Source organism: Triticum aestivum, chromosome 4B, assembly GCF_018294505.1.
Source record: "Triticum aestivum cultivar Chinese Spring chromosome 4B, IWGSC CS RefSeq v2.1, whole genome shotgun sequence".
NCBI classification, from domain to species: Eukaryota; Viridiplantae; Streptophyta; class Magnoliopsida; order Poales; family Poaceae; genus Triticum; species Triticum aestivum.
Genome location: NC_057804.1, coordinates 138,925,755 through 138,997,843, shown reverse-complemented (window position 1 = coordinate 138,997,843; position 72,089 = coordinate 138,925,755). Strand labels below are relative to the sequence as shown.

Here is a 72,089-nt window from a genome sequence, read left to right as displayed (position 1 = left end):
TGCCCACACATGATGGAATAGATCACACAGAGAAATACTATTCAGTCATGTCTACGGTTCCAGTATTTTGAAACAGGGTGGTTCACCCTAAAAGAATATGTAGAACAAATATGACAAGGCTAGCATAGATGTAGTGAATCAATCATTTACTTGTGAGCTTACTAGGACAAGTATGCAGAACTGTAACTGCAGTAAGAGACCATCCAAAATCTGAATCAAGAAGTTTGTCTAGCACATTGTTTGCAACTAATCGACGTGAATAATTGGATATTATATCGAATGAGTAAGAAAGACAAGTAAAATTGTCAACAAACCTGGCTTGTAGTAGTAATCTGGGTCAATGTCACTACAACCAACAATCCAAAAGGACTAGTATCTGTTCCTAGGGCCGGAGTTTGAAACCCTGTGAACTTTACAGGTACTAAAGATTACTGAAATACATCTGAACCATTAAGTGTAGGTAGCACTCAGCACACAACAAACCCTAATGACAGTCATGCCTAATGAGTAATGAATCAATTAGAAAATGGGTGATGAGGAGTGGCTGTTGAGTGTTGCAGACGTATCTCAAGATAAATCGGGTTGGCTTAGTGGGTGCTGCACGCCTGAGCCCTGAACAGACTAGGAAGGTAGGCACGGCGGCGTGCCTGGGCAGTGGTGACGCTGTTGGGCGAGCGGCTCCTGACCTCCTGTTAGTCCGACATCTCCTCCTAGAGTCATGCCGTCCAGGGACGACAAGTCGTCAGCGAGGCAGGCGGCTAGGGGCGAGTAGAGATCAGAAGCGCGCAGCAGAGCAGAGGGGAATCGGGGCCTGGGACGACCCAAAATCCCAGGGTGGGCTGCGGCCCACCGTGGGCACCCTGTATAGATACACACCGGAGCGGCGAACATGCATTTATTTGCTTCGAACTAAGAACTAAATTCTAAGAGCTAAAAAGAAAGTAGAGTAACCAAGTTATGATTTATTTTCCGGTTGAGATCAAAAAGTTGAGGAGATATGAAGTACCACCTCTCTTACGGCGCTGTGTAGGCATCGGGGGTGTCATGGTTGTCGGTGGCATTGAAGCAGATCTGCGACGGTAGACGGGTGCATCGGGGGTAAGTCCCATTGCGGTGGAAGAGAAGGTCGTGTGAGCGGCCCCGGCAAAGAGGACGGCGGCGTCGATGAAGCGAGAGGATGTGATGCAATGCTCTTAATCCATCACCGTGGATGAGAAACGTCCATCTCTAGTAGTGGACGACGCGGTCTTGGTAGGCGCTCTGGCATGGTGGAGGACGGTGGCGATGGATGGGGTGGAGGACGGCAACGATGGATGGGGTGGCGGACGGAGGAGGCTAGTGTGGGGATGGTGTTCTAGCACGGATGGTGTATGAATGGGAAAATGAAGGGAGAGGTACGGGGAAACCATGTTTTTGGGACGCACCTGTCTGAAATATGGGAAAGTCTCGTCGGTTGGGGATAGGACGGTAATCTCGCATCTCGCCAATATTTGCCCAAAGCGATTTTGGGCGAGGAGAGGGTGGTTGGCGCCCATGGTTGGCACCCACGATGTGTGAACGGGGCTGACAGGTAGGATGGTTGTGTCACGTATGAGTGAAGTTACAAACCTGCCCCTATTGAGAATATTTGCCTGCATCGATTTCGGATGAGTCGAGTTTGTTTTGCCGTCCATCGTGTATGAATGGGGAAATGGAGGGAGAAACAGAGGTCTTTAAGACGAGCTTGAACCAAATGTGTTTTGCCACCCATGTTTGGCGCCCACCGTGTCAGGATGGGCTCAGAGGCGGTCGTGTCACGTCTAATTGAAGTTACTAACCTACCTCTATTGAGAGCAGTGGAAATTGGGCCGATGGATTGTCCGTGTAATGGGTAGACAGTACTTTACATCTCCCAAACACTTGGCTTTGGGGAGCCGACGTGGGAGTGGACATTTTGCCACTTCTTTAAAATTTTGGGACAATAAGCATCCACGTTTACCCTCGCAACTAAATTCGAATCCATTTTGTATTCCTACATGTATCTTTATAAATCATTCTATGTGTTCTTATATATCTTCAAAACAACGACAAAGATGTATTCCACTGTCATATATGAATATGATTTACAAATGCCGATACTCAAATTCAAAAGCTAGAATCCAGTTTAAGGTGAATTCGAATATTTGGAACAATTTATGTCCAACTCAAATGTCACACGCAGCATAAAGTGTACTCCTATTTAGATTTGTACACAAGCAATGTATCAAGATTCAAATACCGAGTCAATCAACCAAGAATGTACATAACTAACAGACATATAAACACATAAAGTATATGGATCAATAATATCAACTAACATACATAAGCCAGGACGCTGTACTTTTTTTGCTAGAATAGCATCCTTTTTTTAGCCAAGCTACTACAACATCTTGGTCCTTTCCGATGCGTGCCACTTATGGTCCATCTATACTACTATTATTGCTGAATGCACATTCAGCCCGATTGGCATATTTGTAGGTCTGGCATAGCAATCAAAATGAAATATCTCCGAGTCCTATCAATTAATACAGACTTGTGCTCAAATAAAATTACAAACCAAAAAACAAAAAACAGTTATTACATGATCTCTAAAACAAATGGTTTGATTGATTACATGAACAAACAACACAAAGGTTATTCAATGATGGGAAGGACATTTCACCTATGATTTACCAAGTCAGAATTTAATTTCCTTTTTTCCTTCAGGACCTTAACAGTGTGGTCAGTCTCAGCTTGCTTCATTTTGAAATCCACCAAATATTTAAAGGTTGTCTTGAGTACTGCTTGTGATTGTGTTGTTTGCTTCCTCAACATGTCAACTTCATCTCTAAGTGCAGAAGCAGAATCTCTTTCTACCACTAGTTTAGCCTCTAGAGCATCACCAGTTGGCAATTCATAATGCATGATTGGGCCGGTGCCACTGCTGTGGGATGATACAACGTCCATGGGGACCTCGCTCTTCGATCTTGGGCTAACCTGTTTTGCCACTAAAGTTCCGATTGGATTCAGAAAAGTTGAAGTTAGCAAAACATCTCAACTGGGAGTTATAACAGCAAACCAGTTAAACAAGCAAGGAATTAAATAGTTTCAATTGGATGCTGAAAAGTAGTTATTAACATCATTGTAACCAGTTGTTGCAGCAGCAAAGCAGTTAAACAAACAAGTAGCTATTTAAGTTCAGGCATACAGGTAATTCTTAACAGTAAGTATCAAACACATAGATAGGCGCAGTCTATAATAGGATTAACAGGATGTGGCATTATGTAATCAATACTAAATTAAGCCAAGCAACGTAATTGAACAATTTTGCAATAAGTGGCTAACTAAAACTCCGAGAAGTAGGTAACTGAACTTACACTAGCTCTTTGTACAGGCACACTGCAACTTCTTTTTCGCTTACAAGGTTCTATGAAGGAGTCCATGACATCAATTGCTTGGATACACAGTCCCAATACTTCCTTCTTCCCACACTGCATTGGTAAGTCGAATGGTTAATCTGGTAAGATTGTGCATCCTTGATATGTTATATGAGGACATGTAGTCAGACTAGTTGTAGTCACACACATCGCACTGGCTTTTACTGTATATTTCACGTGATTACATTTGGCATATCGAGATCTAAGCAATCTACAATAGGATGAAAAGACTGGCATCCTTCACATTATTGGCGAACTCAGTTCATAGAAACAAGCAATTCAACCATTCTGTGGGTAAATCAAAAGCGCCACTGTAATATTTTTCACTACCCCAATCATACATGCAAAAAGGGATGATGCCACCATAGGGGCTGGTATGGGCAGCCGCCTCGGGTGGCTGGAAAGTGTGCACCTAGTTTGAGTCGTCTAGGTTGGCCCAGGCTAGTTTTGTTCGTCCCAACGCATGAGCAGGCAATGTAAAAAATGAAGAAAAATGTTTCAATTTGGATAGGCCAATAACATAAGTGCAAGGCAGGCCCTATAGCAGGCTTGTGGCCCAAACAAGCGCCTCCCATATTGATCGACAGCAGGAAAAATCCCAATTCGTTCGCTCCAACCTCCAGTCTGGTTCGCTCCTAACCTCTAGCCACCGCTGGACAGACCGACACTGCACTTGCTCGCGCCCTCATTGGAGGGCGGTCGCCGGGCTTCAAGCGAATGGAAGGACAAGAAGATGAAGATCCAACCCTGGGAGTAGCCTGCGTGGGAGGCGGCGCCGGCAGCACGGGCATGGCATTGAGCTTGCGCAAATGGACAGTCGCAACTTGCAAGAGTAGCATGCACAACGAGCAGGTACATCACATCCCTGATTATATCTAATTCAATTGTTCAATTTTTGGCCAATAGTTAAACCTGATGGTGTTGTAGAACTGCTTGTATGTAGGGAATCTATGAGAAAATGAAACCAATTTCTGGCTATTCTATAACTCCCCCAATCAATACTGAAGTGACAAAATCTGATGTATCTAATCAAGTTTCCGATGCAAACATACAAGCTCATGTTGTTCTTGAGCCTGAAGTGTCTAATGAACAGACTGCTAATGAAGGATTTGATGCAAACATTTTACATGCTCCTGGTGATGAACATATAGTGTCTAATGACGGATCTAATGCAAGCATTTTGCAAGCTCCCATTGAAGGATTTAGTGTCTAATGATGATCTGCTATGTTGAGAGATACATAGAGATTTGCAGGCATTGATGACAAGCAAATTATAGTACATTTTCATGGCTTCAGAAAACGTCGAGGCCATCTACCAGAAAGTCCTCGTAGCATGACAACATAGCATAAATACTTTTCTAATCTGTTGTTTGAAACTATTGGCATACTTGTACAGGGTAGATATATTGATATGCAGTTTGCGCACTAGTTATAGGTGCAATTACACTTTGATATTTTCAGCTAGAGAAACGAATAATTCAAGCAGGTACATACCATGTTTGTAGTCCTTTTACACCATGTTGCATTTTGTGTTTTTTGGTGCTTGCATCATTTAGTGTTTTATAATCTGAACTACTTTGGATCATTAGCTGGTTTTCAAAGTGCATGTAGCTTCACATTTCTCAAGTTATGTTGATTTCCGGAGTGCAAGTGCCTTCGTATTTTTTAAGTTAAATGTTCGTCCCTGGTAACTTGAATTCGTGGATCCGCCACTGCACACAAATCATACACGCATGCCAATACGAATTAAATGAAATGCAGGGACTTACGCTAGCTCGTTGTACAGGCTCACTGCAGCTCTGCTTGCGCTTGGGATGTTCCATGTACAAGTCCATGTTACCACTTGCTTGGATGTGCAGGCCTTGTGCTCCTTGCATCCCCCTCTGCATTTTTGACACGGCGAATGGTTGATCAAATAAGAGGAATCGACCTTGTTGTTGTACCGAACGACATATACTTACAAGGTTATACAGGTGTGCAAGATGTGTACCAGATCCCGTAGCACCGTCATGCTTCGCTAAAAAATGGTTTTGCTTGTTTCAGATGATATCTCCAGAAGAAATAAGAGTTAAATTCAGAGTTGCACAGGTGTGTCAGCTAAGAGAGCAGTGAAAGGATATCCAAATATCCTCGGAACAGTGCACAAGGGAGTGATGTGTGGATACCTAGTTCAGGCCGGCGTTTGGGCATGCTCGCCTAGCTAGAGTGCGGGTCACTTCAGAGCCGTTGAGGGTGATGCGCTGGCGTTGGTTGGCCACGCACGGATGCAGATCTTGAGTGGTAGCGGAGCGCCACAATGCGGTGGAAGAGACCGTTGGCGAAGCCCCAACGGCCTCGGGGGGCGGAGGTGCGACGATGTGCTTGGTGAAGTAGCCCCGGTGAGGTGGGAGACGGCATCGGTGAAGTGCACCTGATGCGGTGGAAGTCGATGTCTGTGAGGCACGTCGGTTGCGGCGGCCGACGTTGTCGGTGGACCACCCGGTGCGGTGGATGAGGGCGTAGGTAGCTCTGGTGTGGTAGTGAAGCGCGACTGTCGTCTTCGTCATCATCGTCCGGCACAGAGGTGGGTAAAGAGATGAGATGAGGGGCGATTCGAACTTTTCTTGGGTTGGTGGCGAATTAGGGATTTGAGCAATCTAGGCACGGAAGGCGACGGTGGAGAAGGGAGATTTTGCTGGGCTGGAATTGGGGCCTCCAGATATTTCAATCCGAAACATGGAAGCGCGAACTTATTTTGTCGTCATCCTTTTTCTGGGGGGGAGGGGGTGGGTGGGTGGCTGGGTGCTAAGCGTCCGTCCGACACACGCGACCACCACGACACGACCTTGGTCTGCCTGGTGCGCCTACATTTGAGAATGCAAACGAATCTTCTTTCATTTGCAAACTAATCTGTATGTATTACCATGCCCGTGTTTTCTTTGCAAATAATTAGTCATTCGAAACAAGATACTATAAATTAATTAATGAGGAGTTATTTGAAAAAAAATCGAAATGGTACCCATGGTATCCACACTAACGTGGATTAGAGTGTGTGTCACATAATTAGTTATTTGAATTAGAGTGTGTGTCACATAGCGATCTCCAATTCTAACGTGAATTTCGCATTTCACTGTATCCATGCTACTTTTTTAATACAAATTCATATGTATATGATGAACACCATGGTAGTGAGAAAACTTTTGGATGGATTAAAACATATGACCTACAAAATAGCATAACAATCGAGTCAATGTCAACTTTTCCAAACCTAGTATGACACGAATTCGAAATAATTACCCATATGCATGGTCCTCAGTTCAAATCTTACAATGTACACCGAATTGAAACATCGATATTAAGTCTCGTACTATCTACATTCAAATGTTGTTTTTAGCCCCCCCCCCTCGGCACACACGCTACATACTTCATGTATCAGTCAATCTTCCTCTCCTAACCACCTTACGAAGCTATCGGTTTCCGACACACGTTCATTCTTTCTCTCCGTGTTTTGATCTCTAACTCTCTCAACTACGCAACCCCCTTTTTCCACTATGTTACCAAATGTATTTACCTCACACACCCGCCATTGCACCCCATGCCGAGCTCTCTCTCCCTCCCACCCACCCTCTCGCTCTAGATACATGCATTGCCTATTTAGCCCTCCAACCTCTCATGCGCACGGACGCACGTTATCTATCTAGGTCACTCCCTCGAGACTGTCTCACTCTTTCTTCCACACGGCAGGCCACACTCGCTCAATCTCGCTCTCTTTATCTAAGTCTCGATTAACCTCCTTCTCTTTCACACACAAATCATATATCTCCCTGTTCGGGCCTCGATCGACACACTCTATACTCTCTCACACAGATTGGCTATCTAGGTCAGTCCATCCAAGCCGCCCCCACTCTTTCGACCTCATGGAGGGCCACGCTCGCTCAATCTCTCTCTCCCTCCCTCCCTCCCTCCCTCCCTCTCTCTCTCTCTCTCTCTCTCTTTGTATGTCTCGATTGACCTCTCTCTTTCTCGGACACAAACGATATATCTCCATGTTTGATCCCAATTCGACATATTCATATTGTATACTCTCTCACGCACATTGTCTATCTAGGTCACTCTCTCCAACCCGTCTCACTCTTTCGATCGCACGACAACCCACACTCGCTCAATTTCTCTCCCTTTATATATGTAATCGATTAACCTTGCTTCCTCCCACGCACAAAATATATCTACATGTTTGTGACTGGATCATCTCTCAAGCTCTATCTTACAGCCCTCACCCTTGCCAAAAGCTCAATCGGACAATATCTCTCCAGAGCATATATATCTGTTCAATGAATGTCGGACCACACTCACTTTGTCTCTCTATCTATGTCTCTCAATTGACCTTGCTTTCTCACGCCGTATCTTCCAAACGTTGAAGCTACCTCTCCATCCCTCGCAAAGTCGGAGCTATTTACATTGCAAGGGGGACTCCAACCTTGGATTAATTTGTGTAGGCATTTATTCCGGTGGGTTTAGATTATATTTTCATAGCATTCGGCCCACAAGTACTCCAAACACCATTGCAACCCCCGCACCTCCCCCAGTTGATTTCCCTCTGGCTCGGTCATTGCTCTCTCGCACGTCCTTTCTTGCCTTCAACGTCTCACCATGGTATTATTGCAAAAAACTCTGTTGTTCTCTCTAATTATTATAAATAAGCTACAAAACTACACGCCGATAGTCCACTTGGAATGGAACAAATTTCGACCCACAAATTAAAGTGCTACAAACTACACACCGAGGGGCCCACCTGTCATGAAACAAATTTGGACCCATATACAAATTAAAAAATAAAGGACGAGGATCAAACATGCGACCAGGGCCTTCAAGCCGCCCGCCAATATGCAACATACGTAGAACATCAATGTTTGTTGTACCCCCCTTTGTTCATATAATGTTTTTATATTACCACGGCCAGATATTTCGACTCGAAACACGGAGGCTCGACTGGTTGGGGTTGCCTAATGTGCGTACCATGCACGCCACCAGAAGGACACGAGCCTGTTTTTTTAGGATCAACACGAGCCAAGGTCTGGCTGGTACGCCGTTGGGTCCTACCATTCAAGAATACGAAAGGAATCTTTTAAATTGCCGAACGAATCTATGTGTATTATAATGCTCGTATTTTCCTTGCAAATACTAATCTCAATGTGGTAATTGGTTTATGACGAGTTCTTGAATTAGAGTGAGTTTGTCATATAGTGATCTCAATGTGGATTTCAAATTCAAATTTAAAAGATGAACAATATGGTGGTGAGAAAACTTTGTATGTATCAAGCATATGACCACTGACACACGCACACACACACGAACACAACAACAATCCAATAAATATAGTGCATCTATTTTTCCAAACCATGCATGTATGACACGAATTCAAAAATACTCCTTCTGTTCCTAAATATTAGTCTTTTAGAGATTTCAACAAGTGACTACGTATGGAGCAAAATGAGTGAATCTACACTCTAAAATATGTCTATATACATCCGTATGTGCCAGTCCATTTGAAATCTCTAAAAAGACTAATATTTAGGAATGAAGGGAGTAAAATGTAAGACATGCATGGTCCTCAATTCAATATTTAAAATGAACAGGAAACTGAAACATGAATATTAAGTCTAGTACTACAGTACATGCAAATGTTGTGTTTAGGCGAAGCTATGTAGATTATCGGGGGTTAACCCCTCGACCTTAGATAAAACTGTGAAGCTCTGTTTAGGGTTTTTTAGATTATATTTGTCCCCACCCTCCCAAACACCGATTGGTTGTGCACCCCCTCCTCCCCGGGAGAATATCATGTGCCCCCATACCTTAGATGCTATATGCCGATACGAGTTGCTTGGAGCTTGTAGATCTGAGATATAGCAGCTCACATGATGTCTTAATATTTTTACAGGAAACCTTGATGAGTTTGATAATTGCACACAATTTGTACAAAAATTACTCAGATGCCCTTGGATCCCATATCCAATGACCTCGAAGCTCGTATCACCATAGCATCTAAGATGAAGGAGGACATCATATTCTCCTATATGTAAGAATATCATGTGCTACCACACCTTGATGCTTTAGTGATACAAGCTCTTCGGAGTTGTTGGATTTGTGACCCAACAAGTCCTCGGTGGTTCGAATGGTTTTTTGCAGAAAAGCCCCCAAAGAGTTCGACCACTGCTTACAAGCATAAAGACTGCTGAGATGCCATTGGATCTCATATCAAACGACCTCGAAGCTCGTATCACCGTAGCATCCAAGCTGCGAGAGCACCTTATGTTTTCTCGCACGGGAGAATATGAGGTGCTCCCGCACCATAGATTCTATGGTGATACGAGTTCACAGAGATCTAACGGCCCACAATAGGAGGTTTGAATGTTTTTGCAATATACGGTTGAGAGAGTTTGGGAAATGCGCAGAAACTACAAGTACTATGATGTGCCATCTGATCACTAATCATTTGACCTAGATGCTTGTATCATCGTAGCGGCTAATTAAGCTACGGGAAGCACCTAATATGAGCAATGGGGAGCCGTTGGATCCAAGATGCAGCGGCACACACGAGGCCTAAATGTTTTATTTGCAAAAAAACCTTTAGAGAGTTTGGAAATTGCGCATAATTACAAAGACTACTCCCAAGCCATTGGACCTCATTTCCAACAATGTAAAAACTCGTATCACCATAGCATCTAAGCTGCGGGGTGGATGTGATATTCTATGCCGCTGTCATTTTTGTTCGTAAACTAGCAAAATACGTGTAACTCGTGCCGTTACTTGTCTAACCGCGCAAAGTGTTTGTTCAAAAAAAGCATCCTACACCGAAATATCAGAACAACACACGGGGGTCCCACTTGTCATTAATCAAATTTGGACTTAAAACTAACAAATCTGAAAGACGAAATTCGAACTGGCAACCTGGACTGCAAAGAGTAAGTCGATAGCCTGAAACAACTACGGTTGTTGGCTTTGTCCCATAACTTGATTTTATACAGTATTACATTGAGTAGAGTAGAGGGAGTGCCTCGTCAACACGTGCATGACCGTTGACTCACTTACTGGTGGGTCCTAGGTCTACAATCTCTCTCTCCTCTCCATCGTCTAACCTTTGCACGAGCACACATGAAGAGCGGCGCTAGCTTGCCGTGGTGTTATTATAACTAAAAAAGCTTGGAAAATAGAAGAATTACCTAGAACAAGAGATGTTGTGGCTGGTCGAGACGGAGCTAACCACACATATCCTCCATGCCATGTTAGCATGATGAAGCTGCGTGGCTAGTGGGGTGTTTTCGACCGACTGGCTGGGTCCTGAGGTTGAACCGTAGGTACTACGTCTGATACAGTATATTTTTACATGCACATTTTTCCTCCGTGCCGAGACGTGGCACACCCTACCGCGCGGTTTCGGGGTCCTCCCGGGTGGTGCACGCATATATTCTTCCTTGCCAAGACGTGGGACGCCCTACCGCGCATTTTCTGGGTCCTTCTCGGTCGTAGCGCCGAAGCAAGTAAATGAGTTGTCAAATCATGAAAGACCACCTTTCCCGCCGAGTACGTCAGTGAAGCACGGTGGCTGGCTAGTTGGGCTAGTGCGACCGATTAGTTAGGCCGCTGCCACATTTGTTTTTTCACCCCTTTTTTTATCTCCTTGTCGGCAGGTAAATTTAAATATCCACCACGGCGTTGCTCTAGTGTTTGGGTGTGGCAGGATTTTTAATTTTTTTGATTGACGGGAGCAGGCGTGACAGCAATTAGTCATGATGACTCTGCCTATAAAACCCACTGCTCCCTGATGTGAGAAGTCGTCGACTGGTGTTTTTCCCATGGTGAAAACCAAAAGATACCCCTCTCCTTGGTTGGCTCCCTCCGCCTTCCCGTAGATTGCATTGCCTTTCAGCTGTTTCGCCCCCTTTGCTTCCTCTCCCCATTGCTTCTACCTGGTGCCATGGCAGCGCAGCAGATCATGGAGTCTGAGGTGAGGCGCCTGACACAGGAGCTCCAGGCCAAGGATGCGGAGCTTAGGGCCAAGGACGTGGAGCTCCATGAGCTCAAGGAGGAGAGGAGTGACATGCTCCTTCGTTATGTGCAGGATTTCACGGAGCTTCAAAAGTAGCAGGCGTCCACCACAAAGATGCTCGAGGTGTCAGCGGCGTTGCTGCAGAAAGCAGAAGATATGATAGGCCATAGGGGAGCCGACTAGAGCGCGAGCGGGCTGATCATGACGAGGTCCAGGATCGCCTCAGCCACTTGGTGGACCAAGTTGCCATGCACATGTTGCGGCTGTGTGATGCCTACCGTCGTGACAGCGCGACCATGCGGTCGTCGGGCTAAACCCGTTCGACCACCCTGTCGACTTCAACGAGTTGCGGCTTCCGGACATGGTCTCCTTCTTCACCTATATCTCCGAGGAGCTGAGCTATCTCCGCATGATGGTGGGGGCGGAGCTGGACAAGGAGGGGTTGCAGGCTGCCGTCACCGTTGCCAAGCGAATCCTCTCAGGGCTCCGTCACCAGAATCCATTCGTGCCATTGGACATCGTCTTTGATGAGCTGGCTCCCGTCGGCCGGAAGCGGGCTCTGCGGGTGGTTGCACTCTGCATCACCAACATCATGCACCTCGAGAAGCAGAGGGACTTCGGTGGTGTTTAGGCGCCCTCTGCATGGGCATGTCCATGTCTCAGCGCAACATGACCGTTGGATCAAACTCAGACGGTGCAGATCAGTTATTGTAGCACAAAGCGTGTGGGTGTGTTTGGTTGCATTCTCATCTCAATATAGTTGTTCCCTCTTCGTGTATTTGTGTTAACCTACTAGTGTGGACTCATGCATCCTTCATGCACTCTGCCAAACACCCAAAAGTGGGTCAAGAAGGGAACTTTTTCTCCCATCCCGTGCACCCTTCATACACCCTGCCTAACACTGATTCGTGCTTCATATGGTTCATGTTTCGTGGAGTACTGTAGCACCATACTCTCCATGCGCTGTAGACCTAGTTCTGTTAACATTGATCTTACCGTTCATTCTTGACCGGACAGTCAAAAAAGTGGTACTATGTTACTACATTATTGTTCATATAGTTGACATGCGCAGAACATCATTTGTTATCATCGTGTCTTACTACACTAGCAACAAGATTATGTAGTACTGATGTATGAACCAATGCACATGCCTAGTAGTAGGAGCACCGTGTATGTTCAAGCGGTTGTTGTGTTTCACACTCCTCCATTGTAAGAGTGGAAACGCTTGCTGTAATCATTTTTTTCTTCAGAAAAATAGTGGACACGCTCTACCGTGCGGATCCTCCTCCAACCATGCACTAAATTACTCACTTTCGCCGACGTGTGGGACAACCAGCATCGGGGTCCACTAGCCATGCACTAAATTACTCTGTAGTAGAGTGACGCTAGACTACCCTGATCGAAGCGCTACAGTAATGTCCAATGAGCCGTCAAATCACAAAAACCCCTCCTTTCCAGTAGTAAGTTGGACAGACGAAGCAACCATCATTTCACTCTTCTCTATCAGCTTCCTCTCTTGAAGAAAACCCCCACTCGCTTCGCTTCTCCCTCATCTCGTTCCTCATTTCACTCTTCTCTCTCAGCTTCCTCTCTTGGATGGACGCTGGAGCACCGGCCGGCGTGATGTCTATGGCTCTGGCCAAAACCGTCGAGGCTCATGGTACGAAGAAGCACAAGCACCCCACCGAGACTACCGCAGACAAGCTCAAAGCCATCGCTCTGTCCAAGCCCCCCTCTTCGGGATCCCTCATTATGCAAGTCCAGGTAATATCTCTTCTTCATGATCTTTTTCTCGATGTTGATCGTGTTTTTTCATCTACTAGTACTAGTACTAGTAGTACAACTTTCTGGTGATCTTGCATGTGATTTTTGTATGCCAAATGAAGGTTCTAAATTCCTCTTTTGACCAAAACATGCGAGAGGTTGACACTGATTTCTTATAGATTACTTTTAACTACTCCCTCCGTCCCAAAATTCTTGTCTTAGATTTGTCTAGATCTTTGAAGAGGGTATATTTGCCTCAGTAACTTGTGTTATGGATATTACAAGTAATCCATCTGCTATCATGCCTTTGAAGACATGTTCTAGTGTCTTTGTTCACTCATTTATGTGCGTATATGGAGTATAATATTAAAAATCATCTTATATTTCTGAACGGAGGTAGTAATAAAATATGGTTTCTGTTTGAATTAGAACCAGGTCCACAGTGGAGATGAAGTTCTCAAAGTCATGCCATGTGAACTGGAAGACCTGAGGATGAGTTCTACTTCTAAACTATCCAGCTGCTGTGTCCTTGTCGCCACGTGTCCTGAACTAGTGTTTTCCTGTAGCATTGTTGTCAGGCATGTTCTCGAGGTTGTACTTGACCACAATAATTTCCTGGTTGTGCCTTCAATTATGAAGGGTGTGGTTCTTGTAAAGCTTCCTGACAAATCTGATGTGGACTGTCTTCATCATCATGTTTATGAGTGGAAAGACCACTCTGTTAGGTTCTCCAAGGTTGACGAGATGGTGATGGTGCAGGTAGACATCTCTCACGGAGTCCATGGCCTAGTCAGTTATGCGGGGTTCATCCCGTAGGTCGGTGGAAAGAAATAGTCTGCAGAGTTTAATTAGTACAACTTTGCTTGTCTATAGTAAGTACTATTGTTCAGTACTTGATTTGTGTTTGTGAACCCTGTATTGTTTAGTACTGCTGCTTTTGGTTTGTGGTGAGTCTTGAGAATAGTCCATGTTAATGTCTGTCCACTCAATTCAGTCTGTATATTTTGAAGTATCCAGATGATCTTTTTTGTGAGGATGGTTTATCAATTATGGTTACACTCCAATATATGTATGCATCGCAGGGTTTATCGCACCCACCAAGATTTCCAGTCCCATGGATATTCGGTCCATAAGATTTGTCACGGCCTTTAGACTGTCCTGCTTGTGGGAGTAGGCGGGGGCCCTGCATGCCATCATAGTTGGACAATCAATCTTCTGTTTAGTACTTCAACATAGTGATTTCCAGGTAAGGATTCACTCATGTCACATCAAGTAAATCCTATTGATTTACTGTCTAAATCTTATCGATTTAATGTCATGTTTTCTTTCTTTCTGTAATTTTACGATGCAGGTTTTTCCATGTGACATTCATCACAGAATAAACCATTTGGTTTGCTCTATGATGGCTATTTTTGCAGGTTTCACTTCTTATGTCGTGTGAGTAACGAAGGCACTGTCCATCACTTATATTACTGGAAAAAATTGGATTAGTCTGTTGTCTGAATACAAGCTGAATCCCTATGATGAACTGCAGTTTAGTTTAACAAAAACGCCAGAATTAGTCCTTCTCGTGTTTAAAATAAATGAAGAAAAAACCTGGATCACCGCCACGGAGCCTAGTCAAGTTAGAAAGCTGATCATAGCAGACCAGACACGATCGCCGCTGTCTCGCACATCGGTACCACCTTCAGCAACGGATCGAGCACTGGCAGTTGCTCTATCACTGACAGCGGCAGCAGCTCAGTCTGATCTAGCTGAGGATTGGGCACTGACCGCGTCAGTGGATCAGGCTGGTCTACCGGAGAATCGGGCATCGACACCGACACCTGCTCCGACACCGGCACCGGCTCTACAAGAAGCACCATCTCCGGCAGCAGCGGCGGCACTACCAGTCGCACCGGCGCGGGCACCAGCAACGGCTTCGGCACCTGCACCAACACTTGCACTTGCATCTGCTCCGGCCCGTGCAGCAGCAACCGAACGAGTACTTGCACCAGCAACGGACTGGGCTGCAGTTCGCACTTCATATACCAAAGTCCTTAAAAAACCAACATGTCCACCTTCTTGGTAACCATTAACCGCCCAAGTGCTTCCTTCTTTTTTCTTTCCATGTTGTTTCACATGATTCACTGTGTTGATCTAACTATTTGTGTATGTCTTCTTGTTTGCAAACAGAGAATTCCTAGAGCAACGAGGGAGTCGTTCAACAATCCGGGCAACCATGGCCAAGTTTCTCTTACCATGCGCAGCCTTGGTGTGAATGAACCTGCTCAATATACCATGAGTACAAAGGATGGTCGCATGATGATTGATGCTAAAGGATGGTCAAGGTTAAAATCTAAATCATATCTTGCGGTAGGGGATGATGTCAAAATCGAACTTTCTCGGCAAGGAGAGCTGGTCCAAATCAACTTTGAAATTCTTCAGTAGCAGCACACAACTGCCGAACTGATCTATCCCCCGAGATATTTTGATGTAATAAGCTGGCATGGTGAAACAAGTGTCCTGTCTGTATAAGTAGTATGACAGTATTATTTATCACATGGTATATCGTTGATAGAATTGCAACTTTGATTGCTGGTTAGGAACTGTCGTTCGATTTCATTCCAACAGTTGTCGTGCTTTATTCAATTTTGTGTATTCGCCTTGCGATAGCATCTAAAACCAGCGCCGTACCGATCACTTGCAATATGAAAAGCGTTGAGGTAGAACACATGGGCCCCCAAACATGCAGGCCCACCGGACTATGGCCCAAAGTCTAGAACCATGAGCCTGTCTGAGTATTATATTCTCAGCTGAACCCCCATAATGCCCGTGCTTGCACATAACATCAAGATGCATTTGTATGAGTATTTTATCTTGTGAGAGAAAAGGATGAATGAGGGAAGGCCTTATTTGCAAATGTGGAGAGGTGTGTGGGTACCTTTTTGCAAAATTGCCATAGTTTCCTTCCTATCCGTTAGATATAAATCAGACGACCTATATTGCAGGATGGTAGGCACACCATCATCACCAACTCATCTATATTGTGTTAAAAAAAACTCTATTTTTTATAATTATATGTTATATATATTCCCCTTGATTTTTCTTATGTATAAAGTTGTGATATAAAAGATTTTTATATTTCTTTACAGAGGGAGTATCTCTCTGTCAAAAATATATTTATGTGTAACTAGTTACTCCTGTCTTTCTACTTCCTTTCGTTGATATGTGGGGCATCCGGCAATGGGGTCCATGTGCCATATGCACCAAATTAGAGTGCACAACTGCATGGTAGGCACATCCCGATCGTAGCACCGCAATAATGCCCAATGAGCCGTCAAATCACAAAACCCCCCACCTTTCCAGCTTTAGCAGTAAGCTGGACGGACGAAGCGTCAATATTTCACTGGGCCTGAATCCCCTTCTCCCTCGTCTGCTTTTTCAGAGAAAAAACCCTCTCGGCGATTGCATAGGGTTTTCTCATGGAGAACCAGGTACGAATTCTTCATCCATCCCCAATAAATCCAAGTCCCTTGGTCGCGGGTAATCCTAGGATGGCAGCGCCACTGTTGATGCATTTTTCTTCCTACTAACTCTAGTGTGTTTCATTTGTAGTGCCCAAAGTGCGAGGACCCTACAGGTTTCTGCTCCCTCGGCGAGACGCCACACTTGTTCCTTCTCATCCTAACACAGGATTTTAAAACATGCACAGTATGTTCCTAGAATCCTCTTTTCTATCCGGGAGGGTGGGGTTTTTTTGAACATGTTGTCGACTAATTTGGAAATTTGGATTTCTATATTTGGATAAAAGGTACTAGTACGATGGTCAACACTGACGTGAAGGAGGAAATTATTTCTAGATTTGGATAGGGAATACATTGTGTGCTCATATTATTTTTCCTGCAGTGCATTATTTGCTCTGCCAGAACACATGTACTCAAGATGCTCGGCCTTGCCATAACTGAATACACCAATTTAATGGTCACTGAGGGAGTCCTGGATTAGGGGGTGTCCGGATGGCCGGACTATGACCTTCGGCCGGACTCCTGGACTATGAAGATACAAGATTGAAGACTCCGTCCTGTGTCCGGATGGGACTTTCCTTGGCGTGGAAGGCAAGGTTGGCGATACGATATGAAGATCTCCTCCCATTGTAACCGACTCTGTGTAACCCTAGCCCTCTCCGATGTCTATATAAACCGGAGAGTTTTTAGTCCGTAGGACGAACAACAATCATACCATAGGCTAGATTCTAGGGTTTAGCCACTCCGATCTCGTGGTAGATCTACTCTTGTACTACCCATATCATCAATATTAATCAAGCAGGAGTAGGGTTTTACCTCCATCGAGAGGTCCCGAACCTGGGTAAAAACATCGTGTCCCTTGTCTCTTGTTACCATCCGCCTAGACGCACAGTTCGGGACCCCCTACCCGAGATTTGCCAGTTTTGACACCGACATTGGTGCTTTCATTGAGAGTTCCTCTGTGTTGTCGCCTTTTAGGCCCGACGGCTTCTTCGCTCGTCAACCGTGACGCGGTCTGGGATGAGACTTTTCTTCCCGGACAGATCTTCGTATTCGGCGGCTTCGCACTGCGGGCTGAGTCGTTCGGCCATCTGGAGCAGATCGAGAGCTACGCCCCTGGCCATCAGGTCAGGTTAGGAAGCTTGAACTACACGGCCGACATCCGCGGGGACTTGATCTTCGACGGATTCGAGCCACAACCGGGCGCGCCGCACTGTCATGATGGGCACGATTTAGCTCTGTCATCGGACAACGCCCAGAGCGGCGCTCTGGTGTCCACTCCGACCATTAACTCGGAGCCCACTACACCAGCCGGGGACGGATGGTTAGATGCCACCCCGGAAACTGCAATCTCTATGGTGATAGAGCCGGATACCAGCTTAGTCCCTCGCAAGGCCCGTGACTCCAAGGTGCCGGACTCCGATCCGGACTCCGTAAATCCCGCACCTGTTCCGATTAAGCCTGATTGGGCTCCGGTCATGGAGTTCACCGCCGCGGTTGTCTTTCAGCACTCACCTTTCGGCAACATCCTAAATTCGTTAAAGTCCCTCTCTTTGTCAGAAGAGCCCTGGCCGGACTACGGCCAACACGGTTGGGATACGGACGACGAAGAAATTCGCAGCCCACCCACCACCCACTTCGTAGCCACTGTCGACGATTTAACTGACATGCTCGACTTTGACTCCGAAGACATCGACGGCATGGACGCCGATGAAGGAGACGATCAAGAACCAGTACCTATAGGGAACTGGAAAGCCACCTCGTCTTATGACATATACATGGTGGACACCCCTAAAGCGGGGGATGGCAAGGAGAAAACAAAGGATGACCCCTCCAAGAAGCAACCCAAGCGTCGACGTCAGCAGCGCTGCTCTAAGTCCTGCCAAAGCAAAACGGTGATTCCGGCACCGGAGATAACAATACGCCGGACAGTGCCGAAGACAACCCCCTCCAGCAAGACTCAGTGCAGGAGAATGAAGGAGCCAGCCCTCGTGAGAGAGCGGCCGACAAAGAGGATGAGGACGACAATTACATGCCTCCCTCCAAAGACGAGGCAAGCCTCGACGATGATGAATTCGTCGTGCCAGAGGATCCCATCGAGCAAGAGCATTTCAAACGCAGACTCGTATCCACGGCAAGCAGCCTCAAGAAGAAACAGCAGCAGCTTAGAGCTGACCAAGACTTGCTAGCCGACAAATGGACCGAAGTCCTGGCGGCCAAAGAGTATAAACTAGAACGCCCATCCAAGAGCTACCCGAAGCGCAGGCTGCTTCCCCAACTTGAGGAGGAAGCAACTAAACCTACATCACCAGCGTGCGATGCACCCGATCGGCCACCCCGTGGCCGCGACAGAGAGGCCTTCAGGCCCTCGACCCAAGCCGCACCCCGACACCGCTCAAAACATACCAGAGTACAGGGAGACGCAATAGACCTGCGAGACATCTTGGAGAATAAGGCAAGGCAAACAAGATCGATCTACGGATCGCATGGACGCCCCGCTTCACGTGATGCTAGCCGTCACGCCGGACATAATAAGTATGGCCCGGCCGAATACAACAGACCAAGCTCGTCCGAGCTGCGTCGCGATATAGCTCAGTACAGGGGCACCGCACATCCACTATGCTTCACAGACGAAGTAATGGATCATCAAATCCCCGAGGGCTTCAAACCCGTAAACATCGAATCATACGATGGCACAACAAATCCTGCGGTATGGATCGAGGATTATCTCCTTCACATCCACATGGCCCGTGGCGATGATCTACACGCCATCAAATACCTCCCGCTCAAGCTTAAAGGACCAGCACGGCATTGGCTTAATAGCCTGCCAGCAGAGTCAATCAGTTGTTGGGAGGACCTGGAATCCGCATTCCTTGACAACTTCCAGGGCACGTATGTGCGACCACCGGACGCCGATGACCTAAGCCACATAATCTAGCAACCAGAGGAATCGGCCAGACAATTCTGGACACGGTTCCTGACAAAGAAAAACCAAATAGTCGATTGTCCGGACGCCGAGGCCCTCGCAGCCTTCAGGCACAACATCCGAGACGAATGGCTTGCCCGGCACCTAGGACAGGAAAAGCCGAAGTCTATGGCAGCCCTCACGACACTCATGACCCGCTTTTGCGCGGGAGAAGACAGCTGGCTAGCTCGTAGCAATAACATAAGCAAAAGCCCCGGCAATTCGGATAATAAGGATAACAACGGCAGGTCACGCCGCAACAAGCATAAGCGCCACATTAACGGTGACAATACTGAAGATACGGCAGTCAATGCCGGATTTAGAGGCTCTAAACCAGGTCAGCAGAAGAAGCCATTCAAACGAAACCCTCAGGGCCCATCCAGCTTAGACCGGATACTTGATCGCTCGTGCCAGATACACGGCACCCCCGAACAGCCAGCCAATCACACCAACAGGGATTGTTGGGTGTTCAAGCAGGCAGGCAAGATAAGTGCCGAGACCAGAGACAAGGGGCTACATAGCGATGACGAGGAGGGGCCCCGACCGCTGAACAACAAAGGACAGAAGGGATTTCCCCCGCAAGTTCGGACGGTGAATATGATATACGCAACCCACATCCCCAAAAGGGAGCGGAAGCATGCTCTCAAGGATGTCTATGCGCTGGAGCCAGTCGCCCCAAAGTTCAACCCATGGTCCTCCTGCCCGATCACTTTCGATCGACGGGACCATCCCACCAGCATCCGTCACGGCGGATTCGCCGCACTGGTCCTAGACCCAATTATCGACGGATTTCACCTTACCAGAGTCCTAATGGATGGCGGCAGTGGCCTGAACCTGCTTTACGAGGACACAGTGCAAAAAATGGGCATCGATCCTTCGAGGATTAAACCCACAAAGACAACCTTCAAAGGTGTCATACCAGGGGTCGAAGCCAGCTGTATAGGCTCGGTCACACTCGAGGTGGTCTTCGGATCACCTGATAACTTCCGGAGCGAGGAGTTAATCTTCGACATAGTCCCATTCCGCAGCGGCTATCACGCCCTGCTCGGACGAACCGCATTTGCAAAATTCAATGCGGTGCCGCACTACGCATATCTCAAGCTCAAGATGCCAGGACCTCGCGGAGTCATCACGGTAAATGGAAACACAGAAGCTCTCTTCGAACGGAGGAGCACACGGCGGCCCTGGCGGCGGAAGTACGGAGTAGCCTCTCAAGGCAGTTCTCCAATCCAGGCGCCAAACGTCCGGACAACGTCAAGCGAGCCCGAAGTAACCTACAACAAATCCGGCTGGCACGTTCCGAGCAAGCATAGCAGTGCGGCCCCGACCCCAGCCCCCGCCAAACGGCAATGCTGGTACCACGTGTACATAATTACACCTTAGAGATACCATGGGCATAAGGGGAGGGGCACAACAACGGCACGCCCAGAATGCGGCTTAACCGCACTAGGGGGCTCCCTATTTCGTCGTTTTCCTTTTTCACACACTTTCAGGACCCAACTATTCGGAAGGCCTGTCCGGCAATACTATTGCCGAACCAACGATGCAATAGCCAGGGAGGAAGCAAACTACGTCAAAAGCCAAGGTGGTCTCTATAACAAGTTTAAATACATGTTTCTCTTACAATACCGCAACTTGCCCCTGAAGGGGAATATGTCAAATACTCCCATCTCTTGCTTACCGCACTTTTTGTATCGTTCTACTTTCGCATCAGCCCTTTTTTAATAAACAATACATAGCTCTTATCTATTATTGTACTTATCTATTTTTATATGCAAACATGTTCAGTCATGACACTATGCAACCGTACACTTTGGCATGGATAATACACTAGGGGCTTACAACACCCCATAACGTGGTGTGAGAAGACCGAACACTCTAACAAGTGCGGCACCCCGAACTTATAGCACTATATGCATCGGCTCCGAATCATGTCTTTGGTCAATAGTTGGGTTTGTCCGGCTCCCTTGTTTTGGTACCTTACGTTCCGCATTGTTGGCTAAGGTAGCGCTGGGAGAACTACTGCGATTGTGCCCCAGTTGAGCTGGGTTAACACCTTAGTAGAGAAAGCTAAAACTGACTGTCATGATAGTGCGAGAGACCGGTCGCTGTTCGCGAGGTTTTTTCGAGTCCTTAAAGACTTATGCCGCTTCAAGCGAAGAACCGGACTTACCCGGCCTAGGCGTGGATAGCGCCCCGAACTCGCTCTTCCGAATACTAGGGGCTTTGCCGAAATTTAAAATTATAGAATTCTATGGCTAAGTGAGAGTGATAAAGCATTATAAGTCCGACGGCCTGGTTCGTTGTGCTGAAGGCCTCCCTAGATGGACCCAAGAATGGGAACAAGAGCGCTCAGGTTTATCCCAAACACCCCAGCACTCGTGGCATGGGGGTCGAAGCCGACGACTTGCATCTCTCAGATTTGATAAACAGCCGCATAGAAGGTAATATTTTAAATTAACAAGCATTGCTTAACGCATATGAACAAAGCTTCAGCGTACAGGATAACAAACGCGAGTTTACTCAAAAATTACATCTTTGGAGCACTCATCCTCTATGCGGCCGGCACCCTTCAGAACGCCATTGTAATACATCTCGGGCGTACAATACTCCTTGCCCGGCGGTGGCGCGTCCATCAACAGCCTCTCCGCGTCAAGCTTGCCCCAGTGCACCTTAGCACGGGCAAGGGCCCGACGGGCACCTTCAATACAAACGGAGCGCTTGACGACCTCAATCCACGGACACGCATCCACCAGCCGCCGCACCAGACCGAAGTAGCTCCCAGGCATGGCTTCTCCAGGCCACAGCCGAGCTATGAGGCGCTTCATGGCCTGTTCGACCACCTTGTGGAGCTCAACAGCTGCTTTAGTTGGTCGCTCAGGGGCACCGGATGTCCGGCCTCAGCATACTGAGACCAGAACACTTTTTCCATCGAGCTCCCCTCTTCGGCTTGGTAGTATGCGGCAGCATTAGACACACTACGGGGCAGATCGGTGAACGCTCCTGGAGAGCTCCGGATTCGGGTAAGTAGCAGATAATTAACTTTTATATTTTTGCTTTGCATAAAGAATGCCTTACCCGCCGCTATCTTCTTCATCGCCTCGATCTCCTGAAGGGTCTTCTGGGCTTCGGCCTTAGAGGTCTTGGCACTCTCAAGAGCCAAGGCAAGCTCGGACTTTCGAGTCTTCGAGTCACGCTCCAAACTCTCGTGTTTTTCCACGAGAGCCTGGAGCTCTTGCCGCACCTCCGCCACCCGCGCCTCCTGCTTCTCTCGCTCAGCACGCTCCAAGGCCGCACTCTTTTCGGCCTTGGAGACTGTAAGACAATAAGTTTTGGGAACCAGCACAACCCTCTAGGGGTGGCTTATCTCATTATATATAATGGTTGTGTTACAATACGTACATAGGTACAGAAGTTATACATAGTCTAACACCCTCCCTCAATCTTAGCCACTTTCTAAAGAACTGAGAAGGGTAAGATTGCGCCTACAAGCCTCAAACTGTGGCAGTGGTAAAGACTTAGTGAAGATATCTGCAAGTTGATCCTTAGACGAGATAAACTTGATCTGAAGTTGCTTCTGTGATACACGTTCCCGTACAAAGTGATAGTCAACTTCAATGTGTTTCGTTCGGGCATGAAATACTGGATTTGCAGAAAGGTATGTAGCACCGATGTTATCACACCAAAGAATAGGAGGCTGTGGTTGAGACAAACCCAACTCCTGAAGCAAAGACTGCACCCAAATAATCTCTGCAGTAGCATTAGCCACAGCCTTGTACTCAGCTTCAGTACTGCTACGTGACACAGTAGCCTGTTTCCGAGCACTCCAGGCGATCAAATTAGAGCCAAAGAATACTGCATAACCCCCCGTGGATCGCCTGTCATCTGGGCTACCAGCCCAATCTGCATCAGAGAAGGCCGAAAGGACCCGAGAGGAAGTCGGCCGAATATGCATACCAAAAGTCAGGGTGAACTGAACATAACGAAGAATGCGTTTAACAGCAGCCCAATGAGTATCTCTGGGAGCCTGAAGATACTGACAAACCCTGTTAACAACATAAGAGATATCTGGTCTCGTGATCGTCAAGTACTGAAGTCCACCAACAATGCTTCTGTACTCTGTGGCATCCGCAGGAGACAAAAGCTCACCATCAACAGCTGTTATCTTGTCGGTAGACGACATGGGTGTGGTGGTCGGTTTGCACTTCAGCATGCCGGCTTTTTGTAACAACTCCAAGGAGTACTTCTTCTGCGTAAGGACAAGACCAGTAGCACGAGAAGTGACCTCAACTCCAAGAAAGTAGTGAAGCTTCCCAAGATCTTTGACCGCAAAATCAGCACCAAGAGAGCAGACAAGAGCATCAGCAGCATACTGAGAAGAGCTGACAAGGATAATATCATCGACATATACCAAAAGATACATAGTGACTTCTGGCTTCTGTAGAAGAAATAATGAAGTGTCAGCAGTGGACGGCACAAACCCATGAGCACGAAGGGCAGAGGCAAGGCGGGCATGCCAGGCACGAGGAGCTTGCTTCAAACCATATAGTGCTTTGGAAAGACGACAGATATAGTCAGGACGATCAGGATCAGAGAAACCAGGCGGCTGTTTCATATAAACCTCTTCCTCCAAAAATCCATGTAGAAAAGCATTCTGCACATCAAGTTGACGAAGGGACCAACCACGAGAAATAGCAATGGAGAGAAGAAGCCGAATAGTGGTAGGCTTGACGACAGGACTGAAGGTGTCCTCATAGTCAAGACCATGACGCTGCCGAAAACCGCGAGCAACAAGTCGCGCTTTGTAACGCTCAATAGATCCATCCGAATGCTTCTTCACTTTGAATACCCATTTTGAGTCAATAACATTTACCCGTGGTGGTGGAGGAACGAGAGTCCATGTCTTGTTACGAAGAAGAGCATGAAACTCCTGCTCCATAGCCTCTCGCCAATGTGGAATGCGCAGGGCAGCCTGATATGAGCGAGGCTCAGAAGATGGATCCGCAACAGCAGCAGCCAAACAAGCAGCCAACCAAGCAACCGTACCATCCGTACGTTCCTTAGGTTTGAAAATGCCACTGCAACTGCGTGTATGTGGTCGAGACACAGGAACCACCAAGGTCGACGGAGCAGCCTGCAACGGGCTGGAGGACGGCAATGTTGACGAGTCAGCCGGTGACGAGGAGCCAGGCACGGTAGCCTCGGACTCAGTCGGCGAAGAAGGCCGGCCCACCGGCGAAACCGGCAGAGCAGACGAAGTAGCTGGCGACTCCGGCATCCCAGACCGGGCTGATGGCGAGCTCGGCATAGTGGGCCATGGCGCGGCCGGTGTCGCGGGCCGATCCGCTGGTGAAGGCGACGTGAGGACCCGAGCCGCGGGCGAAGATGGCGTGACGGGCCGAGCCACGGGCGACTCGGCGACCGCTGGCGAAAAAGGCCGAGCCGCTGGAGACTCGGCGATCACTGGCGTAGCAGACCGAGCAGTGGAGATGCTCGGCGCGACGGGCTCGTCGGGTGACCATGCATGGGCACGCAAATCGATGCCATGCAACAGAGGGCGATCGACATGCCCACCAGAAGACGAAGATGATGATGGTGAATCCTCCAACAGCTCCAAACGAGCTCCACATCCGGTTCCTGCACCATGGTTAGGTAACAGCAAAGGAGAGTATGCAACATCATCAAATTGGTCAGAAGCAACAGAGGATGAATGCAAGGATGGTGGTTCGACAGTGGACACAGGAAGGTTGGCAAAGGGAAAAACATGCTCATCAAACACGACGTCCCGAGATATATAGACACGATTAGTGGGAACATGAAGACATTTGTAACCTTTATGGAGAGAGCTATAGCCAAGGAAAACACACTTCTTAGAACGAAACTCAAGCTTGCGCTTGTTATATGGACGAAGATGCGGTCAGCAAGCACACCCAAATACCTTGAGAAAGGTATAATCAGGTTGTTCATTAAGGAGAACCTCAATGGGAGTCTTCATGTTTAAAACACGAGTAGGAGTACGATTGATGAGAAAGCATGCAGTGGTGAAAGCATCACTCCAAAACCGAAACGGAACAGATGCATGGGCCAAAAGAGTAAGACCAGTTTCAACAATATGACGATGCTTACGTTCGACTGAACCATTCTGCTGATGTGTATGTGGACATGCTAAACGATGAGCTATCCCAAGCGACTGAAAGAAGGAGTTGAGGTTGCGATACTCGCCCCCCCAGTCCAACTGGACATGAACAATTTTGTGCTTGAGAAGACGTTCAACATGTTTTTGAAACTGAACAAAAATATCAAACACATCAGATTTGCGTTTAATAAGGTAAAGCCAGGTAAAGCGACTATAAGCATCAACGAAACTGATATAGTAATTATGACCACTGACAGAAGTCTGAGCAGGACCCCATACATCTGAAAACACAAGTTCTAACGGATGTTTCACCTCACGACTGGACTCCGAAAAAGGAAGTTGATGACTCTTCCCCTGCTGACAAGCATCACACACTGCTACATCTTTATTACTAGACAAACTAGGAAGCTCATGACGACGAAAATATGACGGACAATAGGTGTGGCCGGGTGACCAAGACGAGCATGCCACTGTGACGGAGAGACCCGAACTCCACTGAAAACGCGAGCGACGCCAGGATGCTCCAGACGGTAGAGGCCCTGGCACAACCGCCCACTAAGAAGAATGTCCCTCGTGCCCCGATCCTTAATAAAAAGATCAAAAGGGTGAAATTCACAAAGCACATTATTATCACGTGTGAGTTTAGGAACTGAAAGAAGATTGCGGGTCACAGATGGAACGCGAAGAACATTGCGAAGCTGAAGACTCCTATTGGCATGTCTAGTGAGAAGAGATGCTTGACCAATATGAGAGATGTGCATACCTGCTCCATTGGCGGTGTGGATCTTGTCGGAGCCATGATAGGGTTCACGAGTGTGAAGCTTCCCCATCTCGCTGGTCAGATGCTCTGTCGCCCCAGAGTCCATGTACCAGTGTGGATCGATGGAGTAGGACTGAGTGTGTCCCTGGTGCTTCTGCGGTGCGGGACGATCAGCCATGGCGACCTGACGGGCATTGTTGCGTGTATCTTTGCCGTCATTGCCAAGACCAAGGAAGCTTCGCTGGAAGCGCTTATGACACTTGGAGGCCCAGTGCCCATCGCGGCCACAAAGCTGACACACACGTGGACCGCCAGCCCCCGGTAAGGTCGCAGTAGGTGGGGGGGCCGAGGCGGGCGACGGTGGCAGCCCCAAGGGAGACCGGGGTGATGAAGAAGAGCGGCCACCCTTGGTGGCGACGTTGGCCGAGAGAGAGCCAGTGCCCCTGGTGCGGCGAGTCTCGACCCGTTGCTCAGTGAGAAGAAGCCGAGAGAAAACCTCATGTGCCAACATGGGTGTCGAGTTACCCCGCTCGTTGATGATCTCGACTAAGGCATCATACTCCTCATCAAGACCATTGACAATAAACGAGTTGAACTCGGAGTCGGTGAGGGGCTGTCCAATGGAGGCCAATGTGTCGGCAAGGCCCTTGACCTTGTTGTAGAACTCAGTGGCCGTGGAGTCAAGCTTCTGACACTCTCCAAGCTGACGACGGAGTGCAGAGACACGAGCCTGGGACTGCGCTGCAAAGGTGCGCTCAAGGATGGTCCAGGCCTCATGAGACGTCTTCGCGAAGACAACAAGGCCGGCAATTGCCGGCGAGAGCGACCCCTGGATGGAGGAGAGGTTCGCCTGGTCCTGCCCCGTCCAGACGCGATGGGCCGGATTGTAGACCGGACCGTGCACGCTGTCTACCAGCGCGGGTGGGCAGGGAAGCGATCCGTCAACGTAGCCTAGCAGGTAGTGACTCCCCAAGAGCGGGAGAACCTGCGCACGCCAGAAGATGTAGTTGTCTGCGGAGAGCTTGATGGTGATGAGATGACCGAAGTGAAACGGCGGCGGCGAAGACGATCCCATCGAGGAGGCTGCCTGGGGTGCAAACACCATGGAGGCAGCCGGAGGCACCGAAGCCGATGCGGGAGGAGGCGGGACCGCAGCCAGGGCGGGCGCCGCAAAGCTCGCGGCCGGTGCGGACGCCGCAAGGCCAGCGGCCGGGGCGGACGCCGCCAACCCCGCCAGCGGGGCAGTGTGATCCGCTCGCGGCAGGAGCGGCGGGATGACGCATGCGGAATCCGCAGCAGACGGCGGCGCCGCGGTGTGGACCACGAGGTCATGCCCGAGCGAGGGTGCCGGCGGCGTGGAGAAGACGGAGCCGATGCTCCTTGTCCCGATCGGAGCCGGAACGGAGACGGCATCGAGCGGGAGGTTGAGCAGAGCCGCAAGAGAGGCCGGGAGGAAGCCCGCAGCAGTGGAACCGGTGGTGGCGGCGCTCGACATGGCGGCGGCGCGATCGGTGGCGCGGCGGCGGCGGTGAAGGCGGCGGCAGCTGCGGCGGCGGTGCGGGTATTAGGGTTTAGAAGCGGAAGCGATCGTAACCTAGCGTGATACCATGTAAGACAATAAGTTTTGGGAACCAGCACAACCCTCTAGGGGTGGCTTATCTCATTATATATAATGGTTGTGTTACAATACGTACATAGGTACAGAAGTTATACATAGTCTAACAGAGACCGCCTCTTTCAGGGTCGCCACCTCGGTCGTGGCTCCTGCAACATTAACGTTGGTCCTGTTATTATTATTATGCAACCAATTATTTCTATATACATTTACAGGAGGTACCACGTACCCTATTTATCCTCGAGCTGCTTCTTGGCACGGCCGAGCTCGCTCTCGGACTGCTCGAGGCTTTCCTTCAAGGCATTGACCTCTGCAGTCGGTGCGGCAGAGGTCAGTAGCGCAGCCTGCATTCCCATATTGACATATTTCTATTAGACTCCTACGTATATCTTTTAAGATACTCAGTTCGTCTTTTCTTTCCGAACACCAAACTAAGCATCAGGGGCTACTGTCTATGCGGTAACATTTTTTATATATGTTTTTGAACACATACCTCAAAGCCCGTTAACAGGCTTGTGCAGGCTTCCGTCAGCCCGCTCTTGGCGGACTGAACCTTCTGAATCACCGCACTCATAACAGTACGGTGTTCTTCGTCGATAGAGGCGCCGTTGAGAGCCTCCAGCAAATTGTCCGGCGCCTCCGGGTGGACGGAAGTCGCCGGCGTCGCGGACTTGCCCTTCTTGTGAAGGCGCCGCCTGTCGGGCTCTGGAACCACTGATGGTTCCGGAGCAGTGTCTGGCCCAGGGCCGGACTTAGATCCCTCCGGGGCTTTACCCCCTTTGGGTTGGGAGTCCGGAAGGTCGCCTCCTGGTTTTGTCCCCTACAGGACTCCGCCTCCGCATTGTCTGTAGGAAGAGGGGAGGAGGCCGTCAGAATTGAAGCGCTATTCACATCCGACGAGTTCAGAGATCCGCTCGACGAATCGCCGAGCTGAGCTCTGGGCGGACTGCATGATTAGCTTCGGTGTTAGAAGCTATCAAATAATAAAGGAGTGCAATAATTCATTCGGGTAGCCGGACACTTACGACTTTGCCAGGGGCTTGACCCTGGAAGGCCAGTCCTCCTCGTCGTCTTCGACGTCGAGGGCGTAGTCCGGCAGAAGAGGCTTCCCCTTCTTGGACCCTCTGGCTTCCCCAGTTGGGGCGGCCTTTCTCTTCTTTCCTCCCCCCGCTGGAGGGGGAGAGGCATCTTCTTCTTGGCCTTCTTCTCCTTGACCTTCGGAGGCGGAGGGCGCGTCGGAGCCATCGGGCAAATCCAACGACACCGGGCGCCGGGAACTCTTTCGGGTCCCCGTGGCCTTCTCCTTGGCCTTCTTCTCCGGCACCACATGGGGTGCCGAAACCAGTAGCTTCGCTAAGTCTGCGTCTACTGGGCCTTCGGGCAAAGGGGCCGGACAGTCGAACTATCTGGATGTCCTCTTCCAGTCCTGTCAAAGGAACGGGAGTTTAGATCCCACATAAAGTCACACTATGAAATTCGGGTATCCCGTAAGGGACTAAAGGTAAGCTTACTTCGGAGGCTTGACGTTTGGCGCAGAACCCGCGATCCTCGGTGACAGGAGGGGTGACCTCAGAACTCTTGAAAAGCACCTTCCAGGCGTCCTCGTGCTTCATTTCGAAGAGTCGGGATAGAGTCTGGTGCCGGGCCGGGTCGAACTCCCACAAATTGAAGTCCCGTCATTGACACGGGAGGATCTGGCAGAAGAGCATGACCTGGACCACGTTGACAAGCTTGACCTTCTTGGTCACCAGGTCTCGGACGCAGGTTTGGAGTCTGGTCACCTCTTCCGAATTGCCCCACGACAGGCCCGTCTCTTTCCAAGATGTGAGCCGGGTGGGGATGCCAGATCGAAATTCAGGGGTCGCTGCCCATTTAGGGTCACACGGCTTGGTGATATAAAACCACCCAGATTGCCACCCTTTGATGGTTTCCACGAAGGCACCCTCGAGCCAGGTGACGTTGGCTATCTTGCCCACCATGGCACCTCCGCATTCCGCCTATCGGCCTTGCATGACCTTCGGCTTGACGCTGAAGATCTTCAGCCATAGGCCAAAGTGGGGCTGGATGCAGAAGAAGGCCTCGCACACGATGATAAACACCGAGATATTGAGGATGAAGTTTGGGGCTAGGTCGTGGAAGTCCAAGCCGTAGTAGAACATGAGCCCCCGGACGAACGGGTGAAGAGGAAAACCCAGTCTGCGGAGGAAATGGGGAAGAAAAACAACCCTCTCATGGGGCCTGGGGGTGGGGATGGTTGCCCCGCATCTGGGAGCTGGTGCGCGATGTCGTTAGACAAGTATCCGGCCTTCCTTAGGTTTTTGATTTGTCCCTCCATGACGGAGGAGGCCATCCATCTACCTCCCGCTCCTGACATGGTTGGAGAAGGTTGAGGTGGGAAGTGCGGGCTTGGGCGCTGGAGCTCGAGCGCGCAGGGACGGATTAGCAGAGGAGGAAGAAGGAGTGAATGGAAAGGGCGGATTCTTATCCCCATATATGGGCGGCCAAAACTACGAGCCCCCACCAGCCTAATAAAACTCACTTATCCCCCAAGCGCCGCGGTTAATGGCGCGGTTGGGTTACCCACACCCGTATTGATGAGAATCCCGGAATAAGGGGACACGATCTCTGCTTTGACAAGACGTGCCAAGGAAACTGCCTCGCTAAACGCACTGAGGTGGAACAATAAAATAAATAAAGAGCCTGGCTGTGGCACGATGTCACGCCACGGAATGCGTCAGCAGATCCGATTGATACAAATATTATTCTCTCTACGAAGGAATGTGGAACTTGTTTTGCAGAGCCGGACACTACCCTGGTGTTCAACATCTTCTATGAAATATTCGGAGGAGGAACCCGCCTTGCAATGCCGAAGACAACTTGCGCGCCGGACTCATCGTCATTGAAGCCTGGTTCAGGGGCTACTGTGAAGAAATATGCCCTAGAGGAAATAATAAAGTTATTATTTATTTCCTTATATCATGATAAATGTTTATTATTCATGCTAGAATTGTATTAACCGGAAACATAATACATGTGTGAATACATAGACAAACATAGTGTCACTAGTATGCCTCTACTTGACTAGCTTGTTTATCAAAGATGGTTATGTTTCCTAACCATAGACAAAAGAGTTGTCATTTGATTAACGGGATCACATCATTAGGAGAATGATGTGATTGACTTGACCCATTCCGTTAGCTTAGCACTTGATCGTTTAGTATGTTGTTGTTGCTTTCTTCATGACTTATACATGTTCCTGTAACTATGAGATTATGCAACTCCTGTTTACCGGAGGAACACTTTGGGTGCTACCAAACGTCACAACGTAACTGGGTGATTATAAAGGAGTACTACAGGTGTCTCCAAAGGTACATGTTGGATTGGCGTATTTCGAGATTAGGTTTTGTCACTCCAATTGTCAGAGAGGTATCTCTGGGCCCTCTCGGTAATGCACATCACTATAAGCCTTGCAAGCAATGTAACTAATGAGTTAGTTACGGAATGATGCATTACGTAACGAGTAAAGAGACTTGCCAGTAACGAGATTGACCGATAAAGATCTTCATAGAATATGTGGGAGCCAATATGAGCATCCAGGTTCCGCTATTGGTTATTGACCGAGAATAGTTCTAGGTCATGTCTACATTGTTCTCGAACCCGTAGGGTCCGCACGCTTAAGGTTTCAATGACAGTTATATTATGAGTTTATGAGTTTTGATGTACCGGAGGAGTTCGGAGTCCCGGATGAGATCGGGGACATGATGAGGAGTCTCAAAATGGTCGAGACGTAAAGATTGATATATTGGACGACTATATTTGGAGTTCGGAAAGGTTCCGAGTGATTCGGGTATTTTTCGGAGTATCGGAGAGTTACGGGAATTCGCCAGGGAGTATATGGGCCTTATTGGGCCATACGGGAATAGAGGAGAGAGGCCAAAAGAAAGGAGGCCTGCGCCCCCCCTCTGGTCCGAATTGGACAAGGGGGCCGGCCCCCTTTTCCTTCTCCCTCTCCTCCTCTTTTCTTCTCCAACAAGGAAAGGAGGAGTCCTACTCCCGGTGGGAGTAGGACTCCCCCCTTGGTGCGCCTCCTCCATAGGCCGGCCACCTCCCCCCTTGCTCCTATACTAGTGGCTGGGACGCGCCCTGGGCGCATCTCTTGAGGCGGGACTGTGTGCACTAATCATGCCACCGTATTTTTTAACGTGCATATGCATAGTTTGGTGAAAATACTTGAACAAATAGGTATGAATTGCCTCCTCTTGTAGGTGAATAGTCATAAGAAATATAAACAGGTACTCTCCACAAGTATAACCCCATTATTCAGTAAAATATATAATCAAAGGCATAAAGGAACTAAAATATTCAAATGGACATTGAATTGATCTGGGAGCGGCTGCAATGTCCCACATCAACACCACCTTACACCACTTCATGCTCTGCATTCCAGCTACCAACACCCACAAAAACCCGAGTGAAAAATAGTTGGAAACAAACAAAAGTACATAACTGAATCCAAAGGAGATTAATCAGAGGTGGTAGTCGTATGAGGAAGCATTAGAAAGTTTAGTAGTGAACCCAAATCAATCAAAGGGTCATGTTTTACAGAAAAAGAATATCCGTCTTCTTGCTGTCGATGTACCTGCATAGAGAATTGCATCATGAGAAAGTAACAAGTTCAAAACTAACATCTCATGTTAATATTAACCATCTAACAATCCAAAAAAATAGAGAGAGGAGTTGGTAATTAGCTGCCTGGGAAGAACTAACATTTCACCAATAGAGTTGCTCAAATGCTAACCAACTCATGTCAGGTTATGATATCATGACAACACCCGAATTACTTGGAAAAGTAGAATATATAGATTCAGAAGTTTTTGGTGTTTTACCGAATGCCATATATCCATCTATAGTAGCATAAGTTTCTTATCTACACTCTGAACATGTTCCCAAGGAAACAAAGGCTAAAAGTAGCAGCAGCAGCAAGGGCACTATGGCAGAACTGATCTTCCCAAGATATCATATAAATTGTGTGTGTGACTCTGTCACCTGGTGCATCATCGAAGATCTAAATATCAATGTTTGCTTACAGAAGAATGTTACTGGATAACCATCCAATACAAGACAATAAATGATAATCATAATAACCTCTTGTTGGACAGAAACATAGCTATTAGAAAAATTATACAAATGGTTCATATCATTAAATCAGATCCAAATCATATGCCTGATTGACTCTGTAACTTACCATGACCAGACCCCCGACTACTTCCAAATCATAATCTCCATGTTTTGTCGGTGCTTGTGAAACATCTCCTTTGCTGGCATTCCCTCAATTAGAGTTCGATTGACATGACGATAAGGGCCTGTGTAACTCTTGCTCAATCAAAATCCATGTAAACCATTTTACAGAAATTATAGTGCATCAGAGAGTTGAACACATATCAATAGATATTGCACTACTGATACAAAAGAGGCATTACTAATACACATAGCACATTCAGCTAGGCATTTAGACAAAGATGTGGATGGCATGCTACTAAAGCATCAGTTGATGCTACATACGAAAAGATAGAAACTGATATTTTCATTAGCAATCAACCAAACACTTTTCTGGAACAAGAGTTGATCAAAATCACACTACGTGAGACCTGCTAGATTAGCTAAAAAACTTACGAAGAAACAACCTTCATATACATGCTCTCAAATATCACCCAACAAGTTTACTTTCTGTAATGTATCCTAACTAAGTAACTATTACTTCAGGAAACCATGACTTACTATCAATGATTTTTGATAATTCTAACATGCAAGTTTCATGAATCAGACGACTTCAGGAAACCTATAGAGAAGGCTGATGGCTGTTAAATCATGAGAGCAACGAGTACTATACCAGCCATCCGACAAACAAAGTCAATCCATTGTATAAGTAGAGGTTGCGAGTCTTCTGGCTAGAAACATCCAGATACCTGCACAAAATCATAATAATTTTTCAGAACGACACATCTTAACCCAAATTCTTTAAGGATTGTATCAGTGGCATCAAACGTTACCATTTAAGGTTCAATGGTGGCTTCAGTTAAGAGCACCATAAGTAGGTACATGTGTGCTTTCCCAATGAACAAAACAAGACAGATTACGAACATGGAAACTCCATGATGCAAGAGCTAAAACAAAGTAGGTACATTTGTTTCTATATAATCGCACTATTCCTGCGAATCAAAGAAGCCCTAATCTGCCAAAATAGATGATCATGGTACTACCAAACATGAAACATTAGAAATCGCACTATTCTAATCATGCACAGAGGCAATGATAGAAGAATAGTTTGCCACATTTAAACTGGCAATGCGGTCTCCCACTCGCCTATGTTGTGGATCTCGCCACTGTCAAAGAGGACAACATAACACCACTGACCTGCAGAGGCGCTGGTCGCAAAATGGCGAGAAAACCGACACCAGGCATATTGTCCAGATCGCTCCGCCGCCTTTCCGTGTTGACGCAGATAATTGATCAAAACTGTCGTGCGCCTTGAAAGTTGTACATCCTCAGATTGAGCATCCATGCTGAACAAACATCAAGTACCTCATATAAGCTTTCTTAACCTCTTGAAACTTCTTTCCTGCATCAACATGACCTTTATTTGTATCTAATGGAGCTTCTTCGCAAGCTTTTAGGACAGAGAAAGAGTAGGAGGTAAATAACAAATTGCTACAGATCTGATAAAATGACTCCAGATCACTTTGTAGTTAAATTCAGTTCCTCCAAATATATCAAACATTCATAAATATTTTTGGAAGATTTTTTTGAATTGTTCAACATAGAGACCTGGGCAAATATTAGCAGCACAGAACTAAGAGACAACATTACCACTGATATAGGCAAACGGTCATCTAATTTCTCCGCATAAAACCCATGATGAACTAATAATGGGTGAACAATGATTTTATTTCTAAGCTTAATGCTCCTCACCTCTTACACAACACATCTAGCATATAATAATACATGTTTATTTGCAGCCTGGAACATCTAAAGTTTTAACCACAAGGAACCTTAGTGTTCACTGTTGACACGATGCAAGACATAAAGCCAAAGACTCACACTTACATTACGTCCTACATGTTATATGTGAATCTACAAACATGAAATTTGATCAATTACTCATGGGGTAAATTTTCTTTCTTTACAGATCCTTCTAGCAATGAAAGAATGTGCACATCAAAAAGTGTCTTCCTTTAGTTGAGCTTTTCAGTTCAGCATAGACCAGGTAGAAGTATCGCATAGCTGCGGAGAGAAAGAGAGAGAGAACACCAACCTGCAGTCAATGTCGGAGCAGCTCAATGGATGCCAGTTAGAGGACACCAGAAGGAGTAAAACCACGAATCACTGAATCTGGAATCCTGCACAACAAATGATATATACAGTTTAGATCTTTTTACACAACGGTATAACACCTACAAATACATGTTCTTTATACAACAACTATAGTGTAGTAAACATGCATATGGAAAATTGCATAGGTATCATTTTATACACGAAAGAAATACCTAAGATGTTGTAAGATAAATTTAATACAGACAGGCCATTGCTATGTTACATAAATCAAGTGCATGGGCCTCAGGTAGAAATTTGTATACAAATCTATTCACCTACCCAATTCCTCACACACCAACATCAATGCAATGGTCATGAAAGAATTGCATAATAGTGTATACAAACAGGAAAACAATCTGCTACAAAGTTCAATAATACAACAGATATTGACAGGGTGGACCTGCAAAAGTGAATATTGATTGACAATATGTTGATTCTCTAAAAGAAGGGAAATATACAAGTAAAATATTAAAAATTAAGACAATGAAAAAAGAATTAGGGTGCATTAGAAGTGACTTCACCTATTGTCATACAAACAACCAGCACTTTCCAAAAATTCAGGAGGTGTGGACAATTCCATAGACTTAGTACAGTCACCCTAAACCTCAAGAATTGCTCATGTTCCCATGCTATCTGCATGATTACAAGCATGTCACTTGGAAAGCTTGAAAGTTTAACAAAATATAATACTTAATCAGCAAAACAAAACCAGTTCAAGGCTTCTAGATTCCAAATGTATTTACTAAACAAGCATATTAAATTCCTGAAATAGCATATACTCGATGGAGGGAGTACTTCTGAACTTGTTTCTAAAGCAGACCTGTTGCCAATACAAAGCTAATTTTGATTCTGCATTCAAAATTCTATGTCAAGCTACAATGTGAGAAGAATTTATTCAGCAATAAATATATCAAATTCCATTGTGCTACTACTGACAGTAAGTCCATGTAAGACGGATTATCTAAAATCCTGATGAGATTCAAACCTAAAATTTGATTCTTAAAGTTAACATGTTAATTAACATATTGTTGCTTCTTCAATATGTTCCCATTTTTAACCCCACAAATGACCTATTGTTACAATTTCAATCTTGGGCAGACCAGAATTTTCACAGCCCTTAATATCATAAACAAGTGATGAAGGCATTCATGAAGCAGGTGTCTGTTTGTCTCAAACCATGGACATTCTGCAGAAATCAAAATAAATACATTGAGTACAGTCCAGACTTGATCATAAATTTCACATTGATATGCAACTATGTTGAAGCGTTGTCCCTGTTTAATTTTTAGATAAAGGAGTTCGTTGAACGCTATGAAGGCTATGTACCAAAACAATCTCATCAGCTAATGAATCAATCTGCACCAAATTAATGAAAAGAAGCAAAATAATTAAGCAGGAGATGAGATGGGGCCGGGTGTACTGACGTTGGAGCCGTGGAAGTGGACGCAGAACACCTTGTAGGCATAGAGAAACAAAATCTGCACAAACAAAGAGACAAAGATGTGAAGCTCTAGGAGTAGAGGCGAGAAACTTTCAGAAAGAAGAGGAGCGTGTGTACGTGCGTCGTGCTTCTCCTGTTGATGCCTCTCTCCTTCGTCGGGCGGTCGCAGCGAGACAAGAGCAGGACGAAGCCAGCCGTCTCTGCAGCCCGCATTGCTATCTGCTAGTAGTTGCATCAGTGTGTATAGAAATATTTTTGCTAGCAAACCAGATTTCAACCTTTATCCGCTAGTTCCAATTACGAGGCCTGCACATTTGCTAGCAGTATCCTCCGGCAACAACCTCCTTGAAAAAAATATCCAACGAATCCAACACAAAGAACATCTCATTGGGATTTATTTGTTTGCCTATCTCCAAGCAATTACATCCAATGAGCCATGCTATGCATCCACGGCCTACTTGCAACTAATTTGGAATAAAGGAACCCTCAAGTACAGGAACTAACCAGTCGTAAACAAGATGGCTACAGAAGTGCAAGCCTCCAGCGATGGCTGAGTTGGGACAACCAAGGCGAAGCAGCACTTCACGGCAACATTGGAGCAGCATCGAGCGCGTTGCTCCTGCCAAGTAAGACGGCGACGGCACCGTGAACCACCACGGCTGCAAGCGTGGGGATGGAGGTGGAGCTGCATCGGCGGCCGCACACGAAGAAGTGGGCAGAGCCCCTCGATGCCATCCCCTTGCTCCCGTCCTCTGCAACCACCATGGTGGCCGGCTAGAACTCGAAGATATAAGGCTTGGGGAAGAAGAGGGTCTTAGGGGGGCGCCTTCTCCAGTGGCCGACATCGGAAGTGATGGGATGGGACGATGAGGCAGAGGCGGCGGCGAGCAGGGATGGGGCGGCGGCCGCGCTAACCCTAGCCGCCGGGAGGAGAAAACGAAGGAGAGGGCGAATGAGGAGGGAGTATTTTTTTTTTATTTTAGCACGGTAAAATCGATCGATGTGGCATGCGTGAGCAAGCGCCCTGCAGTTCGCTCTTGGAGAGTGCGGCGGTTGTGCTTGGGCTGTGGCGGAGGGCTCGGTGAGTGACAGCGGCGGCAGATGAGGAAGAGGGAGAGGAATCGGGGACGAAGGCAGCGAACGGGAAACGAGGGCTGGGCTCTTTGTCCTGCGTTTCTAGCTTACCTTAGCCTGTTAAAAAAAATCGGCACAGTCAATCGGGACGGGTGGAACGCGCGAGGAGGCGCTAATTACGCGACTGTTAATGGGTTTAATATATATATGGGGGCAGGGGGGCACCCCAAAGACACAACAACAATTGATCCTTGAGATCTATTAGCCGTGTGCGGTGCCCCCCTCCACCATAGTCCTCCTCGATAATATTGTAGTGGTGCTTAGGCGAAGCCCTGCGACGGTAGAACATCAAGATCGTCACCACGCTGTCGTGCTGACGGAACTCTCCCTCGACACTCGGCTGGATCGGAGTTCGAGGGACATCATCGAGCTGAACGTGTGCTAGAACTCGGAGGTGCCGTAGTTTCGGTGCTTGATCGGTCAGGCCGTGAAGACGTACGACTACATCAACCGCGTTGTCATAACGCTTCCGCTTTCGGTCTACAAGGGTATGTAGATTACACTCTCCCCTCTCGTTGCTATGCATCACCATGATCTTGCGTGTGCGTAGGAAATTTTTGAAATTACTACGTTCCCCAACAGTGGCATCCGAGCCTAGGTTTTATGCGTTGATGTTATATGCACGAGTAGAACACAAGTGAGTTGTGGGCGATACAAGTCATACTGCTTACCAGCATGTCATACTTTGGTTTAGCGGTATTGTTGGATGAAGCGGCCCGGACCGACATTACGCGTACGCTTACGCGAGACTGGTTTTACCGCCGTGCTTCGCACACAGGTGACTAGCGGGTGTCTGTTTCTCCAACTTTAGTTGAACCGAGTGTGGCTATGCCCGGTCCTTGCGAAGGTTAAAACAGCACTAACTTGACGAACTATCATTGTGGTTTTGATGCGTAGGTAAGAACGGTTCTTGCTCAGCCCGTAGCAGCCACGTAAAATTTGCAACAACAAAGTAGAGGACCTCTAACTTGTTTTTGCAGGGCATGTTGTGATGTGATATGGTCAAGACGTGATGAGATATAAGTTGTTGTATGAGATGATCATGTTTTGTTGAAGTTATCGGCAACGGGCAGAAACCCTATGGTTGTCTCTTGGTTGCATAAGATGCAAGTGCCAAATAATTGCTTTACTTTATCGCTATGCGATAGCAATAGTTGCAAGAGCAATAGTTGGCGAGACGACCATGTGACCACACATAGATCAAGATGATGAAAATCATGGTTTCATGCCGGTGACGATGGAGATCATGACGATGCTTTGGAGATGGAGATCAAAGGCGCAAGATGATCATGGCCATATCATGTCACATATATTGATTGCATGTGATGTTTATCCTTTATGCATCTTATCTTGCTTTGATTGAAGGTAGCATTTTAAGATGATCTCTCACTAAATTATCAAGAAGTGTTCTCCCTGAGTATGCACCGTTGTGAAAGTTCTTCATGCTGAGACACCACGTGATGATCGGGTGTGATAGGCTCTACGTTCAAATACAACGGGTGCAAAACAGTTGCACACGCGAAATACTCAGGTTAAACTTGACGAGCCTAGCATATACAGATATGGCCTCGGAACACGGAGACCGAAAGGTCGAGCGTGAATCATATAGTAGATATGATCAACATATTGATGTTCACCGTTGAAACTACTCCATCTCACGTGATGATCGGACATGGTGTAGTTGATATGGATCACGTAATCACTTAGAGGATTAGAGGGATGTCTATCTAAGTGGGAGTTCTGAAGTAATATGATTAATTGAACTTAAATTTATCATGAACTTAGTCCTGGTAGTATTTTGCAAATTATGTTGTAGATCAATAGCTTGCATTGTTCCTTTCATATGTTTATTTTGATATGTTCCTAGAGCAAATTGTGTTGAAAGATGTTAGTAGCAATGATGCGGATTGGATCCGTGATCTGAGGTTTATCCTCATTGCTACACAGAAGAATTATGTCCTTAATGCACCGCTAGGTGACAGACCTATTGCAGGAGCAGATGCAGACGTTATGAACGTTTGGCTAGCTCAATATGATGACTACTTGATAGTTTAGTGCACCATGCTTAACGGCTTAGAATCGGGACTTCAAAGATGTTTTGAACGTCATGGACCATATGAGATGTTCCAGGAGTTGAAATTAATATTTCAAGCAAATACCCGAGTTGAGAGATATGAAGTCTCCAACATGTTCTATGGCTAAAAGATGGAGGAGAATCGCTCCACTAGTGAGCACGTGCTCAGATTGTCTGGGTAATACAATCGCTTGAATCAAGTGGGAGTTAATCTTCCAGATAAGATAGTGATTGACAGAGTTCTCTAGTCACCATCACCAAGTTAGTAGAACTTTGTGATGAACTACAGTATGCAAGGGATGACGAAAACGATTCCCGAGCTCTTTGTGATGTTGAAATCGACGAAGGTAGAAATCAAGAAAGAGCATCAAGTGTTGATGGTTGACAAGATCACTAGTTTCAAGTAAAGGGCAAAGGGAAGGAAAGGGAACTTCAACTAGAATCACAAGCAAGTTGTCACTCCCACGAAGAAGCCCAAAGCTGAACCAAAGCCTGAAACTGAGTGCTTACACTGCAAAGGAAATGGTCACTGGAAACGGAAATACCCTGAATATTTGGTGGATAAGAAGGATGGCAAAGTGAACAAGGGTATATTTGATATACAGGTTATTGATGTGTACCTTACTAGTGTTTATAGTAGCCCCTGAGTATTTGATACTTGTTCGGTTGCTAAATATTAGTAACTCGAAACAGGAGTTACAGAATAAACAGAGACTAGTTGAGGGTGAAGTGACGATGTGTGTTGGAAGTGGTTCCAAGATTGATATGATCATCATCGCACACTCCCTATACTTTCGGGATTAGTGTTAAACCTAAATAAATGTTATTTGGCGTTTGCGTTGAGCATGAATATGATTTGATCATGTTTATTGCGATACGGTTATTCATTTGAAGTCAAAGAATAATTGTTGTTCTATTTACATGAATAAAACCTTCGATGGTCATACACCCAATGAAAATAGTTTGTTGGATCTCGATCGTAGTGATACACATAATCATAATATTGATGTCAAAATATGCAAAGTTGATAATGATAGTGCAACTTATTTGTGGCACTACCGTTTGGGTCATATCGGTGTAAAGCGCATGAAGAAACTCCATAAAGATGGATTTTTGGAATCACTTGGTTATGAATCATTTGATGCTTGCGAACCGTGCCTTATGGGCAAGATGACTAAAACTCCATTCTCCGGAACAATGGAATGAGCTAGTGACTTATTGGAAATAATACATACTGATGTATGCGGTCCAATGAGTATTGATGCTCGTGGCAGGTATCGTTATTTTCTGACCTTCACGAGATGATTTGAGCAGATATGAGTATATCTTCTTAATGAAACACAAGTCTGAAACATTTGAAAAGTTCAAAGAATTTCAGAGTGAAGTGGAGAATCATCGTAACAAAAAAAAGTTTCTACAATTTGATCGCGGAGACAAATATTTGAGTTACGAGTTTGGTCTTCAATTAACACAGTGTGGAATAGTTTCACAAACTCATGCCACCTGGAACACCACAGCTTAATGGTGTGTCCGAACGTCATAACAATACTTTATTGGATATAGTGCGATCTATGATGTATCTTACCAATTTACCACTATCATTTTGGGGTTATGCATTAGAGACAGTTGCATTCACTTTAAAAAAGGGCACCATCAAAATCCGTTGAGATGACGCCTTATGAACTATGGTTTGGCGAGAAACCAAAGTTGTCATTTCTTAAAGTTTGGGGCTGCGATGCTTATGTGAAAAAGTTTTCACCTGATAAGCTCGAACCCAAATCGGAGAAGTGTGTCTTCATAGAATACCCAAAAGAAACTGTTGGGTACACCTTCTATCACAGATCTGAGGGCAAGATTTTCATTGCTAAATTCGGATCCTTTCTAGAGAAGGAGTTTCTCTCGAAAGAAGTGAGTGGGAGGAAAGTAGAACTTGATAAGGTAATTGTACCTTCTCCCAAATTGGAAAGTAGTTCATCACAGAAATCAGTTCCAGTGATGCCTACACCGATTAGTGAGGAAGTTAATGATGATGATCATGAAGCTTCAGATCAAGTTACTACCGAACCTCGTAGGTCTTCCAGAATAAGATCCGCACCAAAGTGGTACGATAATCCCGTTCTAGAAGTCATGTTACTAGACCATGATGAACCTACGAACTATGAGGAAGCGATGATGAGCCCAGATTTCGCGAAATGGCTTGAGGCCATGAAATCTGAGTTAGGATCCATGTATGAGAACAAAGTATGGACTTTGATTGACTTGCTCAATGATCAGCAAGCCATGTTAAATAAATGGATCTTCAAGAGGAAGACAGGACACTGATAGTAGTGTTACAATCTACAAAGCTCGACTTGTCACAAAAAGGTTTTCGACAAGTTCAAGGTGTTGACTACAATGAGATTTTCTCAACTGTAGCGATGCTTAAGTCTGTCCGAATCATGTTAGCAATTGTCACATGTTATGAAATCTGGCAAATGGATGTCAAAAAACTACATTCTTTAATGGATTTATTAAAGAAGAGTTGTATATGATGCAACCAGAAGGTTTTGTTAATCCTAAAGGTACTAACAAAATGTGCAAGCTCCAACGATCCATCAATGGACTGGTGCAAGCATCTCGGAGTTGGAATATACGCTTTGATGATTTGATCAAAGCATATGGTTTTATACAGACTTTTGGAAAGGCCTGTATTTACAAGAAAGTGAGTGGGAGCTCTATAGCATTTCTGATATTATATGTGCAAGACATATTGTTGATTGGAAATGATATAGAATTTCTAGATAGCATAAAAGGATACTTGAATAAAAGGTTTTTCAATGAAAGACCTTGGTGAAGCTGCTTACATATTGAGCATCAAGATCTATTGAGATAGATTAAGACGCTTGATAAGTTTTTCAACAAGTACATACCTTGTCAAGATTTTGAAATAGTTCAAAATGGAACAGTCAAAGAAAGAGTTCTTGCCTGTGTTGCAAAGGTGTGAAATTGAGTAAGACTCAAGACCCGACCACGGAAGAAAATAAAAAGAGAATGAAAGTCATTCCCTATGCATCAGTCATAGGTTCTATAAAAGTATGCCATGCTATGGACCAGACCTATTGTATACTCTGCCCTGGTTTGGCAAGGGAGTACAATAGTGATCTAGGAGTAGATCACTGGACATTGGTCAAAATTATCCTTAGTAGAATAAGGATATGTTTCTCGATTATGGAGGTGATAAAAGAGTTTGACGTAAAGAGTTACATCGATGCAAGCTTTTACACCGATCTAGATGACTCTAAGTCTCAATCTGGATACATATTGAAAGTGGGAGCAATTAGCTAGAGTAGCTCCGTGCAAAGCATTGTAGACATAGAATATTTGCAAAATACATACGACTCTGTAATATGATAGACCCGTTGACTAAACTTCTCTCACGAGCAAAACATGATCATACCTTAGTACTCTTTGCGTGTTAATCACATAGCAATGTGAACTAGATTATTGACTCTAGTAAACCCTTTGGGTGTTGATCACATGACGATGTGAACTATGGGTATTAATCACATACAGATGTGAATATTGGTGTTAAATCACATGATGATGTGAACTAGATTATTGACTCTAGTGCAAGTGGGAGACTGAAGGAAATATGCCCTAGAGGCAATAATAAAGTTATTATTTATTTCCTTATATCATGATAAATGTTTATTATTCATGCTAGAATTGTATTAACTGGAAACATAATACATGTGTGAATACATAGACAAACATAGTGTCACTAGTATGCCTCTACTTGACTAGCTTGTTTATCAAAGATGGTTATGTTTCCTAACCATAGACAAAAGAGTTGTCATTTGATTAACGAGATCACATCATTAGGATAATGATGTGATTGACTTGACCCATTCCGTTAGCTTAGCACTTGATCGTTTAGTATGTTGTTGTTGCTTTCTTCATGACTTATACATGTTCCTGTAACTATGAGATTATGCAACTCCCGTTTACCGGAGGAACACTTTGGGTGCTACCAAACGTCACAACGTAACTGGGTGATTATAAAGGGGTACTACAGTGTCTCCAAAGGTACATGTTGGGTTGGCGTATTTCGAGATTAGGTTTTGTCACTCCGATTGTCGGAGAGGTATCTCTGGGCCCTCTCGGTAATGCACATCACTATAAGCCTTGCAAGCAATGTAACTAATGAGTTAGTTACGGAATGATGCATTACGTAACGAGTAAAGAGACTTGCCAGTAACGAGATTGAACTAGGTATTGGATACCGATGATCGAATCTCGGGCAAGTAACATACCAATGACAAAGGGAACAACGTATGTTGTTATGCGGTTTGACCGATAAAGATCTTCGTAGAATATGTGGGAGCCAATATGAGCATCCACGTTCCGCTATTGGTTATTGACCGAGAATAGTTCTAGGTCATGTCTACATTGTTCTCGAACCCGTAGGGTCTGCACGCTTAAGGTTTCGATGACAGTTATATTATGAGTTTATGAGTTTTGATGTACCGAAGGAGTTCAGAGTCCCGGATGAGATCGGGGACATGACGAGGAGTCTCTAAAATGGTCGAGACGTAAAGATCGATATATTGGACGACTATATTCAGAGTTCGGAAAGGTTCCGAGTGATTCGGGTATTTTTCGGAGTACCGGAGAGTTACGGGAATTCGCCGGGGAGTATATGGGCCTTATTGGGCCATACGGGAATAGAGGAGAGAGGCCAAAAGAAAGGAGGCCTGCGCCCCCCCTCTGGTCCGAATTGGACAAGGGGGCTGGCCCCCTTTTCCTTCTCCCTCTCCTCCGCTTTTCTTCTCCAACAAGGAAAGGAGGAGTCCTACACCCGGTGGGAGTAGGACTCCCCCCTTGGTGCGCCTCCTCCATAGGCCGGCCACCTCCCCCCTTGCTCCTATATATATGGGGGCAGGGGGGCACCCCAAAGACACAACAACAATTGATCCTTGAGATCTATTAGCCGTGTGCGGTGGCCCCTCCACCATAGTCCTCCTCGATAATATTGTAGTGGTGCTTAGGCGAAGCCCTGCGACGGTAGAACATCAAGATCGTCACCACGCCATCGTGCTGACGGAACTCTCCCTCGACACTCGGCTGGATCGGAGTTTGAGGGACGTCATCGAGCTGAACGTGTGCTAGTACTCGGAGGTGCCGTAGTTTCGGTGCTTGATCGGTCAGGCCGTGAAGACGTACAACTACATCAACCGCGTTGTCATAACGCTTCCGCTTTCGGTCTACAAGGGTATGTAGATTACACTCTCCCCTCTCGTTGCTATGCATCATCATGATCTTGCGTGTGCGTAGGAAATTTTTGAAATTACTACATTCCCCAACATACTGAGCGAGTCCTGGATTAGGGGGTGTCCGGATGGCCGGACTATGACCTTCGGCCGGACTCCTGGACTATGAAGATACAAGATTGAAGACTCCGTCCCGTGCCCGGATGGGACTTTCCTTGGCGTGGAAGGCAAGCTTGGCGATACGATATGAAGATCTCCTCCCATTGTAACCGACTCTGTGTAACCCTAGCCCTCTCCGGTGTCTATATAAACCGGAGAGTTTTTAGTCCGTAGGACGAACAACAATCATACCATAGGCTAGATTCTAGGGTTTAGCCACTCCGATCTCGTGGTAGATCTACTCTTGTACTACCCATATCATCAATATTTATCAAGCAGGAGTAGGTCTTTGCCTCCATCGAGAGGGCCCGAACCTGGGTAAAAACATCGTGTCCCTTGTCTCCTGTTACCATCCGCCTAGATGCACAGTTCGGGACCCCCTACCCGAGATCCGCCGATTTTGACACCGACAGTCACAATGAAGACAAGCCATGGATATAAGTTCTAAGTTGGGTTCATGAACCAAGAAGATCGCTACTTTTTTATGGCCGAACTTGGATAAACTTTCTCAAGTGTTACGGACTGAAAGTTGGCGCACGAATGTTGATGGAAATAGCAGAACCTGGTCTCATCTTTACTACGATCTTCCACCCTGACGTTGTTCCAATTGTTCATCCATGTTAGAATTGTATCTGGTTCTTGCTTTTTGCCTCGATTACTTCTTAATCCACCTATTATGTCTAACTAATCATAATTTAACTTTAGAAGTAGCAACGAATCTCTCACGAAGATGCTACTTCTAACTAATATTTTCTTATAATTGGTGGCATGTGTAGGTTTTTACAGAGTTAAGTAGGCTGCTCGTTTGTTATTCTGTAAGAACTCGGCTGTTACTAATGGCACTGAAGTTGACTGGGATGACATCCACAAGTTCCTACACTTTATTGATCGTCTTGAGGTCCTTGTGGGGCGTTTCAATGGTGGAAGGCCACGTGGGATATGTGTGCCACTGTTGCACTCGTTGAACAGGTCCAACTGTGTCGAGAAACTTATGGTACGAGTTGTTTTCTGTTATATATGTTGTTCATAAACTATTGCTTATACACAGTTTTACAGCTGTGATCTTCTTGAAACAGAAGCTACCCTGTTCTATTGTTCCTATACAGATGACTGACCATGGTCGGGTCAGACTTGCGCTTGGTCACAACATGATGTTTATGTCGACCTACTCCATTCCCCTTGGAGGTGAAAAGATACTTATTCATGGATGGTCTCAAATAATGAAGGCCCGTCCATCTTGGAGAATAGGACAGAAGATTATGTTCCTACTTTTCCATGGCTCTAAAGTGAATATCATGTTTATTGACCACATTGCGAGATGCAGCCGCTTTCAGAAGGTTGTGGATGTGCGGTGGCGCCTGGGCCTTGTCCTGGGGCTTGGCAGCCTCACCCTTGGTTAACTGTAGGCAAAGTAGCACTGTTCGAGGCATGCTTTGTATGGTTGAACCTGTATAAGTACTCATACTGCTTTCAGCTATGGTTGTTAAGTGCCCCTGCTGGTTTCCGTTAAGGTTGTTAAGTACTCCTGCTGCTTTTACAGTATGTCGTGTTTCTTCAGTCATGTCTTCCTCAGCGCCGCCTGCTTCCGCCTCCTGCTTCCGCCTCCCACGGTTGGCTGCGCCTCAGCGCACGCATCGCCGCCCCACTGTCTCTTGAATCGTTAACACCAACGTCTGAGGCATCGCCGTCATCCTCCGCACGCTTTGGTGCGCTCGTCGCGGCGCCGCCCTCTCGCGTTGTCAACATGGTCAACAAACAACAGGAATCGGCAGAAGTACGTGGAGAGGATGATAGTAGGGGCCCACCATGTTAACATATGGAAAAAGAAAATGCTTCCTCCTAGTGGTTTCCTGACATCTGGGACCCACGACATTGTGAGCATATATAGTCAATAGACAAGAGAACAACACAAGATCGGCTAACACCTGGGACGCAGCTGATCGAGCAGTATTTTTTTTGTTATTGTTGAGACGGAGCAGGGTTTCAACTGGGATGTGGCCCGTCTAGCCCAGGCTTATATTTTATGTTCACCATATGACCAACCCAGCTATTTTTTCTTTGTGAAAATGATCCCAGTTTATTTTTTCTGAAGAATACCCAATCCATGCCTACTTATTTTTCTACACCCTGATGGGCTGCAACTCTTTCAAGATGACTGCAAATCTTGAAAGTAATATGAAATGGGTTGTAAATATAAAAACAGATGACAAATTGGCAATTACTTTATAATTTCTGAATTTTTTCACATTTCCAGATTCCTATTTCACTGGCCTTTAACCTAATTTAAATATATCTTCAAAGTACTTTCAATCTGGCTCGACATTTTGGTATTAAAAATAGTTTGGAACCCACAGAAATATGCGAAATTTCATTTAAATTTTTAACCCTGGCCCTCCAACAAAAAAACGGACTGCAATAAATTGCATAAGAAGTTGCAATGAGCTATATATAAATTATTAAAAAATAGGGAATGGTCTGACTTGTGGGCCTATTAAATTGACGTGTATGCAAGATTTTTTTAGTTATTATATACGTCAACAAACAATTTTAGCAGACGTAACCGTTGTTTGTCAATCCAACGGCCGTCGTGTTTCTTCAATCTCTGATCTTCTTGCTCTAGCCGTCAAATCCAGCGTCGGCCGGACCGCCTACTCCCGCCTCCCATGGCCGGTTGTGCTGCCGCGTAGGCCTCACCTCCCCCTACTACTCCCACCGCTAGCTAGGGAATCCCTCTACTCACCCACACCCCCTGTTATTCTGCGGCGACGGTAGCCTCACATCGTAGCCGAACCAGTGAACCCTCGTACTCCTCTCCGTGCGGGCTTCCACTGCCACGTCTTCCCCGGCTCCGCGTCATCCCCTTCCTAGGCCTCGCCGTCGTCCACCTCCCTGGTGCTCTCGGCGCGGCGTGGTCAACATGGTCAAGGAACGACTTCCATCGGAAGAGTACTGTACATGGAGAGGCTGACAGTTGAGTCCACGGCGGCCGCAAGGAAGTGCCTCCTTATTACACGCAAAATAATTATTCCTCCATCTGACAGCAGGGACCCATCGGACGGGCCATCGTATTTCATGAAAAAAATGTTTCCCCCCTGACTGTTGGGACCCACCAGCTACATCTTCGCACGCAAGGAAGTGCGTCCATATTACGGGAAAAAAATGATTCGCCACCGTGACTGCTGGGACCCACCAGCTACATCTTTGCATGCAACGAAGTGCCTGACAGTCGGGACCCACCTGGTCGAAGCGTACGTAGCGTTGTCATTCTGGTCGCGAATGTGTACGTACATACTGGACGATGTAGAGGCGCGCACGTGTCATAGTAGAGGCGCGCACGTAGCATGTACACATAGGTACAATGGCCAGGGTGCAAGAACGTAAATACGGCCACGTACATACATACGGGCGAGGTCTCGAATGCCTACTCGCGCATACGTACTGCCAGGGCTCGTGTACATGGCTAGGTCGGAATGGAGAAACTGCGTCGTCGTTGTGTTCATGGGAGCCAACCAGCTGGGTCGGAACGGAATGCGTCGTCGTGTTCATCGGGAGGGATTGGATGGAACAACCGATAGAAACTAGGCCTGGTGTGTCGTAGAACGGAGGAAACGGCCTTGTGTTCAACCGGCCACGATCGAAACGGGATCCTGTTCATCGGGAGGGGTCTGGCGTACCGCAAAACGGAGGAAACAGACTTCTGTTGGACCTCCTACAGTCGAAACGGGGTCCTGTTGATCGGGAGGGGTGTGGCGTACTGCAAAATGGAGGAAACGGACTTGTGTTGGAGCGCTACGGTCGAAATGGGGTTCATGTTCATCGGGAGGGGTGTGGCGTACCGCAAAACGGGATTCCACGGGATACTGTTCATGTCCACCGTCGACCTCCTCCAGCCTCCACGAGCTACTGTTCATCCACCGTCGACCTCCTCCAGCCTCCACCTGCGATTGTTCATACGCGGGCTCCTGTTCATCTAGACTCCACTGCGCGCTCCTCCACCGACTACTGTTCAACCAGCCCTCTCCACGGGGTCCTATTCAACCACCCCTCCACGGGCTACTGTTCATCCAGCCCTCCATCGGCTACTGTTCAACCAGCCCTCCACGGGGTCATCCTGTTCATCCAGCCCTCCATGGGGTCTTGTTCATCCATCCCCAACCGGCTCGATCGGGGTCCTATTCATCCAGAGGCAACACCACGGGGTCCTGTTCATCCACCCCACCGGGAACTGTTCATCCAAACCCCCCCCCCAACAATGCTCACTGTTCATCAAGGGAAGGAGGCAACAGGGTTCTGTCGGCTTCAGTTAGCAGCAGTAGCGGAATCACTTGGGTTCAGTAATGTAGCTAGTGCAATCGCTCTAGTTTAGTTAAAGCCCAACGCCTCGCACACACGCGCGTACATGTATGAGAGAAACGCGCATCGCTCGGCCCCCGACTACCCACCGTAACCAAGAATCCTCGAAATTTTCCTCACCCTCGCTTCTACCACAGTTTTTTCCGTCATGGACGGCCCAAAGAATGTCATGCAGCTGCGTCTCCGTCCCGCCTAGGACGAAAAGTCCATTTTCCGTCATGATTTTTGTCATAGAAGTAGGAGGCCACCACATCTATGATGATACCGGGTTTTGTCACAATTATCATCATAGAAGTGTCATAAGTATGACAGAAAAAAATTGTTCGGCCCAAAATGTCATGGATGTGTCTTTTTTTTGTAGTGTATGTTCTAAGATTGATGTTGCTATAACTTTGCTATGCCTAATGCTTGTCACTAGGACCCGAGTGCCATGATTTCAAATCTGAACCTATTATGTTTTCATGAATATGTTTTTGTTCTTGATCCGATATTGCAAGTTATAGTCACCTACTACGTGTTATGATCCGGCAACCCCGAAGTGACAATACTGATCGGGACCACTCCCGGTGATGAACATAGTTTGAGGAGTTCATGTATTCACTAAGTGCTAATGCTTTGTTCTGGTACTCTATAAAAGGAGGCCTTAATATCCCTTAGTTTCCAATAGGACCCCACTGCCACGGGAGGGTAGGACAAAAGATGTCATGCAAGTTCTTTTCCATAAGCACGTATGACTATATTCGGAATACATACCTACATTACATTGATGAATTGGAGCTAGTTCTGTGTCACCCTTTGTTATAACCGTTGCATGATGAATGCCATCCAACATAATTATCCATTGCCTACGAGCTTTTCACATATTGATCTTTGCTCCGTTACTTTTCTGTTGCCACTGTTACGATTGCTACAAAACTACTACTGTTACTTTTGCCACCGTTACCGTTACTTCCATATTACTTTGCTACTAAATATTTTGCTACAGATATTAAGTCTTTCAGGTGTGGTTGAATTGACAACTCAGCTGCTAATACTCAAGAATATTCTTTGGCGCCCCTTGTGTCGAATAAATAAATTTGGGTTGAATACTCTACCCTTGAAAACTATTGTGATCCCCTATACTTGTGGGTTATCAAGGACGAGCAGGAATTAAGCTTGGGGATGCTGATAACGTATCTATAATTTTTTATTGTTCCATGTTGTTATATTATCATTCTTAATTGCTTTACAATCATTTTATAGCAACTTTATATCATTTTTTGGACTAACCTATTGACATAGTACCCAATGCTAGTTGTTGTTTTTGCTTGTTTTTTACATCACAGAAAATCAATACCAAATGAAGTCCAAATGCAGCCAAACCTTTTGGAAAAAAATCTGGACCAGAAGACACAACTTGGGCCAAAGAAGTACCAGAGGGGTGCCCCGAGGGGGGCACAACCTACCTGGGCGCGCCTGGGCTAGTGGGTTGTGCCCACCTCGGTGGCCTCCCGCACCGCCTCTTCGCCCTATAAATTCCCAAATATTACAAAAACCCTAGGGGAGTATATAGATCAGAAGTTACGTCGCCACAAGCCTCTATAGCCACGAAAAACCAATCTAAACCCTGTTCCGGCACCCTGCCGAAGGGGGAAATCATCACCGTTGGTCATCTTCATCATCCCGACGACCACCATGATGAGGAGGGAGTAGTCCACCCTCGCGGCTGAGGGTTTGTACCAGTAGCTATGTGTTTAATCTCTCTCTCTCTCTCTCTCTCTCTCATGTCCTTAATGACACGATCTTGATGTATCGCGGGCTTTGTTAATATAGTTGGATCATATGGTGCTTTCCCCTCTCTTTATTGTCGTGATGAATTGAGTTTTCCCTTTGAGATTTCATTTCATCGGATTGAATACTTCTATGGATTTGAGACCACTTGGTATATGTCTTGCATATGAATACCCGTGGTGACAATGGGGTATTATATTGATTCACTTGATATATGTTTTGGCACTCAACTCACGGATTCCGAGGTGACATTGGGGCAATCTATGCATAGGGGTTGATGCACGTTTTCGTCCTTGTTTCCCCGGTAGAATCTTGGGGCACTCTTTGAGGTTCTTTGTGTTGGATTGAGTATTATGAATCTGAAATTGTTTGATGCATATCGTATAATTAACTCATGGATACTTGTGGTGACATTGGAGTATCTAGGTGATATTAGAGTTGGTTGATGTGTATCGTATGGTGTTATTTTAGTACAAAATCTTGGATAGATCGAATGCAAAGAATAGCTTTGCGTTATTTTAGTAAGAACTCTTGAATAGATCAAACGGAAACAATAGCTTTAAGGTGGTTTCGTACCCTACAAACAATTTCTTCTTATGTTCTCCGCTAGATAAGTACTTTGGAGTGATTCTTGATCACACGTTGAGGGATGGTTATATGATCCAACTAGATTAGCATTGTTGAGAGATTGCACTAGCGAAAGTACGGACCCTAGGCCTCATTTTCAAGAATTGCAATACCAGTTGTGCTCACTTTTGTTCTTGCCACCTTGCTGTTTTTTATTGTTACTATCACAAAAATCAATATCTACTATCATTACTACACTTGTATCACCATCTCTTAGCCGAACTAGTGCACCTATACAAATTACCATTGTATTTGGTGTGTTGGGGACACATGAGACTTTTTATTATTTGGTTGCAGGGTTGTTTGAGAGAGACCATCTTCATCCTACGCCTCCCACAGATTGATAAACCTTAGGTCATCCACTTGAGGGAAATTTGCTACTGTCCTACAGAACTCTGCGCTTGGAGGCCCAACACAAGTCTACAAGAACAAGTTGTGTAGTAGACATCAATTCACCCCACGCTATTGCTCCACGATAATGGCGCCAGAAAAAGGTCTTGATAACCCACAAGTATAGGGGATCAATTGTAGCCTTTCTCGATAAGTAAGAGTGTCGAACCCAACAAGGAGCTAAAGGTAGAACAAATATTCCCTCAAGTTCTATCGACCATCGATACAACTCTATGCACACTTTACGTTTGCTTTACCTAGAACAAGTATGAAACTAGAAGTACTTTGTAGGTGTAAAGGGATAGGTTTGCAAGATAATAAAGAACACATAAATAAAAGCTAGGGGTTGTTTAGATAAAGAAACAATTAAGTTACTTTTAGTAGAGAGCTTTTTGTCACACAAGAAAGTTATTTGTCCCTAGGCAATCGATAACTAGACTGGTAACCATTATTGCAATTTTATATGAGGGAGAGGCATGAGCTAACATATTTTATCTACTTGGATCATATGTAGTTATGATTGGAACTCTAGTAAGCATCCGCAACTACTAAAGATCATTAAGATAAACCCAACCATAGCATTAAATATCAAGTCCTGTTTACTCCCATACACAACAACTCACTTACTAGGGTATGTGCTTTTGTCACTCACACCATCCACCCTAAGCGAATCATGAACATATTGCGACACCCTGTAGAGGGGATCCCTCACACTTGCATGACACGGAGAGCACCATAAGACAACACCAATAATAAAACATACAACTCAAACCAATCATGATCATCAATCAACCCATAGGACAAAACAGATCTACTCAAACATCATAGGATAGCCACATATCATTGATAATAATGTATAGTGTTGAGCACCATGTATAAGTAGATATTACAACGGGTAAAAGAGAGGTTACACCTCTGAATAGAGGGGGAGAGAGTTGGTGATGACGTCGGCGAAGTTGTTGGTGTAGATCGCCGTCACGATGATGGCCCGGCAGCGTTCCGGCGCCACCGGGAGAGAGCCCCCCTCCTTCTTTTTCCTTAACCTCCACCCTAGATGGGAAGAGGGTTTCCCCTCTGGTCCATGGCGGCGGAGGGGCGAGAGCCCCTCCGAGATTGGATCTCTCTTTGTTTCTCTTCTGTTTCGCGTCCCTGTTTTCTGGCCTTTCATCGTTTCTTACATTCTCGGAGATCCGTAACTCCGATTGGGTTGAAATGTTAACATGATTTTTATCCGGATAGAAGCTTCATTGTTGCCGAAGGACACCTCCAACTGACCTATGAGGTGGTCACAAGCCCTAGGGGCGCGCCTACCCCCTAGGGCGCGCCCTATGAGTTTGTGGGGCCTGTGGACCACGCCTCACGCTGATTCTTCTTCCCAAAAATCACATATATTCCAAAAAAATCCCCGTAATTTTTTATCGTGTTTGTACTTCGTTTGATATGGATATTATGCAAAACAAAAAACATGCAACAAACAGGAACTGTCACTGGGCATTAGATCAATATGTTAGTCCCAAAAATAATATAAAATGTTGCCAAAAATATATAAAATTTGTGGAATATTGGCATGAAACAATAAAAAATTATAGATACGATGGAGACGTATCAGGCGTGTCAGTCAAGATGTAATTTGGACACATCCCTCACTTCAGTTCGTAACAAGCACATCTCCATGGGTGACTTCCAACGCACAATTAAGATCATACTACAAGATGCCGTGCATTACACGGAACATCAAGATGCATTTTTTTTACAAAACACCTGTTGTGATTGACCCATGCGGGAGTAATCTCATGTGTAAAAACTAATGATATATCGAGAAAGAGGAGAGATAAGGTGAGGAGGAGTGGGACGTGGTGGTGATTGGTGGTCGGACTGGGCGGAGGCATGGGGATGGATGACGCCGGCAGCGGCCACCATGCCAGATTGTTTCAGAGGCTTCCTTTTTTAATTTCTCAACAATGAAGTTGTGGGAGATAAGGATGAACGAGGGAAGACCTTATCTGCAAATATGGAGAGAGGTGTGGGTATCTTTTTGCAAAATTACCATAATTTGCTTTCTATCTGTCAGATATAGATCGGACGGTCTATATTGTAAGATGCAGGCACACCATCATCACCAACTTGTTTTTTTATAAGAGTAGAGATATGGCCCCTTCACAAATATATGGTTGTAAGCATTATGTGTTTGCAATGTTAAGTTTGATATACGATACGGTTAAAAGCTAGAGATTTATTTAACAAAAGCTTGTTTTTGACCCTAGCTTAAAGGGCACAGTCCTCCTGAGCGTTCAATAACTTAGGGTCACCTTTGGGGAAAAAGGCGAGAATCTTTTCTGCTCCATTTCCGAATCACCAAAGGTAGTAATCAAGACCTTTTTCTGACGCCGTTGCCGGAGAGGCTTTGTGTGCCTAGTCTTTCTGGATAGAGTTTTTATTAAAGTTTTGTTTCAATTTTTTAGTTTTAGTTTTAGTTTTTCCTTTGTTGCAAGTCTTATACGTAGTAACCCCAAAAATATTACCATGGCTCATAATCTTGGAAGTTTTGCTACTCCTAGCAATAACTTTATGCTTGAACCAATAGCACAACCTGATGTTGTTGCTGCTGAGTATGAGATAAAACCGAACCTAGTCTCTAGGTCAATTAGATGGTTCTTTTTCTTCAAGAATTTGATTTGCATATTGTTGATAGAAAGGGAGCTGATAACCCTGTAGCAGATAATTTGTCTAGGATGGAACATTTTCTTGATGATCCACTACCTATCAATGATAGTTTTCCTGGTAAGCAATTTGCTATTATTAATACTTCATCTTCTTGTAATAACCCTTAGTATGCTGATTATGCTAATTTCATTGTTGGAGAATATTTACCACCTAACTATACTCACCAACAAAAGAAATTCTTCTTTAATTTAAGACATTACATTTGGGATGTCCCACATCTTTATAAATAAGGAGTAGATGGTATTAATTATTAGACGTTGTATACCTGAGCATGAACAAGAATATATCTTGAGGAAGTGTCACTCCGGTGCCTACGGAGGACACCATGTTGCAGACAGAACTGCACACAAGGTATTGCAATCTAGTTTTTATTGGCCCACTCTCTTCGAAGATGCATGTAAGTTTGTTCTTTCTTGTGATGAATGTCAAAGAGTTGGTAAAATTGATAGACGTCATGAAATGCCTACGAAATATCCACTTGTTATTGAGCCATTTGATGTTTGGGATTTTAATTATATGGGACCTTTTCCTTCCTCGCATGGTTATACTCATATTTTAGTTATTCTTGATTATGTTACCAAATGGGTGGAAGCCATTTCAACTAGTAGTGTTGATCACAATGCTTCTATTAAAATGCTTAAAGAAGTTATTTTTCCTAGGCTTTGGGTCCCTAGATATTTAATGGTTGATGGTGGTTCACATTTTATCCATGGTGCTTTTCGTAAAGTTTTAGCTAAGTATGATGTAAACCATGGAGTAGCATCACCTTATCATCCTCGGTCTAGTGGGCAAGTAGAATTGAACAATGGAGAAATAAAATGTGACCCGGTGTGTGAGTAGTCTGATAAGGTGTTGCTTGAGGCAAGAGCCTTGCAATCCGATGTATTTGTTGGAGGGGTCAATGGAAGTGCTTTTAATTAATGCCCCGTGTGTGTGAAATAAAATTGTTCTTTGGTTGTCTCTTTTCTCCTTCGCGTTCTTCATCCCTGCAGGTACCTAAGATCTTGGAGAATGAGCCACGGAGAGGCTACGAGTAGGGAGACTATGAAGTGTTATTTTGAACACCAGTGACAGAAAGGTTTAGTACGGTAACATGGATCCTATATCTAGGTGTAGTCATTAAACGCCCAGTGCTTTTGTCTGATTATTGCAATATTAATTATCTAGACAATCCCTCGAGAAGTATAGGGCCTTCGGTTGGACAGCTGACTCTTGATGCAGGAGCCGGTCAAGATGTAATTTGGACCCCCCCCCCCCTTCAATTCGTAACAAAAGCACATCTCGATGGTTGACTTTGAGCGCACAAATTTAGACTATATCTGATCCCTTCACAAATATATGGTTGTAAATATTAAGACCTTATACCCTATTTTTCTTATAAGTGTTTGCAGTGTCAAGTTTGATTTACAATCTGGTTAAAAGCTGGAATTATTTCCTTAACAAAATCCTATTTGAGACCATAACTTAAAGGGCACCGTCTTCCCGTGGGTTCGATAACTCAGGATCACCTCTAGAGAAAAAGGCAAGAATTCTTTCTACTTCATTTCTGGATCACCAAAGGTAGTAATCAATTGTATGCTAGCCCTTGTCTATATCACAACTGAGAAAGGTCTTTTCCAACTTACCCCATCTCTATTGATTTTGCAGGTTCATACACGAATGAAGCAAAAATAACAACGCAAAACTCCACTAGATTTTTTTTACACATGAGCATTAGATTGAGAAACACAACATTTGTTCTAGCCTATTTCGTTTCTAGAGATACATTTTGTTTTACAACATGAGAAAAGTACTTTGAGTACTGGAAATTTATGTCGGTTTTATTTTTCTATTTCTTGCAGTGCAAAGTTGAAAGAAACATTTTTTATTAAAATACTTGCGACATCAATGTATACATTCTTTCAAACAGTTTGTTACTTTTGCGTGTCAAAGCAGTGTGAGAAACAAGAGCTGGCTGAACCAGAGAAACAATGCTAAACCAGAAACTTGAACAACGCTAGTGCCAGCCCAACTAAAAAACAGAAAGAAGAAAATCGAAAACATAAATAGAATCGTAGGACGCCCCATACAAAATAACTCCAGATTGACGGATATCCTTTTTCGTGCTTCACGTGCCAGTTAGATTGTTATCGGTAAAATATGCACATAAGAATCGATGCATTTTGCTTAACGGGCTAGCCTATATAACGGAATGCAACAATGTGGTTCTTCCGGTTTTGGAAACATTCCAGAAGCTTCCTTTGCTCAGTTTTGGAAATAGAAAAAGGATTATTTTTTCCAATGGCTAGCGTTTTTGTACATATCAACTAATATAATAGTATGTCTTCACTGCATGCGTTTTCGCACATACACTAGTTTTGTTAGCTTCCTATTGTTCCCCTGAAGATATAACACTTTCCTCTAAAATATCATCCTATTGGCCTTGTTCATTGGTAAGGTTTAGTCCTTAATTACCAGCGAGTGACATTAAGAACCATGATCGAGCGATAGATCTGAAACAACATTGGGAATTTCAAAAATGCAATTATTTTGTTGGAAAAAGTGAATACTTTTGGAAACCAAAACCATTTTCAAAATTCTGCATGTTTTTTCAGAAACTCTAACATTTTGTGAAAACATGAACATTTTTCTGAAAAAGCAGATTTATTTTTGTTTTCTTTGAAAATCCATTTCTTTTAAAAATCATAAACATTTTTTGCAACTCCGAAATTTTTTGGAAAACACAACTTTTGTTGAGATATGTGAACAATTTTGACACTCCGAACAAAATTTAAAAGCGCAAGCATTTTAAAATTCTCTAACGTTTTTTTGACTTACGTGGAAAAAATTAAACACAAGAAGCTTTATTAAATTTTGATTTCAAAAATAAACATGAATGTTTTTTGAAATTCTACGATCATTTTTTGAAATTTTAACAAAAAATGGAGATGGAAGCCTTTTTTGTAATTCTAAACAAAATTTGAAAATAGGAATATTTTTTAAAGAGCACAATGTTTTGAATTTATGAAAAACTTGAAAAAACTGTGAAAATTTTCGAAATTTCCAAAATTTTGCAGAAAAATGAATACTTTTTGAAATTTGGGGCAACGTTTGAAATTCCTGAAGATTTCTGAAAAAATAAAAAGATAATTGAAAAAAAAAACAAAAAAAAAGAGAAATAATGAAATAGAAACAGAAAAGTAAAAAAAGAAAATGGAAAACAAAAGCCAACAGAGTAGCAAAACACCGAGAAAAAACTGTAAATGAAAAAAGGGGAAAAAGCTCGGTTTGAGGAACTGTCTAGATAGTGCCCAGAACACAGTGGCTACCAGGCCGAAATGGGCCAGCCCGTCTCTCGCTCTCGGCCGAGCGCACTCAAAATACTCTCGTATAGGATTGTCGGCCAGTCTGACGCGAAGAGAGTCACGTAGGGGTGTCCTTTTGTCTCACTTACAGCGAGACCTAGGAAACCCTCGTGAAGGGGAACCATTTTTTACTTCTTTTATGGTTTAAATATGCTAAATATATATAATAAAAACTATCTACACAAAACATTTGAAAAATATTAATCAAGCATTTGAAAATGTGTATAGAGAAAATGCTTATCATATATATATATATATATATATATAGGGAAAATCCATCCTACCACCCGGTGGTAGTTACCCCACATGTCTCATATACTACCATGTGGTATTATATTTTACAAGTAGTGGTAGTTACCACCACTTGCATTTTGTATGTTGTATGTAGTATCTGTCGAAACCGAGAGTATGTACGTGTAGTATGTAGTATATAACAATGATTAGGTAGTATATATACAAATTTTTAGGTAGTATGTATCATTTTTTGAGTATGCTCTTTTTTACGTACAAATATGTACGTATTTCACAAATATAAGAAAAACTATGGGCTCATATGCAATTTTTTCATGTAACTTGTTTTGAAATATCTTAGATATAGTATATAAACATATTTAAAATAATAAAATAATATATATAGTACCACATGCTAGTATATGAGACATGTGGGGTAATTACCACCGGGTGATAGGATGGATTTTCCCTATATATATATATATATATATGTTCTAAAATATATAAAAATAAAAAACATTTGAAAACTATTAAATGTGTATAGAGAAAATGTTTATCATGTATACGAAAAATATATAAATAATATTATATTGTGTATGAAAACCAATGTGATCATGTATTTTAAAAAACTTTAATTAAGAAAGTTAAACAAGTATTTAAAAATGGTTAACTAAGCATTTGGAATATATTGAATTTCTGTCAAATAATGTTGACCATGTATTAAATAAATAATGAAAAATGTTACTCATCTATTAAAAAATGTTAATCAACCATTGAAGTTTTTGAAGTATTTGAAAAATGTAATTAAGCATTTGAAATTTTTTAATGTGTATAGAAGAAATGTTGACCATGCATGAAAAAAATGATGAAATTATTTTGATCTTGTGTTTAAAAAATGTTAATCAATCATTTGGAAAAAAACATTGAGCAAGTATTTGAATTTTTTTAATCAAGTATTGAAAAAAGTTAAATGTGTATAGAAAAAAGGTTAACCATATAGTTAAAAGAATATTAATCTGGTATCTAGAAAATGTTAATGAAGCATTTAAAAAATGTTTAAAATGTACAGAAAAAAGGTTGACCATGTATTGAACACAAATTTAATCTTCTATTTGGAAAATGCTAATCAAGCATTTAAAAAATGTGTATACAATGGGTTGACCATGACTTCAAGAAACATTAAACCTGTATTTTAAAAATGGTAAATGTGTATTAGGAAAAGGTATTAGATATTTACCAAAGATGTGTATAGTAAAACAATGAATTCTGAGAGGAAACAAAATAAAATAGATAAAAATGAGAAAGAAACGTACAAACATGAAGAGAAAGAAAGGAAATAAAAAAGCAACGGAAAACTGAGAAAGAAAGAAAGAAAAATAAATGAAAAAGGATGAAAATAAAAAAAAGGTTAAAATGGAGAATAATATGAAGAAAAGTTGTGGAAAAAGTAAGAAAAACTAGTGAAAATTGAGTGAGAAACAAAGAAGAACAGTTAAAAACGAAAACCCTAAAAAATAAAAAAAATAAAATGCTACACTACGTAGCTTGTTACATGAAGCTACATAACTTTCCTTCACCAAAAACTAATCACCCCCCTCCCCCCCCCCCCCCCCCCCGATTTTCAGGGGATGGCCCTGGCCCTTTTTCTCTTCCAACCAAATTAGCCCACATCAGCTCATATGTAAGTTTCGTAATAGTTATTGCATAGGTACGGATCTGTAGAACTGGGTGTACAGTTCCCTCGAGTTAGGGTTTTTGTTCTCGCGGCGGCGATTGCGGCGCCGTCGAGTGGTTTCCCTTCCCTATCGCTGATCTCTCTCTGTCAATCTCCAAAGCGCCTCTCACTCTGGGCTAGGCAGGGACGGTGGTACTAGGGCTCCCCCCAAAATTTACCCGGCCAGTCAAGCATCGGGTGAGGTTTTTCTGATGGCGGCGGATGGGGCCTCGGGCTCCTCGGGCATCAGTGATGTCGAGCGGATGATGAAAGAGCTTGGTCTGATGGAAGAAGATCTTGATGATGTGATCTTCGATGAGAAAGATGCGCCTCCAAAGGACCTAGATGGACTGCGCTGGCGAGGGTAAACACCTCCAAATCTTATAGCCAGACTTGGTTCTACAGAAACATGCGGGCGGCATGGAATATAGCACAGGTTGCCAAGTTTAAGCCCCTGGAGGAGAATCTATATACGGTGCAATTATCCCGTTTAGGGGATTGGGAGAGGGTTATGCATGAGGGACCTTGGAACTTTCGAGGGGATGCAGTGCTTATTAAACCTTATGATGGGGTCTCAAAACCTTCAACCATCAAGCTGGAGACGATTGATATATGGATTCAAATACATGATGTACCAGATCTGTTTGGCCACCTGGTTACTCCACTAGTTGCAAAGGTGGGGGAAGTGCTTTTCACAGAACAACCATCTCATGATTTTGTTGGGAATTTTCACAGAGTGTGGATTCGGCTCAATGTTTTTAAGCCCCTGAAGAATGTTGTCTCCATGATCAGAGGTGAGGAAAGACATATTTATAAGGTGAAGAATGAGAAACTGCCCGATTGGTGTGCAGTCTGTGGTATGTTGGGTCATTTGTACAAGGAACATGGTAACGGGATTCATCCCCCTTCGGCTCTAGTTTTCAAGGATCTACGAGCAGGCTGGGTCATGCGCACGAGTCAAGGACCTAGAGAGGGCTGAGGAAGGAAAGGAGGCCGAAGGGGAGGCCGGACAGGAGGACGGTCAGGTAACCGTTTTGAGGATGATATGAACAACTTCCCAGCTTATCCTGCGAAGGGAAAGGAAATAGGATGACATGGTCGTTGAAGGCACTAAAAAATATATTGACATGGAAGATCTTACGAGGAAGAGGATAGCAGGAGGGGCGTTGGAGGGCAACATGCACAATACCACAAGCGTAGATGCTACACATAATATGAAGCAGCTGGCAATTGTGCCGGTAGGCACTTCCCTTGCGAGTTCCACTCCACAAAGAGACCCCAAGAGGACCAGGATGGATGGTGATGGCAGCGATGGACAGTCTTCGGCAGTGAAGAGTTTGGCGGGCTCCTTCGAGGAGCGCCGCTAGGCCCAATGTGATGTAGGGTAGAACCCTAGAGGCTGATCTTTCACGTTTGGAGCGGATCCCTACGAAGAACACGAAGAACACGAGGAGGGGAATGAGAGAAAAACACTCAACCAACAAGAATAAAAGTCACACATGTGCTAGATCATCGAGGCACGAGGTAATACAAGATCCAAATCCAACAAGAGATGGTACAGCGGGTAATCGGTTCTTCTCCGTGAGGATGTCTTGATGAGGGTCTTCTCCGGATGGAGGTCTTGAATCCAAGTGGATCTTCTCCGAAGAGGTGTCGGTCCCTCACGAGGAGTAGATCCGGATGGATGAGCGAGGCTCTATCTCACAAATGAGCTAAATCAACGCTAACCCTAGAAAGAGGACGGAGGAGGAGTATATATAGTTTAGGGGGGTGAAGGGGGTACATGGGCCACGGCCCTTACACTGTTCACAGACAGGGAAGGCCGGATGTCCGGGTGTCAGGCCGGATGTCTGGGCGTTCGCGAGGGGCCGGATGTCCAAGCGTTTGCGAGGGGCCGGATGTCCGGGCTGTCGGGCCGGATGTCCGGGCTGGTGGAGTCGGCCACGGTGCTCTCTGGATAGGAGGGGCCGGATGTCCGGGCGAAGGGGCCGGATGTCCGGGGCTTCGGGAGGAGTCGGATGTCCGGGGTGATGGCCGGATGTCTGAGATGTCAGGGCAGGTTTCTGTAATCGCTGGATAGCTTATCCGAATGTCCGGGCTGGAGGCCGGATTTCCGGGGCGACGGGCCGGATGTCCGGCCCTGTACCTTCGGCAGCAGGTCCCTGGCTGCGGGGTAGATCTCCAGGGGCCGGATGTCAGGGGCCATGGCCGGATGTCAGGGGCCTGGAAGCTGTCCTCGCCTTCTTCCGTTGGTTCTCTTCTTCCGTGGACTTGGTGGCTTGATGATACGTCTCCAACGTATCTATAATTTATGAAGCATTCATGCTATTTTATTATCTCTTTTGAATGATTATGGGCTCTATTATACACTTTTATATTACTTTTGGGACTAACCTATTAACCAGAGGCCCGGCCCATATTGTTGTTTTATTGCCTGTTTCAGTATTTCGAAGAAAAGGAATATCAAACGGAGTCCAAACGCCTTCGGGAGCATGATTTTTAGGAAGAATATGATCTGGGAGACTTGGAGTTCACGTCAGAAGATCCTCGAGGAGGCCACGAGATAGGGGGCCACGCCCACCCCCTGGGCACGTCCTACCCTCTCATGGGCCCCTCGAGGCTCCCTCGACCGACTTCCTTCGCCTATATAAGCCTACGTACCCTAAAAACATCAGAACAGAAGATAGATCAGGAGTTCCGCCGCCGCAAGTCTCTGTAGCCACCAAAAACCTCTCGGGAGCCTGTTCCGGCACCCTGTCGGAGGGGGAACCCATCACCGGTGGCCATCTTCATCATCTTGGCGCTCTCCATGATGAGGAGGGAGTAGTTCACCCTCAAGGCTGAGGGTATGTACCAGTAGCTATGTGTTTGATCTCTCTCTCTCTCTTTCTCTCTCTCTCTCTCTCGTGTTCTCTCTATGGCACGATCTTGATGTATCGCGAGCTTTGCTATTATAGTTGGATCTTATGATGTTTCTCCCCCTCTACTCTCTTGTGATGAATTGAGTTTTCCCTTTGAAGTTATCTTATCGGATTGAGTCTTTAAGGATTCGAGAACACTTGATGTATGTCTTGCCGTGCTTATCTGTGGTGACAATGGGATATCATGTGCCACTTGATGTATGTTTTGGTGACCAGCTTGCGGGTTTCGCCCATGAACCCAGGCATAGGGGTTGGCACACGTTTTCGTCTTGACTCTCCGATAGAAACTTTGGGGCACTCTTTGAAGTACTTTGTGTTGGTTGAATAGATGAATCTAAGATTGTGTGATGCATATCATATAATCATGCCCACGGATACTTGAGGTGACAATGGAGTATCTAGGTGACATTAGGGTTTTGGTTGATTTGTGTCTTAAGGTGTTATTCTAGTATGAACTCTATGATAGATTGAGCGGAAAGAATAGCTTCATGTTATTTTACTACGAACTCTTGAATAGATAGAATAGAAAGGATAACTTTGAGGTGGTTTCGTACCCTACCATAATCTCTTCGTTCATTCTCCGCTATTAGTGTCTTTGGAGTGACTCTTTATTGCATGTTGAGGGATTGTTATATGATCTATCTATGTTATTATTGTTGAGAGAACTTGCACTAGTGAAAGTATGAACCTTAGGCCTTGTTTCCTACCATTGCAATACCGTTTACGCTCACTTTTATCGCTTGTTACCTTGCTGTTTTTATAATTTCAGATTACAAAAACCTTTATCTACTATCCATATTGCACTTGTATCACCATCTCTTCGCCGAACTAGTGCACCTATACAATTTACCATTGTATTGGGTGTGTTGGGGACACAAGAGACTTTTTGTTATTTGGTTGCAGGGTTGTTTGAGAGAGACCATCTTCATCCTACGCCTCCTACGGATTGATAAACCTTAGGTCATCCACTTGAGGGAAATTTGCTACTGTCCTACAAATATGTGCACTTGCAGGCCCAACAACATCTACAAGAAGAAGGTTGTGTAGTAGACATCAAACTCTTTTCTGGCGCCGTTGCCGGGGAGGTGAGTGCTTGAAGGTATATCTTTAGATCTTGCAATCTAATATTTTTGTTTCTTGTTTTATCACTAGTTTAGTTTATAAAAGAAAACTACAAAAAATGGAATTGAGTTTATCTCATACGCTTCGTCTTTTTAATATCTTTCGTGAGTATGATGAAAAGGAAAATTGTGCTCAAGTGTTAGAAGAAGAAATCTACATAATGTTTGGTACTAAATCTTTGTATGATGAGCATGATTGCAATGTTGTTAGTATGAATTCCTTGAATATCCATGATGCTAATGTTATGCAAAGCCACAAGCTTGGGGAAGCTATGTTTGATGAAGATGATATGTTTAGTCCCCCAAGTTTTGATGAGAATATTTATTATGATGAAAGCATGCATCCTATTTATGATGATTATATTTATGAAAGTGGATTTGGAGAGGTCATGACTTTATTTAGTGATGAATCCACTTTTTTGGAAGAGGTTCCAATTGATTATGAGAATAAAGTTGCTATCTATGATGATTATTGTGATGACTTGTATGCTATTAAGAATAATGATAACCATGAAACTTGTCATCATGATTTTAGTTTTCAATTGGATTATGCTTCACATGATAGTTATTTTGTTGAGTTTGCTCCCACTACTATTGATGAGAATAAATTTGCTTATGTGGAGAGTAGTAAAATTTCTATGCAAGTAGATCATGAAAAGAATGCTTTAGGTGCTGGTTATATTGTTGAATTCATTCATGATGCTACTGAAAATTATTATGAGGGAGGAACATATGCTTGTAGGAATTGCAATAATATCAAGTTTCCTCTCTGTGTGTTGAAAATCTTGAAGCTACGCTTGTTTTACCTTCCTATGCTAGTTGATTATTGTTCCCATAAGTTGTTTGCTCACAAAATCCATAGGCATAGGAAGTGGGTTAGACTTAAAGGTGCTAGTCATATGCTTTATGATGCTCCCATTATGTTTCAATTCTTATCTTTTAAGTGAGCATCATTGCCATCATCATGCCTAGCTAGGGGTGTTAAACGTTAGTGCTTGTTGGGAGGCAACCCAACTTTATTTTTGTTTCTTGCTTTTTGTTCCTGTTTAGTAATAAATAATTCATCTAGCCTCTGGTTATATGTGGTTTCATGTTTTAATTAGTGTTTGTGCCAAGTAGAACCTTTGGGAAGACTTGGGTGAAGTTTATGTGATCTTGCTGTAAAAATCAGAAACTTTAGCGCTCACGAGATTAGCTGCCATTTTTTTACTGGAGAGTGCTTTTAGGTTGATTCTTTTTGCAGATGATTAATAGACAAATTCCTCAGGTCCACCAATTTATTTCAGAATTTTTGGAGTTCTAGAAGTATACGTTTGATACAGATTACTACAGACCATTCTGTTTTTGACAGATTCTGTTTTCATTGTGTTGTTTGCTTATTTTGATGAATCTGTGAATAGTATCGGAGGGTATGAACCATAGAGAAGTTAGAATACAGTAGATATTACACCAATATGATTTTAGAATGAGTTCTTTACAGTCCCTAAGTGGTGATTTATTTTCTTATACTAACGGAGCTTACGAGTTTTGTGTTGAGTTTTGTGTGGTTGAAGTTTTCAAGTTTTGGGTAAGGATTCGATGGACTATGGAATAAGGAGTGGAAAGAGAATAAGCTTGGGGATGCCCAAGGCACCCCAAGGTAATATTCAAGGACAACCAAGAGCCTAAGCTTGGGGATGCCCCGGATGGCATCCCCTCTTTCGTCTTTGTTCATCGATAACTTTACTTGGAGCTATATTTTTATTCGCCACATGATATGTGTTTAGCTTGAAGCGTCATTTTATTTTGTTAGTTTTTCTTTCTTTTATTTAGAATAATGTTTTGCATCTTTATTTTCAATAAAAATGTCAAGGATAGCCTTTACCATGCTTATTTTGCTTGTATACATGTTGCTGTTTGAAAACAGAAAGATTGCCGTTGTTGCAAAAATTCCCTAGAAAATTCAGAGAATGATATAATGTTGAATCTTTTTGCATAATGAGCTCTGATAAATCTTCTACAGCATAGTATTTTTCTTGTAATTTTTGGAGTTAGGGAAGTATTGATACTCTTGCATTCTTTACAGACTGTACTGTTTTGGCAGATTGCTGTTATGGTTACATTGTTTGCATATGTTTGCTTGTTTAATGATTCTATTTGAGGATAGGAGTGTTAAATATGCAGAGACATTTGGTATGCAATGTTGAATAATAATTTTAGTGATTTGTTACAGTAGAAATTGATAAGGTTTTGCATTGGTTTATACTAACCTATCTCACGACTTCTTGTTGAGTTTGGTGTGGATGAAGCTTTTGATAAAAAGAGAAACCATGAGATGAGAGGAATTAAGGAGACACAAAATTTCAATCTTGGGGATGCCCAAGGCACCCCAAGATAATATTTCAAGAAGTCTCAAGCATCTAAGCTTGGGGATGCCCCGTAGGCATCCCACCTTTCTTCTTCAACAACTATCGGTTAGTATCGGTTGAGCCTAAGTTTTTGCTTCTTCACATGAGTTGTGCTATCCTTGCAATGTCATTTATTTTTCTTTTCTTGCTGTTTGAATAAAATACCAAGATATGAAATTCTTTAATGAGAGAGAGTCTTCATATAGCTACATAATTATTTAGCTACTCATCGTTCTTCACTTATATCTTTTTGGAGTAGTTTTTCATTCACTCGTGTGCTTCACTTATATCCTATGAGTAAATGGTTGAATGAGTTGAATGTCATAAATCTGAAATTATATATGTCTCATTTGCTTATCCCATGGGGAGTAATGACTTCACATCTAAGAAGTACAGGTTTATTGAAGGTTAGCAAGCATTGTATTGGTCATTTGAACAATTCATGAAAGAATATTGAAGGAAGAGAGATTTCACATATAAATATACTATCCTAGACATCTTTTATACTTGTGAGCACTCGTTATGTATGACATGCTAAAGAGTTGATGTTGGACAAGGAAGACAATGTAATGGGTTATGTTTTCTCACATCTCAGTTAAAGTATATTGTCATGGATCATTCAAACATGTTGAACTTGCCTTTCCCCCTCATGCTAGCCAAAATTCCTTGCACCAAGTAGAGATACTATTTGTGCTTCCAAATATCCTTAAACCCAGTTTTTGCCATGAGAGTCCACCATACCTACCTATGGATTGAGTAATATCTTTCAAGTAAGTTGTCATCGGTGCAAGCAATAAAAATTGCTCTCTAATTATGCATGACTTATTAGTGCGGAGAAAATAAGCTTTGTACGATCTTGTTATGGAAGCAATAAAAGTGACGGACTGCGTAATAAAGGTCCATATACAAGGGGCAATATAAAGTGACATTCTTTCGCATTAAGACTTTGTGTATCCAACCCTAAAAGCGCATGACAACCTCTGCTTCCCTCTGCGAAGGGCCTATCTTTTACTTTATGCAAGAGTCGAGGTGATCTTCACCTTTCCCTTTTTCATTTTATCCTTTGGCAAGCACTTTGTGTTGGGATGATCCTGATATATATATCCAATTGAATGTAAGTTAGCATGAACTATTATTGTTGACATCACCCAAAGGTGAATACGTTGGGAGGCAACACTATAAGCCCCTATCTTTCTCAATGTTCGATTAAGACTTCATAACCATTAGTATTGCGTGAGTGTTAGCAATTGTAGAAGACTATATGATGGTTGAGTATGTGGGGTTTGCTATTCCTGAAAATAAGATGAATTGCAATTGTTTGATGACTAAGAATAAAGTTTGCTAGTTTATGGTCTATGCTTTAAACATGTGAATTGCTTGTTACTTATTCGTGAAAAGTTTTATGAGATGAACTATCGTTATGACTTATAATCATGCTAGAAAAGGTGATTGAAATTATCATTGATCAAACTTGTGCACCTTCTAGCATTCACACTTCATAAATTCTTTCTTTATCATTTACCTACTCGGGGACGAGTAGGAATTAATCTTGGGGATGCTGATACGTCTCCAACGTATCTATAATTTATGAAGCATTCATGCTATTTTATTATCTATTTTGAATGATTATGGGCTTTATTATACACTTTTATATTACTTTTGGGACTAACCTATTAACCGGAGGCCCAACCCATATTGTTGTTTTATTGCCTGTTTCAGTATTTCGAAGAAAAGGAATATCAAACGGAGTCCAAACGGAATGAAACCTTCGGGAGCGTGATTTTTAGGAAGAATATGATTCGGGAGACTTGGAGTTCACGTCAGAAGATCCTCGAGGAGGCCACGAGATAGGGGGGCGCGCCCTACCCTCTCGTGGGCCCCTCGAGGCTCCCCCGACCGACTTCTTTCACCTATATAAGCCTACATACCCTAAAAACATCAGAACAGAAGATAGATCGGGAGTTCCGCTGCCGCAAGCCTCTGTAGCCACCAAAAACCTCTCGGGAGTTTGTTCCGGCACCCTGCTGGAGGGGAACCCATCACCGGTGGCCATCTTCATCATCCCTGCGCTCTCCATGATGAGGAGGGGGTAGTTCACCCTCAAGGTTGAGGGTATGTACCAGCAGCTATGTGTTTGATCTCTCTCTCTCTCGTGTTCTCTCTATGGAATGGTCTTGATGTATCGCGAGCTTTGCTATTATAGTTGGATCTTATGATGTTTCTGCCCCTCTACTCTCTTGTGATGAATTGAGTTTTCCCTTTGAAGTTATCTTATCGGATTGAGTCTTTAAGGATTTGAGAACACTTGATGTATGTCTTGCCATGCTTATCTGTGGTGACAATGGGATATCATGTGCCACTTGATGTATGTTTTGGTGACCAGCTTGCGGGTTCTGCCCATGAACCTATGCATAGGGGTTGGCACACGTTTTCGTCTTGACTCTCCGGTAGAAACTTTGGGGCACTCTTTGAAGTACTTTGTGTTGGTTGAATATATGAATATGAGATTGTGTGATGCATATCGTATAATCATGCCCACGGATACTTGAGGTGACAATGGAGTATCTAGGTGACATTAGGGTTTTGGTTGATTTGTGTCTTAAGGTGTTATTCTAGTATGAACTCTATGATAGATTGAGCGGAAAGAATAGCTTCATGTTATTTTACTACGAACTCTTGAATAGATAGAACAGAAAGGATAACTTTGAGGTGGTTTCGTACCCTACCATAATCTCTTCATTCGTTCTCCGCTATTAGTGTCTTTGGAGTGACTCTTTGTTGCATGTTGAGGGATTGTTATATGATCTATCTATGTTATTATTGTTGAGAGAACTTGCACTAGTGAAAGTATGAACCTTAGGCCTTGTTTCCTACCATTGCAATACCGTTTACGCTCACTTTTATCGCTTGTTACCTTGCTGTTTTTATAATTTCAGATTACAAAAACCTTTATCTACTATCCATATTGCACTTGTATCACCATCTCTTCGCCGAACTAGTGCACCTATACAATTTACCATTGTATTGGGTGTGTTGGGGACACAAGAGACTTTTTGTTATTTGGTTGCAGGGTTGTTTGAGAGAGACCATCTTCATCCTACGCCTCCTACGGATTGATAAACCTTAGGTCATCCACTTGAGGGAAATTTGCTATTGTCCTACAAACCTGTGCACTTGCAGGCCCAACAACGTCTAGAAGAAGAAGGTTGTGTAGTAGACATCACTTGACCATCTTCATGTGCATCCTCGGGGGGTTCCTCTTGGTACCTAATCATGCACAACATTCCAGACTTAGGTGGTAGCCATGTCTCGAGAGGATCATATGAGATATCACTAAGGAGAGAAGTCACCTCGGTCTCGAGAGCTCTAGCTCGTGCTCTTGTCATGGGTCCACTTGGAGCTTGGTGAGACGATGATAGGTCCATGGGGATGACCGTAGGATGCTCCGCATCATCTCCCCTCTCTTGGGAAAGATCCGACCTCGGATCAAAATCCTCATCACCATGGTACGGGGAGAGATCGCTGACATTGAAGATGTCGCTCATGTTGTATTTGTCGCATGGGAGATCGATCTTGTAAGCGTTGTTGTTGTAGCGTGCTAGCACCTTGAAGGGCCCATCGGCTCGAGGTAGAAGTTTGGACTTGCGTTCGTTGGGGAAGCGGTCCTTGCGAAGGTGTAGCCACACGAGATCTCCAATGTTGAATATCATGGGGTGCTTGTTGATGTTGAGCTTGGTCGCTAGTCGTTGTACTTGGCGCTCGATGGTTGTCCTTGTATCTTCATGCATCTTCTTGAGGTAGCTTGCACATGCGCTTGCGTCAAGGTTGGTGCGCTCTTGTAGATCAAGAGGTAGAATGTCCAATGGGGACAACGGGTTGAAGTCGTAGACAACCTCGAAAGGGGACTTGCCGGTAGTTGAATGTCTTTGCACGGTTGTAGGCGTACCCGGTGATGGGTAGACACTCCTCCCACTCCTTGATGTTCTTCTTGGTCAACAAGCGAAGTAGAGTGGAGATTGTACGGTTCGTCACCTTCGTTTGGCCGTCGGTTTGAGGATGGTATGCCGACGAGAACAAGAGCTTGATTCTGAGCTTGTCGCATAGCATCTTCCAAAAGTAACTCAAGAACTTGACGTCGCGGTCCGAGACGATTGTCTTTGGTACTCCATGGAGTCACAATATTTCCCTACAAAAGAGATTGGCAACATGTGAAGCATCGTCTATCTTGTTGCATGGAATGAAATGTGCCATTTTAGAAAATCGGTCCACAACAACAAAGACGGAATCCTTTCCATTTTGAGTTCTAGGCAAGCCAAGTACAAAATCCATGCTAATTTCTTTCCAAGGTTGATACGGAATAGGATGGGGCATGTAAAGACCATGGGATTGAGCTTTAGACTTAGCTTTGCAACATGTGGAGCATCGGTTGGTGAAGCGTGAGACGTCATAGAACATCTTGGGCCAAAAGTAGCTCTTGGAGAGCGTGGCGAATGTCTTGTTGCGTCCAAAGTGTCCCATGAGTCTGCCTCCATGAGCCTCTTGCAAAAGGAGCAAACAAAGAGAAGACTCGGGAGTGCAAAGTTTGTTAGCTCTCATAAGATAATCATCCTTGATGCAATTCGTTCCCAAGAAGTATGCGTCAAACACTTAGCATAAGGAGTAGCAAAAGATGGATCAATTGCATACAAGTCTTTGATGTGCTCAAAGCCAACAACATTCAACTCAAGTTTAGTGACAAGCGTGCATATGCGTGAAAGTGCATCCGCAACTACATTTTCCCTACCCTTAATGTACTTGATAACATAGGGAAAGATTCAATAAATTCACTCCATGACACTTGTTCAACTTAGTTTGGCCTTTTAAGTACTTAAGC

At 44.5% G+C, this 72,089-nt stretch overlaps 1 protein-coding gene across 9 annotated transcripts; it reads right to left on the bottom strand.

The window, feature by feature from the left end:
• Positions 1 to 32,484: 32,484 nt before the first annotated feature.
• Positions 32,485 to 38,199, bottom strand: LOC123091494 (uncharacterized). 9 transcript variants are annotated; one of them, XR_006443219.1, is made up of 9 exons: positions 37,523 to 38,198; positions 37,136 to 37,424; positions 37,002 to 37,055; positions 36,099 to 36,210; positions 35,519 to 35,603; positions 34,621 to 34,825; positions 34,097 to 34,172; positions 33,452 to 33,569; positions 32,485 to 32,845 (listed from the first exon to the last, which is right to left on the bottom strand). XR_006443219.1 is itself a non-coding variant. In XM_044513025.1 (4 exons), the coding sequence occupies exons 1-4, from the start codon at positions 37,707 to 37,709 to the stop codon at positions 36,654 to 36,656; spliced, it is 453 nt and encodes a 150-aa protein (XP_044368960.1). In that variant the 5' UTR covers positions 37,710 to 38,199; the 3' UTR covers positions 36,227 to 36,653. The 9 variants fall into 9 exon arrangements, 2 of the variants coding, with proteins under 2 accessions (XP_044368960.1, XP_044368961.1); XR_006443220.1 differs by having other exon boundaries at positions 37,136 to 37,237; XR_006443218.1 differs by having other exon boundaries at positions 33,093 to 33,569; positions 37,136 to 38,199.
• Between the last annotated feature and the right edge of the window lie 33,890 nt (positions 38,200 to 72,089).

Excerpts from the sequence above, each read along its gene's own strand:
- LOC123091494 (XM_044513025.1), bottom strand. The coding sequence starts at position 37,709 with ATGCAGCTCCACCTCCATCCCCACGCTTGCAGCCGTGGTGGTTCACGG. Across the intron at positions 37,056-37,135 it reads ACAGGAGAAGCACGACGCAC|ATTTTGTTTCTCTATGCCTA; the intron begins GTACACACGCTC and ends TTGTTTGTGCAG. Across the intron at positions 36,764-37,001 it reads TCCACTTCCACGGCTCCAAC|AATGTCCATGGTTTGAGACA; the intron begins GTCAGTACACCC and ends TGATTTCTGCAG.